The following is a 72,089-nucleotide window of genomic DNA, read 5'->3' as shown; positions in this document are numbered from 1 at the left end:
AAATCTTAGTTCTCGTTTCCCACAGACGGCGCCAAATGTTCTCGAGTGAATTTCGCAACACCAAATTATATGATATTATTAGTGACAAGAAGCAATTTACGTGAAAAGACAAGTGCGAGTATTCAACCTAGAATGGCGAGTCCTCAACTGGGAATGAGAAATAGTTAACCAAAAACTGGAAAATAACAATGAGACAGAGAAATTATAGTGGTTCAGTCAGATTATGGTCTGCTTAGTCCACTGTAACAAGAGATTCGTAAGTGCCATTTCACGGTGGATCACCCCTTTATATACAAAGCAGGTGTCCGATCAGTTGTACAAGGATTGCATTCATTGTTAATCCGTTTTTACACATTGAATTACAATAATTAAACCAAGCAACGTATGCGTCTTCCGAATCTGCGAGTTGACTGTTCATATTTTGATGTTAAGCTCGCAGGGTTATCATTATGTTTAGGATTTCTGCGTCCTTAGGTAGTCGCTTCTTGTAGACATCGTATGTCGAGCTGATAGAACCTAGACATGCGAGTCTATATTGCATTATAAAGGTTGCAGGGTTCTTAAGACCAACTCGTATTTACAGAGAATCGTTCTCCTGGTTTACACAAGGACAAGGGGAGGATGCTCGCATATATTCGATATATGCGATCTACTCTCTTGTTTCGGATGCGATTAGACTTCGGTCATGCTCGCCACCTCTCGCTGGTTATATCTTAAGCGAGGTTTAAAACTTCGAGGAGTCCCTCAGGGACATCTCAGCATTCTGTGGAAAATCTGAGTATACGTGTCCTTTAAGTAAGGGTCTGGTCTCAAGTTTCAAGATGAGAGAAATCTCACTATAACATATATGTTGTCTCTTGTAAAAAAAAAAAATAAAAAAAATCAATCAAAAAAAAAAAAGTAAATCAAAAGAAAAAAAAAAGAGAAAGAAAAATCATTTAAAAAAAAAATTATATAGAACAAGAGCAACATCATTTTATTTCAATTTTCAAGTAGTCTCTATCATTTCAAAATATATATATATGGGTGACTATTCAATGGTTACATTTTTCTTTAACCTGTAATAGCAGGTTACTAAGAGGTAGACTTTCCTTTTTTAGATTTAATTAATTATAATTAACTATTTTCTTAAAATAATTAATTAAATAGACATTCTTTTTTTAGAATTATTTAATTATAATTAACTATTTTCTTAAAATAATTAATTAAATATTTAACAAGACCTCTTTTAGCAATTAATATTTATATTTAAATCCTTACTTGAATTATTTTAATAATTAAGCCATTTAATTATAATATTTACAATAAAATTTATTTTTTTCACAAAAATTAAACTTCTTTTGACACAAATTAAAATTCTCTTATTATAATAAATTTTCAAATAATTAATTATTTTTAAATGATATTTAATTATTTTGTTACAATTATATGAACTAAGTATGAGGCCTCAAGCTAATCAATCGATAATAAGTGCAGCCATTTTTTTTTCTAAAAAAATCCTTCAACTTATTTTATTTTTTACATTTTAAATATTTAAATAAAAAAATTAAATAATTAAGTGTAATAATTTAAAATTAAGATTACAAGTATAATAAAATTTAAATTATGAAATTATATGTGTATAATTTTAAATTATAAAAAGTTTTGCTATAAAATTTTAAATAATTTAAGTATAAAAAAATAAATTGTTAAAAGATCCTTATATAGTAATAAATTGCAAAAAATTAATTAATAATTATAATTAATTTAATTTTAAAATATAATTAATCTTAATTAAATTTTTATAAGGAAATAAATGATTAGGTTACTTTTAGGTTACAAGTTATTTATTATTTATTTTTATTTAATTTTCAAATTAATCACAACCATTTAATAGTAATCCAATGGTTTGAAAAAATATAACCATGATGGTTACAATAAAAATGTAACCATTGAAACTTCTTCCATATATATATATATATTATAATAAATAAAAAAAAAATTTGAGAGAGAACTAGAGTAACATTATTTTATTCTCTCTCTAAAAAAAAGAAGTGTTTTAATTTAGTATTTTTATTCAAAAAAAAAAAAGAAAAAAAAAGAAAAGAAAAGAGAGAAACATTATATTTCTTTATATATAAATAAATAAATAAAAAATAATATACATACATATTTATCGTTATACTTTTCTATTTTAGTAGTTAGTTCTTTGGCTCTTATTTTGTAAGTGTTTCACATAAATCCCAAAGGTTATTTGTCATTTGAATTCTAATGGTTTGATGTGTCTATCTTGTGATCAATTCTTATTCAAATTGTTTATCCTAAAAAATATTTATCCTTTATCATTTGTGCGTTAATTGCTACATATCCAACTCCAAAAAAAGAGTGTCACTCTCCCAATACAAATACTTTCAATACCCGTGAGGAAATTAGAGTTGAGGTCTTTACACTTTTGAGATTTTTCGATACTATTTGTGTTAATGCTTAAAAAATAGATAAAAATTTGGTGCACACACACACACACAACTCTGGAATTACAACTGAAATAACAATGATAGAAATTTTTGACTCTCTACCAATATTTTGAAAATGCTTGGATGGTTTTGCTTAGTTTGACTTGTTTATTCAACTCGATTATTATTTTTCTTCGCTTGAATTGTTAGGTACTAGCAATAAGCTAGTTGAGGATTGTGATTACTGATTAATAGTGAAAAATATACATTTAGTAAGCTTAAAGTATAAGATAAATTAATATTTTCATGAAATTAATAAGATATATTTTTATGTTGAAAATATTTAATTTAGATTTAATTTATTGCCTTTTTTTATTGTAGGAATTAAAATTATTGGGAGTTTTAAAAAGAAATGAAGAATTGAAGAAAAAGGAGTAATTTCTTTAAAAAGAAAATCAAATTTCGGCTGGAAAGAGAAGCCACTCGCGCACAAGCCAAAAGCCCATCACGAGCCGTCCGATCACACATCAAAGGGCCCAGACGGGCGCGTGTGGTTCACGGCCAGACAGGGCGTGTGAAGCGCCTGTCTCCTCCTGCCCAGCCTGCCAGCGCCAGCTGCGTGGGACCCGCCTGTCCCCTCTCTCTCCAGCAGCTCCTCTCCTCCAGCCATCACATGAGCGACACTTGTCCGCTCCTCCTTCAATCAGAGTTTCAGCAGCAAATACATGTGCGCCAAGTGTCGTCTCCTCCTTCAATCCGCCATTTTTTAAATTATTTTGAAATGCAATTTCAAAATAATTTATAATTTTATATTCCCTTGCATTTATTTGACTCTTTTTACTATTTCTCTTAGCCAATAAATTGCACATTGTATATTTTACCATTCGACCCTTCTCATATCTCACCTACCTTATTTATGATAGAAATTTCTAGAAAAATATTAAAATAATTAATTTATTAATTATTTTAATTCACTCACTTTGGCTATAAATAGGGAAGAGATGAGACCTCTTGGGACACCTCTTACTACTCACTACACATATCTCTTTAGTGTAATTTTTAGTGTAGAGAAACTATAGCAAAAGTTCTCTTCACTTTTTTTCTCATATTTCTTTATGAGAATGATTAGCATAATGGCCTGAGCTTCATTGGAAGGTTAGGGATGATTCCATATGCAAAGTGAGGTTATTTTCTATTTTTAATTCACTTGTAATATTTATTTGAGCAATGCAAGTTCTTATTTCACTTTTATTTTCTTGTTCTTCATCCATGTATACTACTATTTATACTATTATATACTAAATATATATATAGACTTAGTCATGCTCTTTCTATGTGTTTCTATTTAGTAAAAATAATATTTATGTTTAGTTTTATGTTTAATCTTTTATTGCATTATTGCTTGATGTATAATGTCATTTCTAGGTTCTACATAAGATTAAATCATTTCTTTTATTTGCAAGAACTTGTATACTCAAAAATATAATGAACTTTAATGTTAAATCATTTATCAACTTTGTGAATCAAGGGTACAAGATAGCTAAACAAGCATATGGATGATTCTTGAAGCCTTTTTTTCTTTTTACTATTGATTACACCTTTACTTACTCTCTTTTAATATTTATTATCAAATCAAAAAATTGCAAAATCATTTGTTACCATTATCACTATTTATTAACCTTTAGTTTCTATTTTTCTACTAACGTTTTTATCCATAATCACCTCCCTATGGAATCGACCGCCCGATCTATACTACAACCACCGCTAGCGGAAGACACATTTTGGACGTTTAACCATCAGGTAAGATAGTAGTATGCACGTAGAGTTAAGCGCAGTGGCGCTCATATTGTATGTTGTGATTGTGATTAATTAAGAAGCGGGATTAGGGTTATTACCCTAAAGTTAGCAATTATTTGGTCTAGGGTTATTACCCTAGTAGTTAAAAGATGTTGAATATTATGCCATGTTAAATATGTTGTAATAAAGAGCTATGCGTCTAGGCATAATTAAGCTAGATTCGGTAAACTAGTACCTTGAGTTTAATATGGTCTAGGGTCATTACCCTAGAATATTATGAAGGTAAGAAAGCATTAATATATGGTAATATTATTAATCCAGTAAAAACATGAGTTAGGGTTATTACCCTAAGATTTTATATGATGTGGTAAATATTGAGTACACGCATGGATGTTAAGAGTTATGTGTATAAGACATAACTGGGTTAGACCTGGTATATATCACCAAGATAAACCACTGAAAGAACGTAATGTATGGATTACGTATATATATATATATGAATAGGGTTATGCGAGCAAGGCATAATCAGGTTAGGCTTGGTAACCAAAACCGAGGTAAACTCCAACCCTACGTAGGTCTACGCCACGTAGACATAAATAGGCATGTGAGCGTAACATGCAGGTCTATAGCAAGTAGACAAATAGTGCAGTGGAACTATTAATTATGTGTTATACATATTGAGATTAAGGGTTATGCGTTCAAGGCATAATCAAGTTAGACTCGATAACCAGAACCGAGATGAACTATTCTAAGGCCTTATTATATTTAGACGTGTGAGAGCAACACGTAGATCTACGCCACGTAGACATAAATAGATGTGTGAGCGCAACACGTAGGTCTACGCCACATAGACATAAATAGGCATGTGAGCGCAACATGCAGGTCTGTGTCACACATACAAATATGAATGGCATTACTATTTATATAGTAAGATAAACATGTTATTGATATTTTATACTGTCTTGTTGGGCTTGACTCACGGGTGCTCTACTGTGCAGGAAAGGGTAAAGCTGTTTCTGATCAGCCATGAGTGTTGGAGTTGGACGAAGAATGTACATGTTCGGGCCACACTAGATGTAATATCCAGTTTAAAATAGTATTTAATTTTTCGTTTGGATATTAATTGTGCGAGGATAATTAATTCATTTATTTGTGTTGTTAGTGAGTTGATATTATTGCTTAGAGTAGTTGTACCATTTTTTAAAGAAAGTTAAAGTTGTATTAACTACGAAAGTAAAATATTATGATATTTTCATAAGTAGGTAATCGTTTAATTAAAGCCCGATATGAAAGTCCATTAGGTTTTTATAATATATTTATTAGATTTAATTAATTGTATAAGGGGTATTAAATAATATTATTATTTGATTAATGTTAGAAAAATCGTAAGTTTAGAGAAATTCGCAGGTTTAGAAACTGTTTTACGAAAATGGCCATATCTGGAGTTTTATAACTTCGATTGAGGTGATTCCAGTGGCGTTGGAAAGATAATTAAAAGATCTATAAATTTTGTAGAAATAACCATATCATAATTCGTAATTTTTTTAGGTGAAAACTAAGCCCTAAAGTTACGAGATTTAGAGGTTACAATTTAAATTTAAAAGTAAGATATTTTTTTATTTAATAATTTATATTGCTATTATGTTAATATTATTATTATTCATAAAACTAAACCTAAGAGTCAGAATAGTATAGGTTTCATTAACCCTAAAATTATATCGTTCTATTCTTCCCACCTATCTGAGCAAGACTAACCCTAAAATTTTCAAATCATCTTTCCATTACATCCTTAGCCAAATCTATACCACTCTTCACTCTCATCTTTGATCACCATCATCTTATGTCTATCGATCCAAGCAGCTCTATATATTTGAGGTAAGAAACTCTACATTTACTTATTTATTGATCACAATAGGAGAATATTCGTAGGTCTCATTTTCTTATTTTTCAGAATGAAACATGTTTCAGTAAAACTGTCATATCTCTTTAAATACTCATCCGATTCTCGCAATCTTGGTGCCTATAGAAAGCTTATTCAATTTCCCATAATTCTTATGAAGAAAGGTTTTACTGAATTGAAATTTATCTATATCAAAAATTAGTATTTCTACGCTGTTTGTTGTAAATCATTTTTTTATATTTTCTATATAAGTTGTCTCAGTAAAACTCAAATATCTCTCTGAATAATGATCTGATTCTAGCGATCTTGGTATCGTTAAAAAGATAATTTAATTTTATAAATGTTTTATGAAGAAACCATTCACTAATTATTGATTATTCTAAGTGAAAATTATTGTTTTATTGCTGTAGTTTGAAATCCATTTGTTTCAGGATTTCTAGAAAACTATTTCGGTATAATATCTATATCTCTTAAGTTATAACTCCGATTTTAAAGATTTTAGTGTTATTAGAAAGGGAATTCGATTTTCTAAAACTTTTATGAAGAGAGTATTCTCTCATTTGGAATATTTCAGTATCAAAACTTTGGATTTCCGATGTCTATTGTGATTCGTTACTCCATATTCCTTCTCAGAAATAGTTTCAGTAAAACTATCATAACTCCCTCAGTTTTAATCCATTTTTAGTGATCTTTATATCATTGGAAAGATAATTGAATTTCTTATAATTTTTATGAAGGAAACTTCCACTGAATTCGTGTAGTTATTGGTCAAAAATAGTATTCTTTCTGATGTACTGTAAGAGTGCGAATTTTAATGTTAGGGCCTTGACCCATGTGTTATTATAGGTAGTAGTGACGAGATAACAAGTTTAAGCAACGGGATTTGAGGTAAGGAAATTAGATAGTTTTGTTTGTGTTTATTTGCACAAATTTAAATTCTTTATGTATTGGAATATGGTTTATGCTTTGTTATTATGAATATGTATGTGGTACTGAGAATGTGTGGTATGGACACAATATGAGTTTATGAATTGATATATTGATTAGGGTTGTTTTGACTTGTATATGTTGTATGTTGCATTCATATATTGTGTGTTGTATGCTGCAAGTTGTATGCTAACGTCTCAGGTAAAGTGAGGGACCATGGTGGGGTATGATACGGGGTAAGGCCGTTGAATGTAGAGATACCCTACCCTGCATTTTTCTGAGTCGTGTATGAGATTATTATGGTGGGGTATGATACGGGATAAGGCCGTTGAATGTAGAGATACCCTACCCTACATTTGTCTGATTTGTGTATGACATTATTATGGTAAGGTATGATACAGCGACAATGTTGTTGAATATAGAGATACCTTATTCCATAGCAATGGTAGGGCTAAATGTGCCCAGGTTATTGTAGGGCCAGTTAAGCCCAGGTTGTGTATGGAGTGGCTATGACACGCCACATTATGGTAAAAACATGATATGATTGAAATAATTATTATATGTTATGGCTATGATTGTGCTATGAGTATAATGTCAGGGTTGCGATCCCTACATATATGTAATGGTTTTGTTTAGTACAAATATATGGTATATGATATAGCTTTCCATATCTGGAGTTATTTAAGTTACAATTATGAGCTAAGGTATATAATATTGTTAAGACTGGATACGTTAATATTATAAAGAATCGTATTATTGTGAATTTTAAGATATGTTTAGTGTATTGAATGCTATTGTATGTTAAGCATTTCCTTACTGGGCTTTTAGCTCACCCCCTTACTTTCCCCTACAGGCAATAGACAGGGAACATTGAATGTAAGTTTGATGAGTTGGGTCAGTTCTGGTATGTATACTGCGAGGGGCTATGGACGAGCAAACGGTCTAGAACGTCGGTGGAGCCTTGGTTTTGTTTTTTTATATAGTAAAGTAATCTGAGCTCAGTGGAATGTTACAAATTTATTTTTTTTTGCACTCAACTACTTGTTTTGTTTTTAATATGAATGATCATTCACTTTTTTGCATATTTATTATAAAACCCACTGTGTATTTCCAAACAGCTTTGAATCTTTTTAATTAATGCATCAAAATTAGTATTTTGTAAAATAAGGCAAAATATTGGGGCGTTACACTAGACCAAGCGGGTTGGGGTCTACCAGTGATGTAATTTTTTTAGACTCTGTTTTGCCGCTAAGGTCGGCTAATAGAAAAAAACTTGTAATAGTATTTTGTAAATATTTTTGGGATCCCGACTTTTGTAACTTTTAGTTTATAAAGTTTAAATTATTACAAGTTTGTTTTCATTCAGTTTGTTACTAAAGTTTAATTTTCGCGCATATTTTATCAGTAACCCCGTTTAGGGGATTAGGGTTTCTTAAGTATCTTGGGTAGTGTGCCTAATTATTTAGGGCGTTACAACATATTTCAAATTGTGCTCAAAAATTTCAATGATTGAGAATTTTACAACTATTAGTTCCAACATCACTTTATTTATTCAACACTTTTTTTTTTTCTATTTTTTTAATCATCATTTTTTTCAGAACATAAATAACAACAGTGATGTTGAAAAATACTTTTACAGTTCACACATTGTCTCAATCTCCCACTTTAAATAATAATTTTATCCACACACAATTTATCTCTCCCAAACTTATTTCTAAGCTTATGGTATAATTCAAGGGACAAGGATAGAGAATTGCAAGTGGATTCAAAGTTAGTCTCATAAAGTGGCTAAAAACAATTGAACAGGCTAAGCTCAAATAGGCAAACTAGGGATAATAAAGATAAAGGTAAGCTTGTAAGGCCCAAACGATCCAAAAAAAATTGCCTCATCATTTTCCAAACAAGCATTGTCAAGGATTTCGTCTCAAAAAATAATTCATGCAACTTCTATCCTATTCAATCAATCTTACCACAAACCGAAGTAAAATAATTATGACACAATCCAACTATTGACAATTTACATCAATACAAATTTTCACAAGCATCCAAATTAATTCAAAGAGTAAAAAAAATCAAGCACATAGTTTAAAATTTCAATCAATTCCACAAATAATAACAGCAGCAAAATCGACATTAGCTTAATTAATAACTAAAACAAACAAATAAAGCTAAATAACAAAAAATAAATTAAGCCCTTCCCCCGAACTTAAAATTTCACATTGTCCCTAATGTGAAACAGAAATTTAAAGAGAAGAAAACTTACTTTAGGTCCATACCATATCAACAAGTGGTTGACGCCCATAATAAGCGTCATGCACGACAACTTGAAAGTTGTTTTTGAAAATACCCTTAAGCTTGGCATGCAATGAGTTTGAACCAAAAGCTGCACCAACAACACAAGACTTTCGATGATGTGCTTGGGGAGAAACCGTTGATAACTCGTAGAGAATACAATATGGAGAATACGGTATTAGTGGAATATAAGGGTCCATTGATTGTTCATAATATAGTGACGTTGAAGACCTCAAATCAACAACTACATGTGATTCTTCAGCCACCAATGACCCCTCTTTTTCACTTTCCTCAAATAACCTCTCAATTGGTTGTTCAGTTTCCTCATGACCATCCACATCTTTGATTGTGATTTGATCTTAAATAACTTGATAACTGAGGATGGATGTTTCTTCATTCACTTAATTGAGATCATCATTTGTTGAGCAAGCATCCAATGTACCCAAATTTTTAGCCACTTCAAAGGATTCTTTCTCTTCAATTATAGGCTCAATCTCTTCTATATGTTCATCTAATAGTGCTTCTGCTATATTCAAACAACTCTCATAACTTTTGTTATTTGAGTTATTATCCTTAAAACTCTCTGAATCATTGATTAAGGCTCAAATTTATATATTTTAAGCCTTTAATTACACATATAAAATTAATATAAATTGAATATTTCAAAGATTTAATGGTAAATTTATTTTTATTGGAAATATTTAATTTACTTTAATTTTATGTTATTTTTCAAAAGTTTTACAAAGAGAATGAGTTGTATGGAAGAAGCCTAGTTCAAGATCAAATCCAATTCGTTGGCTTGTCTCTCCAACATATCTATGATGTATAATAGATATTATATAAGTGTAATAATCATTAATACTTGTTTGAAGAAGGGAGTTCACGTCATTTTCTATTTCAAAGCCCAAGTCTTCAAGCCCATCAATCTCAGCCATTCATTGTAATTGAAACGTGATGTACCCAAGTACACCACAAGGTCAACCAATTTTTCTTACACTCAACACTACTCTGACATGTTCTCCTTGCATCATGTATCAGCGTTTGAAAGCTTCATCAAATTATAGTATTTATCGTGGCCTATAATTTCTATTAGTGGAGCCACTATCTCCACTTTTCTTGTACACGAGATATACTGATCTTGGAGCAAAGGTTCTCTATAAATAGAAGCCACATACAATAAAAAAAGGCATCAGATTTTAGAGTAGAGAAATACACTTTCTCATCTTGTTCTCTCTTATTATTATTTTATTTATACTTATTTTAGTGACAAAAATGAGTGTATTAGAATAGTAATATTGGTGAGGTTAGAGTGTAGCTTTGTACTTCTTATTCTTAATATTGATATTGATTCTTTTGTGCTTCATCTCCATATCTCATTTATTAAATTGTTCTTCATCTTTTAATTTTTCTTCAAAATTAATAGTATCTTTTATATAAGTTCAGTCATGCTTTTCTTATGTAAGTTAGGCTATTAATTATTTTGGTATATTTATTATGTTGTATATCGTTTACTGCATTCTGCCAACAGTGGTATTTTGTCGATTTATGATATATAATATGATATGCTGTTAAGTTAAGGTGAAATTCAATTTATGCAAGATTAATAATTAATTTGTGCTTTTATTATATACATCTTCCGGTTGTAATTAATGGTGTAGAATTGCAATTGTGTTTTGAATTGATATCGGTATTAGAATAGAATTTTCATAGCTATATTTCTACCTTACCAAGTTCTTTATCTGATCAACTTTCTCACCTCATCATTTTTAATTCATTCCAATGTCTATCTTTTTCTATTTATACTAATCTTTAGTGGTAATTTGCCTCCCTGTGGATACGACATAGCCCGTTTACTACCGCGACCGCAGTGTAACTAATTGGGCGACATCAATCATGCGCTATTAAATTATCACATAGAGCTTTTACCATGTCCGCCAAGCGATTAATCTCTTCTGGAAATGATAGTATATTCTCATCTTCTTCAATTGGTTGGGGTGAGTTTGGACAATAAGGAGGGTATTGGTGACTCCAATCCTGAAGTGATGGATCCCAATGCCAATCATAATCAAAATCTGTCATATCATTCAACAGATCTATTGCTTCATGACCTCTCCTTAACAAAGGCTCTCCAGTTACCTCTGCTCCATAATCCACCCAACTTTTTGTTTCATCATTAAGTCCATTGTAAAAGAATAGAATAAAACACCCACTTGAGAAATTGGGATAACATCTCTCTCCGAGTTCCTTAAATCTCCCCCAAGCAGAATAGAATGACTCACTGTGTTGTTGGACAAAATTCACAAGGTATAGCATTTCGATTTACCTTGCAGGTCAAACACATAAGTAAAACATTAGTAAAATCAAAACAAAAAAACTAAATTAGAATAGAATTCAACTATATTGATATTAACTAAAACAGTCCCCGACAACGGTGCCAAAAACTTGTTGTGATAAATCCAACACGCAAGTATACGTATCGTTTTAACAAGTACTACTCAGGGAAGTGAGATCGTTTCTACGAGGACTGCAGTTAAGTACCAATCAATTAAATTCTTGTTTCTATTTGGCAATCGAATGAATAAATTTTAAACTAAATAAACTAAGCAAAATTAAATAAAATAAACAAATAAAAGGTTTAACAATGGATGTGAAATTAGGCATATGATTTCAATTACTTTTATTATCCAATTGTTAACACTAATTAACCATTCTTCTTCTTCCTATGTGATGACATATTATAAATTAACCTAAACTCTTTTCAGATCATGTCCTAAATTACATGCCAACTACTGCATCTCTGAGATAGAACAACATACAATTCGCATTAAGTAATAATCTAAAAGCCACATAAGCTATGTGAATACTCTCGTTTCACATCAAAACCTATGTCTATTCATTTAGAGCATTCTCAATACTCACTTTTCAGATTTTGTATTGAGATCATAGATCATGCATAAGGTGGTCAATCAAATACATGCAATAAGTACAAATATGAAGAAATCACAATTATAGAGAAAGAAAGAACAATTAAATAACATTAATCCATAGAATAATCTCAGTCGATATCCATCAAATCCCTAAATAGAGAGTTTAGCTCATAATCAAATCCATAATTAAACTGAATATAAATAAAAACATAAGAAATAAAGAGAAGAGAAAGAAACTAGATGGAGGATTGTCACGGATCGTCCATGCTCACTCCAAGAGCCTTCTTCTTGTGTTTCTAGTGTTCCATATGGTCTCCCCTCTATAATTCGCGACCCCCTTTTAGTAAATAGAGTTTTTCAGCCCAAAAATGAGAAAAGACGAAGTTATCCTTGACCTGTACGAAGTCGGTGCCGCGGCAGCCAATATCCTCGCTGCGGCGGCTGTAGAAAAGTGAAAAAATTGGCTTTCTTTAGTCCCCCGCCGCGGCGGCCAAAAGCCTCACCGCGACCACTGGATCCATTTTTTCTACTTCGACATCTCTCAGTAAAATTGTTATAAATTTCTCATACAAACTCTAAATGAGCTGATTCAAGATGCGTTGGAAAGATAAAAAAGAGATCTAAAACTTTTATATTTTGACTTTTTCCAAAATATGATCAGAACATAGTTGAATTTAGGCTTAAAATTTCAGTTTTATTTTCTTTCAAAATTTTCTCTATTTTATAGATCACTGTTTTCCGAAATTTATCCAATTTATGCATTCCAAGCATCGAAACCTGAAACCAAAGAAAACAAGCATAATTCTATTCTAAAAATAATAATAAAGAAGAAAAACAACTATAAAATGTGACCCGAAATTTAGGCTAAAAATAGCCTAACATTGAGTGCAAAGTATAGATATAATTAGCTAAAAAAAAGAAATACAAAACATAGTCTATTTGAGCTTGTGACCAAAAGGATAGATTGATAAGTTTTTACCAATATACCAAAACATAATCTTTATATAAATTAGCTATACTATAATTTTATTTTAATATTAGAAGAAATATAAAAGGAAATTAGTGTTGCACTTTCCATTGCAGTAGAATTAACAAATACATCATAAACATTGATTCTAATACTTAACATAAGAATTCTATTAGTTTATATTAAGTAAAATAGCAAAATACATAACTTAAAAAATTATAAAAATGATACTAATATACTATAAAAATACAAAAATACAAACACATAATATAAAATATAAAATATAAAATATTAATAAAAAGATAGATAATATACAAATACTTAGATTAATGTAAATGTTTATTTATTAACTTTTCAATTTAATTTTTATTTATGCTTATTATATATAATTTATACTTAATTTAATTATATTAATAATAAAATAATATATTTATATATAAAAATTATGTTAAAACATAAAATTGTAAAGTTGAAAAAAAAATAAGACCCTATGGCATCGATTTTTTCATAATAACCGACGCCATAGGGTTCCTATGCCATCAGTTGTTATTTACCCTACAGCGTCACCTGGAACAACGTCAGTAGCGAATTTTGCCAAAATTGACACTTAAAGCCCTTAAAAACTGCCTCTAAAGCCCAATTTTGTAGTAGTGAGGGTTAATCGTCAATCCTGAAAGCAGCCAAAGTAAACGTCCAAGTGTATAAGAATCATGAGTCCATGGGAGGAAGATCCCAATAGAGGTTAGAAGTAGGGGCATTACAATTGGTATCAAAGCCTTAACCCAGTTAAAAGTCTAGTCGACGAGGACATTGGTCCTCGTAAGGCAACTGATTGTGGCAGCCAATAGTTGCATGATTCATAAAGGGAAATACCGGGTAAGTTGTGCAATCTCATATCACCCGAGGAAGGTCAAGTATGGTGATTTTGAGACTGTGTAGGTATATGACTACACAGATGAAGATGACTTAAATAGATTTATGGGTATTACTTATATCAATAAGGAGCATCTGTTATGATTTATACTTTGAAAAGCCTGTAAATACATTTTTTAGTATAAATAATAGTTCAACATTTTGATATATACTTGAATGTTAAATTATTAATATTTATCGAGATTTTTTAAAAACCAATAAAATATGATAAAGCTAAAAGATATATCATAAATAAAGAATGAGACAAGAGTTTTTACATGGTTTAAGGATTAACAACCTCTACTCCATGAGTCACTATTATTTTGATAAGGCTGGTAAAACCTTTTTGATTTATACAAGTATTTTGTCAAGTATTTGAACCCTAGAATTTGCCTAAGCACTCGAGGAATCAGATTGTAACTCTTTGCATGAAAGAGTTTTCTAATATTTATAATTCTAGGGCTCTAGTATGTCAACCTCGCCCACTGATGGAGTAAATGCAAATAATACATTGACTTCGGGCTCATTCGCTGAAGCTCGACTCATGAGGCATTGATCTTTTGCCGACGTGGATGCCACATCATGTTGATAGTTGTCAAACTGTGTCCTAATTTTGTGAATAATAAACACATATAAATGATTGATTGATAATTAATTTATTTCCATATTTGGAAGATATGATTCTTAGACATGATCCTGAGAATTAATTTCTGATATTGTGGGATTTGATATAATAAATATGATACGGAACTAGAAATCTGGATGCATGTGAACTACTACCCCAGAAGCTTTGCTAAATACTATCCGGATGCACATTGTGCTAGAGGTTTATATTTCCTAGACAAGTCGTTTGTCCAACATCTGGAAGGCTTGATTTGCTAATAGATCTAGTCCATTATCTTGATTAGGCCAGTGATTAGACCTGTAACAGCTGAGCCAAAACCATATTGGAATTACACATGTCCTCTATTCGGAAATACAAATAACATTTACTCCAAGGTTTTAGAACTCAAGGGGTTTTGGAAGCTTACATTCTACCTTCCAAATGACATGAGGGCATGTGGACATTAAAAAAGAGAAAACCTTTTTGAATTCTAAACAAATTTGTTTATGGTTGACAACTTCTTGCTTTTTGAAATGCAGCAACACGTGGCATTATTTCTTTAGCTCGTGGAGATTACTTTCATTAATAAAGCGTGTGCAACATGGATTTGTAAAATGAAAATTAATCATGTCAGTCGAGTGTCCCGAGAATAATATCATCATTTGAATATCTCAGTTCCAAAAAATACATAATGAAAACTAACATCTTTTCTGTAGTGTTGGATGTATTCCATGTTTTCTTGGACATAATCTTAGTCATTAATGTGAGAAAAGAGCAAAAAATTGCTTTTGGTGAAGGAGCCATTATTTCTACAAGTGTCTTCATCTTCTTCTTTGAGTTCGTGCGCGAGAGTACCCAGATCACCTCCTCTAGTCTTAATCATTGACTCTTCGACTCCATCAGAACCACAGGGTATTCATGCGGAGATCGAAGCACTCATTAATAAAGCTTGCTCCCTTCAAACAAGGATTGTGCACCTCTACCCACCTTCTTCAGCTGAGGTTTCTTTAAGATGATGACACATAACACATTCCTTGCAGAATATTCAAAACCTAAGGGAACTAGTGGCAAGTGAGCAAAGCATCTTTTCTGGAAACAAGATAGGCTCACGAGTGGAAGAAATTGGAACATACAATTTAGTTTTAAGCAGTGGCTTTATATTAAAGTTAGAAAAGACTTTCTATGTACCAAGTTTCTCTAGAAATTTGATTTCAGTTTGAAGACTTATACCCATTAGTTTTTCCTTTACATTTTTAGACAAATATTTTAATTTATATAACAAATTTGAATGTGTTGGAAATGGTATTTTGTCTGATGGTTTTTACTGCATTAATTTACAAAATGATACCACTAATAATGTTATGCATGTTCACGCTAACACTAAAATGTGTGTTATGAAAGAGGATTCATGTACATTATGGCACCGGAGATTGGGACATATCTCCATTGATAGAATTAAAAGGTTGGTAAAAGATGGGGTACTCAATACCTTAGATTTTACTGGCTTTAATACTTGTGTGGATTGCATCAAGGGAAAGCAAATCTCCAAGTCTGTCAAAACTGGTGTCCATAGGAGTTTTGAAATATTAGAAATTATACATACTGATATATGTAGTCCAGACATAGACTCACATGGTCAAAAATACTTCATCTCATTCATAGATGATTACTCACGCTACATGTATATCTACTTACTTCATAATAAAAGTGAAGCATTAGATGTCTTTAAGATATTTAAAGTTGAAGTAGAAAAATAATGCGACAAGCAAATTAAGGTAGTGAGATCAGATAGATGAGGTGAGTATTATGGTAAATACACAGAAGATGGAGAAGCACCTGGTCCATTTGTGAAGTTTCTTGAAGAAAATGGGATTGTTGCCCATTACACCTTGCCATGTACACCAGAGCAAAATAGTGTTGCAGAAAGGAGAAACCGAACATTAATGGACATGGTGCAGAGTATGCTTAGTAGCAACTCTAATCTTCTTAAATCCTTGTGGACTGAAGCTTTAAAGACAACCGTGTACATATTAAACTGAGTTCTAACAAAGGCAGTCTCAAATACTCCTTTTGAAATATGGAAATTGGAAACCAAGTTTAGACCATGTACGCATTTAGGGATGTCCATTGGAAGTCAGAATATATAATCCAAAAGAGAAGAAATTAGACCCAAGGACCATAAGCAGATTCTTTATAGGGTACACTGAAAAGTCTAAAGGTTACAAGTTTTATTGTCCATCTCATAGCACAAGAATTATGGAATCAAGAAATGCAAAATTTCTTGAAAATGCCTTGATTAGTGGGAGTGATCAATCAAAGGACTTAGGTCCTGAGAAAGATCCTTCAGAACCTTCCACTTCAAAAGCAAGATTAATAATGGTCAACACCCCTATAGTTCAAACGAATGTTAAACAACCATTACCAATCATTGAAGATCCACAAGTTGGTAATGATAATCTAGTAGATCAAGATATTCAAGAGTTGCCTGCAACTGTTGAACAACCTGCTGAACCAGTTGCTGCTCTCCAAGAGCCTGTTGGTGAAGTCAAAGATTTACAAAGGCTATGTTGTGTATTTATTAGAATCTGATATTGGAATTGGAAATGATCTAGAAACGTTTTTACAAGCTACGAATAGTAGAGAATTAAAATTGTGGTACAATGCCATGGATGATGAAATAAATTTTATGAAGTGTAACAAAGTCTGAGAACTTGTAAAGTTGCCTATTGGGGAGAGAGCCATTGGATGTAAATGGGTCTATAAAATTAAAAACGACTCATTAGGCAACACTGAGAGATACAAAGTGAGACTTGTTGCTAAAAGATTCACTGAAGAAGAAGGAATTGACTATATGGAGAATTTTTCTCCTATATCAAAGAAAGATTCCCTTAGAGTCATATTGGCATTAGTTGCTCATTTTGATTTAGATCTAGATCAGATGGATGTAAAAACTACTTTTCTGAATGGTGATCTCGAGGAGGAGGTATACATGAAACAACCAGAAGGATTCTCCTCTAGTGAAGGTCAGGATTTGGTATGCAAGCTTAAGAAGTCCATCTATAGATTAAAACAAGCATCCCGCCAATGGAATTTAAAATTTCATGATGTCATCTCTTCCTTTGGATTTGAAGAGAGTGTCATGGATCAATGCATATACCTGAAGGAAAGTGAGAGTAAGATTTTTTTTCTTGTTTTATATGTGGACGATATTCTTCTTGCATCCAATGATAAATGATTGCTAAGTGAAGTGAAATAATTTCTTCCAAAGAACATGGGTGAAACATCCTATGTCATATGCATTTGAATTCATAGAGATAGATACCGAGGTATCTTAGGTTTATCTCAAGAAGCTTACATCAATAGAGTTTTAGAAAGATTGTTCACCGAGCGCTGCTCTAATTGTGAAGGGAGATAAATTAAATTTGAGCCAGTGTCCAAAGAATGATTTTGAAAGAGAAGAAATGAAGAACATTCCTTATGCTTCTACTGTCTGAAGCTTAATGTATGTTATGGTGTGCACAAGACCCGACATTGCTTATTCTGTCAGAGTGTTAGGAAGATTTTAGAGTAACTCGGGGATAGACCACTGGAAAGCTACAAAGAAGGTAATAAGGTATCTTCAGGGTACTAAGGATTACAAACTGATGTTCAAACAAACCGCTAATCTAGAAGTAGTTGGCTACTCGAATTCAGATTTCGCTGGTTGTACTGATTCACGTAAATCAACATCTGGTTACGTGTTTATGTTTATTGGTGGAGCTGTGTCCTGGAGGAGTAACAAATAAACTTTGACTGCTACTTCTACTATGGAGGTCGAGTTCGTTTCTTATTTTGAAGCTACATCACATGGTGTATGGCTAAAGAGTTTCATTTCAGGCCTTAGAGTTGTTGATTCCATAACAAGGTCGTTAAAGATATTCTGTGACAATTCAGCTGCTGCTTTCATGGCTAAGAACAATAAAAGTAGAAGTCGAAGCAAGCACATCGATATTAAGTACTTAGCTATTAGAGAACGTGTTAAAGAAAATAAAGTGGTCATTCAACACATTAGCACTGAATTGATGATTACCGATCCTATGACAAAAGGCTTGCCATCTCATAAAGTCAAGGATCGTGTAGAGAGCATGGGACTTGGTTCCCTTATGTAATTTGTACAAATAAAGTTATTATTAATGAAATTTTTATTTTGTTATTTTTTCATATTTTTGCGCATCTTAATTTTACATTTGAGAAAATTTTAGATGACTTAAATACACATAAGATTTAGGGTTTATTCGCTTAAGTGCATTGCCACATAAAGTACATTGTTATATATTAAATATATTGTAATACATGGAAGATAATACCCGACTCATAATGATGACATGTCGCTATGATTCATATGTTTATTATATAATGAGGAACGTTGAGTTTGAATGTTTTAGTCTAAATACTGACCAAGTGGAAGAATATTAGAATATTTCTAATTGTGGAATAAATAATGAATTGATTTTGTGATAAATGAATATTTTATATTCATTGAATTTGGACAAAATTAATTACGTAATATTCTATATACGGTCGGATTTCAATATTCATTACCAGATTTGATTTTCTAAATTAATATTGTTAAAATATTCTGACAATTTATGTGACGCATGATGTAGTATCTCACCTATAAATATAGGGTCTCGGTCTCTGAGCTCTTCACTCATTCTGTTCAATACAACAAAATTCCATCTAATAAAGAGAGTTGAGAGAGCGAGGAAGCCCGAACTCCAATACCGAAGCTATCGCAGGGATTGAAGCTCAAACATCAATGGCTGTAGGTATTTAGTTCCTTTCATTGCATACACAGTTTCAATATATTTACAGTTTATTCCGCATTACATATCGTTTATATATACTTTATTACATATTCTCTATTATAGTCTAACAATAAACTCCCATGCATAGAGGTTATGGACTCAATAAATGAGTATAAAACTCATTCTCCAACAACTATAATTCTCTGTAACTTTTAAGAATTTCAAATTGAAATGTGTAATACTTTTTTACACACTTAATATTAGTGATAATTATGAAAGTTACTTATAGTAACAGTAATGCCACCATATATTATAAAATAATGACAACTAATATACATTGTCATATGTTACATATTATAAATTTATTACACATATTTAATCTATATATTATATATTATAAAATAATATAACAGTTTGTTCATTTTAACCAGAATTTATTTTCCAAAACCAAAAAAGCATGATTTTGGAATCATAAATTAATTAATATGTGTACGATCATATGTTTCGTGCTATGTAACAGTAAAGTAGTGTTCTTAGGAACTCTGCAATCTTGAAGGAAGGATAAACCTTATATTTATGTTAGTTGTTGGACCGAAAAGAAAATGATAATAATTAATATTTTGAAGAAAATAAATAGTAATAAAATGATAATAATGACAATTTTGTAGACCATCAACAATTTATAATGAAAGCGTTAAGAATTTTTTTTCAACCTTAACAATTTTTTCTGCTTGGCAAATAATTTTGTTTTTTTGAAAAATAAAAATTTATTGATTATCTTGTCACCCCCATAGTAAAAGTATCATAAGCAGGTCGAACCCTTCAGAGAAATTCCAATAAAAATAATAAAATTGATTCTTAGCTAAAATTTGAAAACACCTCTATCAAGTGAGGTAAATGATGAATCGATTCTTATACTAATTATTATCTTAAATATAACTTAAAATGTATAAAAATAATCCTAATTAATATCTATTCTATATAAAGTGTGTCTATATAACTAAAATTCTTGGTTTTTGAGAAATTTATGGGTGACTTTTAATTTTTATTTAATAAAATAATAAAATATTATTTATATATAATAAAATAATAATAAAACAAATCCCATTAATATTTGAACTGATATTTGGGTGACTTTTAATTTTTATTTAATAAAATAATAAAATATTATTTATATATAATAAAATAATAATAAAACAAATTCCATTAATATTTGAACTGATATTTGATGCTAAATATTCGAGAATCACAACACATTTAAAAAAAAAAACAACCCGGGATTTGATACTCTGAGACTCTCAATTAAAAAAAAAAAAAGTAATATGCTCATCATATTTGTATTTATTTTTAAACATGGTGAAAAAATGAATTATCTTTCATATTATTCAACAGAGTAAAACAAGTTTTATATTGGTTTACTATTCAACAACCTTGTCAAGAATTCTTGTAAGTTGTAACCACAAAATTGCCAGGTCAAACCAACACTTTCATTGCAATATTCACAGACTAACTACAAAATTATTTCATAGCATTTACAGAACCGCACACCCCCAATCATCTTTAATATGGACGTATCAGAAGCCAGATCATTAACCTAAATTGGTTAGTTCTATTATGTTTTGGAACAAATCGTCTATATATAATATAAAAAACCCATCATACTTGTATCTTGAAACATTCTTCAGGAACCAAGATTTTAAAACACAATTGTTACCTCCTTAAGGTCAACCCACTCCCAAGTCTCATTTGTTGTATTTATATCATAGACCAAAGCATGCCGGCCCTGTAAATAATAAGAAAATCAAACGTGGTTTAAATCTCAAGGCAATAGAGCCTTTTCCGTTAAATCTCAAAGATACATAAATATACAAGATAAAAAAGCCAATCTAAGAAGTGGGTGCCACGTTAAAGCTAAGGAAACATTAAGCAACTGTTAGGCTTGTTTTACAATTTATGGTGTTTTAAAAGAACATATCGAAAACAGAAACACATAAAAAAACCTCCACATCATTTAATTTTTTTTAAGGTAGTGTTCAACTAGGAGATCTAACGAGTTTCGCCCCTTCGTTAATGGCTTCTAAGAGTTCAAATTCCAGTATTGTATAAATCTTCAATTTGTTCTATTTCTTATATTAAATGAAATTTTGCTACTTTTTTTTTTAATTTATAACTTTATTGTTTATATATTATTAGGGACATTCATGGAAATTAGGGTTTCTTTGAAATATACAATTAATGAGCATTACTTTTTGATCATAGTGTGTTTTCCATAGCTGAAAACCTCAATAATCTTTATCATTTTATATCAAATAAAATAAAATTATCATGATGTATACATTATGGTTATTTAATGAGTAATTAGTGTGTTGAAATTGTCAAGCTGATATTTAGAATTGTTTATAATTGAATTGTTTCTTTGTCAAAATTAATATTAAGTATATTTACATATTTATAAGTTTATCTATTTTCTCTTAGATCAATTATGCTCATATAGCAATAGAATCATACTCATATAGACATGTTATTTTTATTTTGTAATTTAAATCTTCTTAGTCATTATTTAGTTCACTTAAACCTTTTCCGATTATGCCAACTGAAGTTTTGTTTCTTTTAGGTACTTCATTACAAAGATCTGTATTACATATATTGTTTATTTTTGACTATGAGGAGGTGGATTTCTTTATTGGGAAGCATATAGCGTGACAAATTATTGTTCATATATTTAATAATTCTTTTTGATTAATGAGATTCATATATATAAATGTGTATATTGAATTCTTTATTCAAATAATTATTTTTGATTTTTACGTGATTATTTATTGTTCTTTATTCAAATAATCTCACCTAATAACTAATAATGTTTTTTCTTTAATTTTTTATTGTATCACTTTCAAATAACATAGAAAAAAAACTAGCATAAAATTTAGTATACGTGCCTCGCACGTAGTTTTTGCTAGTACTAAACAATACACGTATATTATAAATATAAAATATATTTTAGAAAAATAAATTAAATATTTAATAGGTCCCGTCATGGCGGGGGGGTGTTATTCTCATTCCGGTCCCATTTAACCTTCGCGGACAAAAAATAATCTCCATCCCATTTAGGGCATCTACTTAAAAGCCCCTACATTTATAAAAATATAATTTTTCTTTCATCCAAAACTTTCAAAAATGTCACTTTATGCACAATATTTCATTAAAATATCATATTTTTGTATAAAATTCCATAAAGTTCAGGACCAGCCATACGTGATGATAAACATGAGATTCTTTTTGAGTTTTTCGCTAAAAGAAAAAAATCTTGGACTTTCAAGTGACCAAATGGGTGAGAATTTTAAATCCTCTATCAATTCAATAAGAGTGAAACATATGTACACCAAAATATTACAACTAATGACATAATAACAAAGAGAGTATATTACTATTTAGTGTGTGAAATCAGGTGGAGCCTCTAGACGAATATAGTCATACATGATCCCTTGGAATGGGGTGGTGCTATTTGTTCTTGTAAGAAAAAAAGTATTATTTCCTTGGAAAAGTTGTGAGCCTGGAATGTCTATGTTGAACACCCAATAAAGCCCATGAATTCCATGTCTTGCTATAGTGTTGTCTTTTCCTATTACTCCACTCCTGAATAAGGGAATATTTGCTCCACCCTCATTTACCCTAACCTTTATAATTAAAACAAACAAAATATATTCATTTAATTACAACAAAAACAGAGAAAAAACTTACCATGAAAATAATAAGAAGAATTTATATATATATAGGGATATGATTTTATCTCGTTATTATACTTTCACGGATTGTAATCCGTGATGTGCGGCAGCCGTCAGATGAGAGAGTTATTTGATCTGATAGCTAAGATTGATCTAAGGGTAATTAGGGTTAAAAAGTAGAAACGTACCCTAACACTCATTTAATGTACCCTGAGACCTATCTAATGTACCACGGAATACATTCTGTGAAAGTACATCACGAGACAAAATCATATCCGTATATACATATATATTTATTACAAAATTGACCACTAACATTGTTAGTCTTGATTAATGTAGCATGATCATACTTACTAGTCTACTAATCGATTAGTATAGATTCATATATAGAGATTTCAATGGTTACATTTTTATTGTAACCATCATGGATACATTTTTTTTTGCTATTAAATCACTATTAAATGGTTGTGATTAATTTAGAAATTAAATAAAAATAAATGAAAAATGACCTGTAACCTGATATTAACCCGTTAATTTATTTCCTTTTAAAACTTTAATTAATATTAATTATATTTTAATATTAAATTAAGCATAATTATTAATTAATTTTTTACAATTTATTATTATATAAAGATCTTTTAACAATTTTTTTTACACTTAAATTATTTAAATTTTTATAACAAAACTCTTGATAATTTAAAATAAATTTTCTCCTTAAACAAAAAAGAGTTTTCCCTCGCCAAAATTATGATGATCCCAGGCCCCAAAAACTTTTCTTTTCATTTTTTGGAACAGCTGAAATAATAAACCTGATTAAAATCTTTCATTATGTCCACCAAAGCATACATAAACATATAGCACTAATAAATTAATTTCCCTCGTTTTTCTTCATTTTCCTAAATAATCAATATTAAAAGTGGTGAAGCAAGATAATTAAATTAAAAATAAAATTAATCGAGCTTGATAATGGATAAATGAAACATCATGGTTGGGCATAAAATAAAAATTTGAAACACGACAGAATTGTAATTGTAAAAAATTAATTATTTAAAAATTAACTTCCCTCCTTTTACTCTCGTAATTGTAAAAAAATTAATTATTTATAAATTTATTATAAAGACAGAATTTTAATTTATATAAAAATAAATTTAATTTTTGTAAACAAAAAAAATTATAAATATTATAATTAAATGACTTAACTGTTAAAATAATTATAGTAGAGATTTTTATATAAATAAAAATTATTTATAAATTTTAATTGCTAAAAAAAGTCTTGTTTAATATTTATTTAATTATTTAAAAAATAGTTAATTATAATTAATTAATTCTAAAAATAAAATTTTTATCTATTCGTAACCTGCTATTACAGGTTAAAAAAAAAGGCTTTTTTCATAAATGTACAACAAAAATAAAATAATTACAAAAAATGTGCAAAAAAAAATTATTTTAAAAATTTATACATTTTGAAAACTTATTACATGAAACCATACATTTTTAATATGTTTATTAAACCTCAAAATAAACAATTTCGTAAAATTAATTAAACGGTTTTATAAAAATAAACAAGTTAAATATTTTTTATTAAAAGATAAATATTTATTATCTATTTTAGTATGAATTATTATAATTTAATAAGATTTTTTTTAATAAAATACAATATCAAAATTATAAACATTAATGTATATAAATATAAATCAATACTTAAAATTACTAAAAATAAACATGACACGTAGAGTGATATAATAAACATATGTGAATATTATTATTTTGTTTATTAAAGTAGTATGTTTAATAAATAGAAAACAAAATAAACATATATATACAAAGTATTTTATATTATTAGTATGTTTATTATAATTGTAAACATAAAAATAGACATAGTCAATTTATACTATACTAAAATAAGTATATTTTCTTTCTATTATTTCTATATATTGATTATTTTCTAATGAGTTAGTGAACAAGTTTTTTATTGAAGTATAATTCTTACATCAAAAAATAAATAAACAAACATAACTTTATAAATTTCAAAAATTATTTAATTAAAAAAAATAAACACGACACAATTAATAAACAAAGAAAAAGATAAAGATAAACAATTTTTTTATATAAATATATATTATTTATTTTCTAAAAAATTACTAAAAAAATAAACATAACACACGTAGAGTGATATAATAAACTTATGTGAATATTATTATTTTGTTTATTAACTAATAGAAAATAAAATAAATACATATATAAAATATTTTATATTATTAGTATGTTTATTATAATTGTAAACATAAAAATAAACATAGCCAATAAACACATATATAAAATGTTTTATATTATTATTATGTTTATTATAATTGTAAACATAAAAATAAACATAACCAATATTACCATATATATACTAATCAATAATTATTACCATATATATATTATAATAAAAATTGAATTTTTTTTTTAATTATATATAAAAGTGTATGAGAAAATGATAATAAGTTTTTTTACACATATTTTGTAATTAATTAAAATAATGTATACAAAATTGTAAAATGCCCTAAAAAAAAACGTAACCATGATGGTTACAATAATAATGTAACCATTGAATTTATGTAAAAATCTTTAACTTCAACATACTTATATTATTAATATAGAAACAACATACAGCCCTTTTACATTTTATATTATTATTTCTCTCTTGTATTTAGCAACATTTTTAAAAATATTTTCTTGATTAAAATCCAAATTGATTGACTGATCAAAGACACTAATATATTAAATTCTAACATTTGCATATAAGAATTTTTCTTTTTATTTACAGTTTTCTTTTTTTGAAGATTTCGAACTCTGAATATAGAAAAGTGATACCTGACAATGCATTTGCAATAGATGTCACAAAAACTTAAATTTTGGCACAAAAGAGGTCTAACAAACAATGCATTTGTGATGGTGCAAGGAAAACTTGATTTTTGGTAAAAGAGAAAAAATTATTTAACGATGCACTTGCAATAGTACCAAAAAGATATGATTTTTTGGTTACAAAACGATGTTTAACGATTCATTCATATGATAGTGTCAAGAAAACTTGATTTTTATGTCTTGTCGCCAAAATTTATCAAACTATCGCATACCATCCCAAATGAATCGTTAAAACATCAATGTTTTCCCACACTATTGCAAATGTATCGTTAATAATCATTTTTTTAGCCAAAAAATCAATTAAAAGAAATAAGTTTTCCTAATATCATCATGATTAAATACATCATTAAAACATTTTTTTTGTTCTTTTTTCTATATTTTACCAAAAATTAAGTTTCCCCTCACATAAATATCTGGTTCACTTGTTAAAACATATATAAAAAAAATGTAGTAGCAGTTAATAATATATGACATACCTGTAATTCGGAAATGTGTGCAGTGGCAAGGGCAATACGCAGTGTATAGATTTGGGTCACATCCCTCAATTCAAGCCAGAATCTTATTTGCCATGTACTATCTTTATATGTGTTATCATCGATTTTTCTGCATTATTCAAGTAAACTTTAATTCTGAGATTAAAAAAAAAAGACATTAAAATTACAAAAAAAAAAGGAGGGGGGGGATTACCAACACACTCAATTAATTAACTCTTTTGATATTTGGCAATAATATTATTATACCTGGTGACTTGAGCAAAAAACCAATCTTTACTGTAGTCATTAACCCCAACAGTGTAAATCAAGTCTTCATCAGGATATAACTCAGCATATCTTTCCCAAAGTCCATATTGCCTAAACCTGCAAAAATTATTAGAAGAAGCCATATAACCAATAATAATAATCAACTTATTAATAAGTATCATATATATATATATATTAGTTTATTTAATAATAATAATAATTTGGAGAAATTACTTGTCAGGGTGATTGACATAGAGTTTGTTTACATAATCAGGATTAGGATCAGGAACATAAAACTCTGCAGCAGAGCGATCAGGAATCCCAATTTCCCACAATGTTGCTCCACTTCTTGGGGGCATATAAACAAGTTGTCCCATCTCTTTATAACAATCTGCAATATACCAATTTGATGTTTCATATTGGTATTGGTGGAATGAAGTATCTGAACTTACAAAATTTAATTTAATAACTAATAACTATTGAAGAATATCGCTAACAATTTACAAGTAATACTCTTATGGTATTAGTGGCTAATACTATAGTAATAGTATTAGTGCTAAGTAATTATTAGTGTCTAATAACAATATTTTATATACATATATAATAACTACATTTATAAAAAATAATATTATATAATAACCTAATAACACTTTCATTAACTTATAAAAATTATACCTGTTGTGATTGTAATAACACCATCATATCGGTAATCACCAATAAACCCAGGAACCCATGCATATATATTATAGTTACCCACTCTTATATCATTGATTGAAAAATAGCCGTCCTTGTCTGTTTTGCTCCAAAATTGATAACCCTGACCATATAAAATAATTATTAATAGTAAGTGTGTAATAAAATTAACAATGTGCATCATATATCCAAATTTATAATTATATGTATGGAATACTTATTACTAAATAAATTTAACTATAAATATTAATTTTGAAACTATTAAATCATTAGATTTTGATTGACGAATATGATTTTAAAAAACTTAAAGGGATTATTTCACAAACACAAAAATAATAAAAAAAAATTACAAAAATACGGTTTCACGGAATCTTAAATATTTTTAAAGTTTTTTTGATTTTATTTACAGAAAATACAGGTGTTTTATGGTGTACTCTTGTTAATTTGTTATTGAATTTTTGTTATCTGTATATTATTATTTATTGTTATTTTAATGTTATTTAAATATTCATATTACTTTTATGTAGTTTTCTTGTTATTTCTATGAAAAACTGTAAAAATATAAAAAAAAATTCTTTAAACATAAAAATGTAATTTTTTTTTTTACAAAAAATAGTGTCTTATATAATTATAAATTTTAAAAATTTCATATTTTTGATAAAAAAATTGTATTTTTTTAATATGTAAAATTAATATCTTGAAAACTTTATATTACTCATCGGGGCGTGTGTTCTCTCTTTTTTCTCTCTCCATGGGTCGAAAGAAGAAGGAGAAAGCGAAGCTTGCTTCAATCATTACCAGTGTGATTCTTGATTCTACTTTGAAGGTTGATGAAGAGTTTCCCCCAAAAATTGAGCTCCCTTCGAACCAAAATCGTAAGCATCTAGTCAATGCGACAATTTTCAAGATTCTCATTCTGATTTGGGTAATGATGTAACTGAGGTGGAGAAGATAGAATTGCAACCTTTGGGTGTTCGATCGTGGGTAAAAGAAGTGGAGACTACTGATTTTCAAAGCTCTGTGAAGGATTCATGGAGTAAGTTCAAGAATAATAAGGTGAGTTCTCCTTCGACCAAACTTAAATTTACGGAACCTATTAAATATGGAGATTAGCTTGTTGCTAAAATAGACTTGGAAGAGGTAGCAGTGGAGACCTCATTTTGGCAATACTATGTTATTTGCATTGCTCTAGGAGCTAATCCCCCTTTTAGAGTTTTCGAAGGATTCATTAATCATATTTGGGGGAATTTGGGTGTATAACCTATAGTGAGAATGCATTCGAGGTTCACCTTGGTGAGTTTCAGGGATGAAGCTGTTGGGTTTTGTGCCTTAAATAAAACTTATTCCAATATAATCAGATTTACTAATATATAAAGATTAGAAATCACATTTTATGTTGCATGGTTAACATGATTTATTTCATGATTATGTTTAATATATGAATTCTATTAAGTCCAGAATATATGTATTTGTTCATGATTATAGTGTCGTTAGCACAGTGGAATATAATCATGATTATATGTTCAAAAGTTTAATTCCCATGATTTGTCAGTTCACTGGATTTTGACTGTCATGATAATCTGCGATAGGTATACTTACACCTTGGATAAGTGTTATGCCATTTTCAGGGCATTGGCAAAGTTTACCAGTATCGAATGTATGGAGTATAGATTGGAAGGGACCGATATTGATCTTAGATAAGATATGATAAACTTACCGTTATATCTTTCTAAGTCAATATCAACGGTTGATCTTAGGTTTATGGATCTTAATCCTGACATGGTTAGGTTCGATCTCAAGAGTGTTATTTGTATTCTTTAATTTGTTAGTTAAGCTTACCTTTTGGTCTGGGTGATACGTACGTTTTGGGAATATGATAGTACAATTGAGTGGGAGCGCTAATCATAGATATGGAATCTATAGCTTCTATCTGGACATAGAAGTAAAACGATGATTTTCTTTGAGCTTGGTTGAATAGAGATAAATGATTGAGATCTCATTTCAGTAATTATATTAGTTTACTGAAATATCATTTATAGGTAGCTAAGTGTTTTAAGGATAAAATACATTGAAAGGTAGAACGGTAAATTTGTCCCTATTCAGTGTAGATCATCTATAGATGATCTTTGACTATTAAGATTGTTACATGGATAATCATAACGTATCTATATCGTCGTACATATAGAGCGTTCTATATAACTGAGAGTGTATTCAATTCCAAGTTCTATAGTGGTTCAATGAAGAATTAATAAGTTGAGAATTTACTTAGTGAATTCTAGATCTACTTATTGAAAGCTCGGTTATATAGGCCCATGGTCCCCTCACTAGTTGAGATAATACTGCTTGCAGACTCATTTAATTGATTCTAATTAATCAAATATAATTCTAAAATTAGACTATGTCTTATTTAAGAATTTTCACTAAGCAATGACTTAATTGTGAAGAAAAGAGGTTTTGGGATCAATTTGTTAATTAAGAGACTTTGTATGGTCTAATTAATAAATTACATAAATGACAATTTTATTTAGTAATTAATTATAATTATTAAACAAACATTTTTGACATTTATAGGATTGAATTGGAAAATATGATATTATTGAAAAGAAGAATAAGTGGTTGGAAAAAGTGGCAAAAATCTAACTAGAGATTGGCTCACTTAAGTGTACAGCCAAGTGTGATTTATTGCCCAATATTTTATTCTTTTTTACTCCATATAATTCAACCCTAAGCCCTAGTTGAAATACTATATAAGGAACATGATGCTCTCATCTCATCCAACACTTAAACTTTTGTCAACTTGACTATTCAACCAAACCTAGATGAGAGAGTTCCTTCCTTAGTGATTCAAACCTCCTTCATTGTTCATCACTTATTCGAACACATAGTGAATGAGTGTCATGCCCACATATAGCAAGTCAAGTACTCAATCATAGTGAGTAAGACAGTGGTAACCAAACCCGAAGGAGAGAAAGAGATCCAGGTTCAGATCTTGATAATCCTCTGCTACAGAAAGGAGTCAAGGGCTAGAGATCTTGAACGGAAGGAGTCATTATATTTCGCTGCAATCAATGTAAGGTTTTCTTAAGCCCTTATGTGTTTATTTTCATTGTTTTAGAAAATTCATATTTAGGATGTTAATAAAATATACTTGTTAGTAAATCTAGAACTTGGTAAAATATTCCCAACAGAAGCAACAAAGGACCTTGTGCCAGAGATAGGTGTGATCCACTTTGATAAAAAAAACCAGTTGTGATTCAACATTGAACAGTTGATCTTGATTCTATAAAAATGGTGAAATTGGTTCCTATTTAGATCTGTTTGAATGGACTCGGTTTACAGTATTAGGGGAAGAAGAGTCTTAGTGCTTTGGTTAGCACAATTGGTAAGCCAATAATGATTGATAAGGTTACTGGAGATAGATCAATGGTTAAGTTTGCTAGAGTCATTGTTGATGTGGAGATCTCAAATAAGCCACCTTTGGTCATTTTCACTTATTAATGAAAGAAACCAATTAGTGGAGAAGGTTGTGGAATATGAATGGCTTTTGACCAAATGTGCGGCTTGTGGGTTGTTGGGTCACAATGTTAGTACTTGCTCTAAAGATCAAGGTCTTGTGTGGGTGAAAAAGTCCAAAGTGGAAGCTAAAAAAGCTGCCACTATGGAACCAATTTTGCTTACTTTTGCCTTAGACAAAATTGAGGTGGAAGTTGTGAAAGATGATACCATTTCAGCTCAGATGAATAATAGAAACAATGATCTGAATAAGCCTTAGATGGTGATCATATTTGGATTACTCCAAAAAGGGTTGGATAGAAAAAGTCTTATGAGAAAAAAGTTCCAGCTAGAGTTAGTAACGAATATGATGTTCTTAAGGAACCTGTGGTTGGGTATTTGTCAGCCTCTTCATCTACTAATGATTATGGAGTAGTGCAACATAATAGGATGGAATGTTAGAAGGATGAATAAAGAAAATAAGCAAAGATCTATCCTTGATCTTTGCCGCTTGCATAAATTCGAGTTCGGTGCCCTCTTTGAAACTAAAATTAAGGGACTTAAAGTTGACACAATGATGCGTAATAATTTCCCTAATTGGGAATTTTATTCGAGCTCTATTTTAGAAGGTCACATTCTTTTACTTTGTCAGCGAAAGTTTGTTCAGGTTACTGTCCTTATCGAAGATCCTCAAATGGTGCACTGTAAATTGAAGATTACTAGTTTGAAGACTGAATTGTTTGTGGCTACAACATATGAGAAGAATTCCATTTTTCAAAGGAAAGCTCTTTGGTCTCTGCTTGCTGAAATAGGGTATTTGAATCTCCCTTGGATTGTGCTTCGAGATTTCAATGCTATGTTTCACTATGAGGACCATTGTGGGGGGCGTCAAGTGATTGCTAGTGACATTGTTGATGCTCAACAATGGCTGGCTCTTGGTCAAGTGGATGAATTGAAAGCTTTTGGTTCATTTTTTACGTGGTTAAATAAACATCATCATGGGGTCCACATATATTCTAAGCTTGATCGAGTTTTCAAGAATGAGAAGTGGTTAGATTGTTTCCCTAATACCGAAGCTGTTATTCAATGGGAAGTTTGTTCTGATCATACCTTTTTTTTGGTCAAACAATTGCAAATTGGTGATATTGGGATTAAACCGTTCAAATTCTTTAACTTCTGGATGGACCACAATCTTTACAAGGTCATGGTTTTGTAGAATTAGTCCAAGCCTTCTCGAGGTAAAGGTCTTTTTGGGGTGGTTGAGAAAAGATTACTCAGGAAGAATTTTAGGTTGTTAATCAAGGATATACAAGCTTTATGCATCAAATAAATAAGATTAATTAGTTGCAATATGGTGATGAAAATTGTCATTTTTTTCATGTGAGTTTAAAAAAAGGAGAGCTGAGAACTGTATTACTACTTTTATGGAGAATGAGCAGGTGATTGATGATTATAACAGGGTTGTTGATCATTACTTTAACCATTTCAAGAATTTTTGGGGAGGCACAGTACTGCCACTAGAAAAATGAATGTTGATTGTTTACAGATGGGTCCTAAACTCTCTATTCAACTTCAAGTGAATCTTGTTAGACCCTTTACTAAAGAGGATGTTAAATCTGCCATGTTTAGTATCTATACAACTAAGAGTCCAGGCCCCGATGGTTTTGGTTCTAGGACTGATATTGGAGATGAAATTGCTTCTGCAGTGCTGAAGCTTTTTCAGGTTGGTAAGATTCTAGATTTGCTAAACAAAACTGGTATCTCCTTGATTCTGACATCTGAAATGTCAGTGTCTGCTATTGATTTCAGACTCATAGCCTATTGCAATACCATTTCAAAGATGATTTGCTCTAGACTTGCCAAGGTCCTCCCAATTTTGGTGCATAGCAATCCAGGTGCTTTTATCAAAATCACCTTCTTGCCTATAATATCACTATTTTTCAAGTTCTTCTAAAGGGGAATACAAGAAAGAATGTCTTTGTTAGATGTTTGTTGAAGATTGATCTCAGTAAAGCTTATGATACAGTGGATTGAGATTTTTTTCTTGACTTACTTAATGGTCTTCACTTTCTGAAAAAAATCATCAATTGGATCATGGTTTTCCTGAGAGGTACGTCCTATACTATAATGTTAAATGACCATTTGCATGGCTCATTCAAAGGGGAAAAAGACATTTGACAAGGGGATCCCATGTCCCCTCTTTTGTTTGTGTTAATTATAGAGTACCTAACTAGGCTTCTGATTCAAAGCTTCGGTCCTAAAGGTTTTGGCTTTCACCCAATGTGCAATTCGTTGAAGCTTATTAATTTTTATTTTGTTGATGATCTTGTCATTTTTTGTAAATGGAATGTGAACTCTCTAAAAAAAAAAATTCAAAAGGCATTTGACTGCTTTTGTTCTTCCATTGGTCTCTCGGCTAACAAAGGGAAATCTCATGTCTATTTTGACAGTATTGATATGAATCGCAAATATCAGCTTATGAACATTGTTCAAATGGAAGAGGGTTCCTATCCTTTGAAGTATTTAGGGGTGAAGCTTCGACCCGCTAAGGTGGCGTTTGGTTGAAAGTAATGAAATAGAATGGAATGGAAAGGAAACAATTTTTATTCCATTCCTTTGTTTGGTTGCATTTTAAAGTATTGGAATAGCATTCCAATGGAATGCTCTTTCTACCATTTTGGTGGAATAGCTATTCCATTTTAAAAAGAAAGGAATGACCATTCCAATGTAACAAGAAAAAAAATTTAATGATTTTTTTATCAATTTTTTTATGCATTTTAAATTTTATTCCATTCCTATTCTTATTCTCATTCCCATTCTCATTCTTATATTTTCATTACTCCCAACCAAACGCCTCCTAAGTGGAAAGCGGCAGATTGCAGGAGTATTATTGACAAGATTCATAAGAATCACTGGTCTAGCAGGAATTTGTCTTTTGCTGATAGATCCTAGCTTATTCATTCAGTTCTTATAAATGAGAGTGCGAGATTATTGGATGAGTTTGTTTATTTTATCTTATAAGGTCACTGCTGAGATTGATAAACTTTGTAGAGAGTTCCTTTGGGGTAAAATAGGTCCGCGTAGTAAGTTGCATTTCTTGTCTTGGGAGCAAGTGTGTCTTCTTAAAAAGTTTGGTGGAGTAAGGTTTATTTGGGCTATATCTACGAAGCAAGATTGCCTAAGGCCATGTACTTGAAAGAGCATGACTTACAACTAGTACTTTCAAGAACTTGTCAAGCTGAGGGATAAATTGGATCGTGCCTCTGTGTTAGGAGCTGTGTGAAAAGGAAGATTTAAGGTAAAGGAATTTTATTTGTCTTTCATTACTTCTGAAAAAGTGTTGTATTCCAAAACTATTTGGTATCGGCTGTGTGTGTCAAATCATCGCTTTATTTGTTGGCAAGCGATAAACAACCACCTGCTTACCCGTGATTGCCTTGGGAAATTTATGGACTTAGATTTCCTGTTTTGTTCTGTTTGTGAGGCTCAAAATGAGATGCTCTAGTATGTGTTTTTTGATTGTGTTTTCACTCAGCGGTTCGGGAGATTCATCTTTGGTTTGGTCAATTTATTTGGCCTACTAATTATCTAGTTTGGAAAGCAATGTTGAGCACCCTAGAGTTGATTTTCAGTCTTCTATAATTAACGCTACTAAAGCTGCTACCATCTACTTCATTTGGTGTAACAAAAATATGTGTCTTTTGAGTCTTTTTGTTTTTCGGCTAAGGTTGTTAGTTCTCAAATTAGATCAGCAATGAAAGCAAGAGTGATGGGTGGTAATTTGTTTACTGTGTTCAAAAAAAGAGACTCATGTAAGGGATGTAATAACAATGTATAAGTATTGGCTATTTTTGCTGGTCTTTGGCAGCTTGTTTATACTATTTTGGTGGATGTTTTGAATAACCTTTTCTCCTTTGCTTCAAAAAAAAAAAAAAATTAATATTTGAAAAATAAATTAGTTTATGACTAAAATATAAAATATAAGATCTTAAAACAAACATTTTTTTAGTGGAAAAAATTTATAGTATAGTATTTTTTTAAGATGAAAGTGGAAATGTATATCTCTATATATATATATTTAATAGGGAAGGGGATTCAAATTTGACACCTCCTCAATGTGAGAAGAAATATAAAATTACTAGACTATAGAGTATACTTATGACTAGAGGGAAATGCATATGTTGAGTGGACGTTATTGACACTTATATATTAATTAATAAAAATTGACATAAATACCTTACTCTCTCTTTGCCAAGATCCCACATCCCCTGGCGCTGCCAACCCCACGAAAGCACCATTTGCACATATCCTCTCTTCGCTAACGTATCTTTAAATTATACAAAAATCATTTGTGTTATATAAACTAATTATCATATGTTAGAAAAGAAACAAAGGTAGAATTTTTAGAGTACCTGTCATATATTACTAATCTCCCACTTAAGTTGCCACGTTGCTGTGATGAAGGAAAGTCCTCTGACTGTGCAAAATCATATGGCCATTTTTGAACTTCAACTTTCATCTTTGCTTATATACCAACAATGAATAAATGAATCAAGCCTTATTATTATCAGTAAAGTGAAAATTTTAAGACTTTATAAACTATAGAAATTAATTATATAATTATATACAGGGGAATTTTCATTTTTAAGATTTTTTTTTTAAAAGAAATATTTTGTGTGGAATTTTTTTTTTTTTAAAAAATAAGAAATATGAGAAAGATATAATTTAAGGTAACTAGAGGTGACCATTACCTCATGAGGATAACCGTTAACTTATATTATCTTTTTAAATTGTTTAACTCTTTTTTTTAAAAAAAAAAAATCATAAAATAACTTTTTTTAAAAAACAAAAATATATATTGTATTGGAAAATTCTACAATGCACCCCCTTAAAATGGATATATTGATGCACCCCTATGTGTTTTAGCATCCGAAATAATTTTTTAGTCAAATTTTTTCTCATGGTCATGGACGTTATAGTTATTTAAGAAATCCTGCAAAATTTTAAGAAATTTAGAAAAGTTTAACACGTCAAAAATTATGTTCAAACAGTATGTTGCACGCGTGACTATTTTATTTTATACGCGTGTAAAATAGACTGTTTGAACATTGGTTTCTATATTGTAAATTATTCCGAATTTTTCAAAATTTTGTAGGATATCTTAAATAGCTATAACGTACATGAATATGAAAAAAAATTAGACTAAAAAATTATTCTGGATGCCGAAACAAGTTAAGGGTGCATCAGTACATCCTTCTTAAGGGGGTGCATTGTAGAATCACCCTATTGTATTTTTCAATTATATAATGGAAGAAACTACGCTAGATTTTCATTTATCATTAGCAACAATCTCAAACTATTTATTGTACTGATAAATTAATGGTCAAAGTTAAGAAAAAAGAGATTTCATTCAAAATTGGTAGGATGTACCTATATAATGAAAGAAGTTTATTTTGCAATTATATTTTTACTCTTTTATGAATATCATTAATTAACCCTATCTAATATCTATATGTCTGGTAAACGGTAAAAGTGAGAGGAATTTATTTATTTTTTTGAAGTGAAAAGTGAACAGAAATGATAAAAAAAATATAAAAAATAAAAAATTACAGGTTTGGTAAGGAAAAAAGAAAGCGAACAGAAAAAGAAAGTAAAAAAAATGAGGTGGTTTCCACAAAAACTTTTGGGAAATTGTTTTTTCATCAATGAAGAATGCCTAATTACTAATTACTAATATTATATATTATAAACTAATAATTAAAAGGTCAAAAAAATAAATTTTCTTTCCTTTATCTCTGCCAAACAAAAATAGTAGAAGTATAGTTTATAGTTCCTTCCATGTTATTTTATTTTCCTACCCACTTTTCTCAGAGAAAATATATTTGTGGGATCTTTTTAGTTTTTTCTTCCACCAAATATTTTTTTTTTGGAGTTTACAATAATATATATCTTTTATCTAATTTACAATAATGATGTTAATATTACTGACATGCTACGCCAGCTGACGTATTAGATGTTTTTTCATTTTTTTTTTATTATTTTTCTGTATTTTTAAAAGTAATTTTTTGCTTATTACTAATAGTGTTAATAAGAAACTAATTAATTACCTTTAAATAAAAAAATTATTTTTATATCGTGTAATTTGAAATACATTTTAGTTACCTCCAAAATTTATTTGTATACATTAATTAATTAGTTATTTTTAAGTTATATTATGGTAACTTATAATTTAAAATATATTTAGGTACCCATAAAATTTATTTTCGAAACTAACTTGTTATGCCATTTTTAAATACTAATTAATATAATAATTTTTTTTATTATTTTGAAAGATAATTAATAATCATATAATATAATAAAATTTAATTAATAAAATTTTAAAATGAATATTAACTGAAATTTTTTAAAAAAAATTACTATATTAATAACTATATAGTTTCTTCTATGAAAATAGTAAAAAAAATATGTTTTCCACATTTTGAAATAAACACATTGAAACGTAGATCACAATGATATTATTTTTAGACTTAAAGGAGTCATGACGTGGCTAGAAATTAATTTTAAACTTATAGTGAAAAAAAAAAAGAAGAAAGAGAGAAAAAGAGTAGTTAAAGAGAAGGGAAAGACAAAAAACAAAAAAAAAAAAAAAAAAAGAGTGTAGGCATTGAAAACATTAAGACATTTTTGAAATTAAGATAGAATAAAAATGTATGATATGTAAAATTCCTATTTTTTTCCCTCTCTTTTTACCAAAATTTTCTTTCCACCCTATTCTATATTTATATAAAAAGAGAGAAATTAGTAGAACCTGTTGTTTAGCGTCCTCCCAGAGCTGAGTAAATGGGTTAGCTAAGTTATCTGATAAGGAATTAAGATAAATAAAAATGGGGCCGTACACTTTCTTCCAACCCTCCTTTTCTCCAAATTTCATTATCAAATCCTCTCCTGAATAATGGGTGCTGTGAAATATCTGCACATTCAAGATTACTACTTATTTAGCTGGGCACACAATAAAGTTTACATGAAACTCAACAATTTAACAAGATTTATTATATTTTAATTATGATTTTTTTTTACTGTTTTAACTTTAGGGGATTTTTGGTATGCATTTGATTTATATTCAGTATATTTTTAATATGTATTTGGCAACAGACACGGAATTGGGTTAAAAAAACTTACAAAATTAAAAAAAAAAAAAAAATAGTATAAAATAACTGTACTCTAAACAGGTAATTGATTAAATAAGGGTAACTGGTTACTCTTAAATATTTTAAAAATAAAATAATTTTTTTTAAAAAAAAAACAATATAAAACCCCATAAAATATAATTTCTTCCATAAAAAAATAATATTCGTCAAAAATAAAAAACATACAGCAAGATTGGTGGGGCCCACATGAGAGGTGAGACACTGTTTTTGGGGCCCACCGGAGCGGAACTCGTCATTGGGAGTGATTTGCCAAAACCCAATGGGTGGATCATTGGATATCCATCCATGTACCCGGTTGTCTTTGTTCTCACATGAATATTCATACTTGTCGTCCACCTGTACAGTACATTACACGTCACCCAAAAAAATATGCACATATAATTTTTGTTTCTATTAAAAAAAAAATATAAAGATTTTATTCTTTTTACAAAAATATACTAATCATTCGTGCTACAATTTTGTTTATTGCATAGGTAGTATAGAATATAGAACTATAGCTTTGTCATCTCTTTTTATACTTTTGTCTTCTATTGTGCGCAAAATAATGCAATTAAAAGAAATTTCATGGATTGAATTAAGGTTAAAAAAATTAGACACATGTTAAAAACGAATCAATACATCTAATATGAAATATAGAATGAGATCAAATAAATTATACAAACAGGATATAAAGACACGTTTTACCACGTGGTAGTGGCCAATAAAAATTATTTACTTTTTACTTATTAAGTCCAAAAAAAAAGGGACTTTATTTCTCCACAAAATACTAAGGTCATATTTTTTTTTTTTGAAACAATACTAAGGTCATATTTGGATTGTTATAATAGTAACGGTAATAATGTTTAGTTTGCTTTTACAAATAATTTAATAAAATTATAATTTAATAATAATTACATTATATAAAGAATTCCCATTACATTGAAAAACAAATTACATGTCAAAAGCTAAATAAAGTAAAAATAAAATGACTCCTACTAATACCCTCTCTTTATATAAAACTTAAAAAATAAAATGGCGACAATTTTATCAATTTATCACTTAGTCCAATATTCATTCCAATAACAAATCAAACATATTATAATCATTTCTTATTTTATTATTATTACTATTACCATTACATTAAATATACATCTTTTCCATCCTATCTAAAAAATGAATGAGGATATATGTTCCAATTATTATTATGACTTATTATATAAAATGTGAGGCACTTGATAAAGTAAAGGAAGAAAAAGAAAAAAAGTAATATAGTTAAAATAGCAAATAATAATTATTATTATTTTCTTTAAAACAAAAATAAGAAGAAAAACTTACTTCTCCTGTGAATTGTGGCTCCACAGGGTTGATAAGTTTGACAGCTTCAGGGTAAGCCAAAACTTGACCTCTTTCTGGCTCCCTATCATCAGGAAGAGGCATAAATCTTTGCCTGTTGTCTGCCATAGCCATGTACTCAAACCTATACATACATATATCCAAAAACAACCTTCATTTTTATTAAACAAGAAATACAAATTAATTAATAATAAAAACAAAGTGGATATAATTTATTTACTACTTGTCTTTTCTCAGCTTAAAGGCCATTCTTGTATTGGTGAGATTGAAAGCAGGCCATCCTTCTAAGTGTTCGTATATCCCATACGAATAGAACCCACACGAACCCCGAAGCATTATATATCTACCAAAAATTAAAATAAATAATCACTTTTCTTTTTTAGAAAAGAAAAGAAATTCTTAGTACTTAATAATAATAATATTGACTTAGTTAAACCTTTTGTCTATGTTTAAAGGAACGACCTTGCCTTGGAGTGAGAAATTCCAAGTTCTTGTGAATGAAATCTCTATTTGTTCTTCATTTTCTAATATTACACTAAAATCTGTCGCTTCAAGCCTGTATATATATACATGTATCATTTTATAAATCAACTTTTCACTCCAAAATATTAAATATATATAAATGCAACATTAAATATACCTGTCAAGTGAACCCTTTTTTCCTTTACTTCCATTCCCAATCCACACAAGATCCCAGTACCTACATGTTTGTTTATATATATATATATGTATGTATATTTGTTACAACTAATATGTAGCAAAGGAAAGAATATAGGCGACGCTAAATAATACCATTAAACAAAAATAAATACAGAGGAAATAATTTATATAGATATTAAAAAAAATACCCTCTGTTAAATTCACCGTTAAGAGCTTCAAGCAAGTTATCGACGCCGTTATATTTTATTCCGGTGACTGATCCCGCCGGTTTTAACAGCGTTACTTGTAGTATGCCGTTGTCCATCTCCACCTGCACCAAAAAAAAAACACTACAATTACTATGTTTCTTTTAAAATAAATAAACAAATAAGGAAAGGAAAATAAGCGTGAAAGAGAAAAAAAAGATTCTTACATATTTATCGTAAATGTGTAACTTGGGGAAGGGAAACGACACGGTCGGCGGTAGGATATTGGTGTCGTTTGCCGGGAACTTGTAGTTGTTGAGCTGAGCCTGAGTTGTTGTAACATTGGTCATAGAATGAATAAGAATTATGATAATAATAAGAGATGATTTTGTGAAAAGTTGAAAATTAGACAAACTTATTATGATTGTTGTTGGTTGGTCCATTTTTTTTTTTTTTTTGGTGTTAAAATGTAATCATGTGACTATATATATATATATAATGTGAGTGTGTGTGTGTTGTGTTGTGTTGTCTTTTTTTTTTCTTTGTTTAGGGTTGTGGTTCTGGTTCCACAGAGCTATTATTTATAGGTAATGTGTGTTCGGCTTTTTGGAATTGGGCCAAACTTTTGCTTTGACTTTACGACAAGACAAAGTATTTTCGTCTCTTTTCACTTTCTTTCTTGTGATATATTTCTCTTTTTCATGTGTCCCCACTCCCCACCTGTCTCACTTTTATTTGTATTTAGGCTTAAGAATGACATAAGATGAATGAGAATCATGATCCATGTTATTACATTCTTGTTGTTTTTTTTTATATTTTTAAATATCATGTTTTATTTAAACGTTTCCCAGTATAAAAAAGAAAAGAAAAGTTATTAGTGACAATTTCTTAAGGTACGTACTATATAAAATTTTCAAGATTAGATGCCGAACTCAAATTATCGATCCCATTAATTCCCTTTGAGCGAGAATAATTAGTGTTGGCATTCCACGGAACATATAATTATTCGGAAAAAAGTGGTTATAATCTGGCAATGATCCGAGATGAGAGATTGCCTTCTTCTTCTAGTGAGGTGTTCTTAATATGGTAGAAGAAATTATGGATTTTAAAATTTCTGCTGAAAATTCTTCATTTTGCATGGCGAGGTTTCCATGAGATTTTACCCTTGAGGGGTGGCTTGTTTCGACGTAAAGTTGTTCCTCATAATAATTGTTTTATTTGTGGTTATGGGGGTGATTCAAATTCACATGCAGTTTTTTGGTGTTTTTAGACTCAAAGAAATTTAGATTTTATTGGATTACCCTTTCCTTCAGGAGGCGAAGAAAGATTTAAGCAAGTAATATTATATGCATCTGAGATTGTGGGAAAAAATTCCTTTGAAAGACTGATTATTATTTCAAGGACAATATGGACGGAGAGAAATAAGATGACTCACGGTGAACATCAAAAACATCTTAAGCAAATAATTGGTTAGATCTCAAATTTCTATTACTCTGTTGATTTAGCGAAGGAACTAGTGAAGAAAAGTTTAGCTATGAGTAAGGACGGGGTTTCTAACTACTCTCCTTGTCTAGTGGATCCTTTCACAATCATTGGATCCACCTTGTTGGTAGATGCAATGTCTTATAGGAATCTAAGATAATTGGTGTGGGGGCCGTTATTATGTTAGCAAATCATACAGTAACAGTTGCGTTAAGCAAACCAATACGAGGTTGGTATTGTAGATTAATTTCAAGTTTATAGTTTCCAAATAGTAGTCTATAGTGTTCTCTAAGTATTTTAAGGAATTTTAAACATTTAAATACTTCACACAAAGGGCTATTACTTACCAAAGGAAGCTAAGTAGAGTAGTATGAGTTGTGTTTCTCTCCTTGTTGAGTTTGTACATAAATTATAATAATTTTTTTTTGTTGCTAACCAAAGTTGGTGGACTTTGGTTAGTATGGGTCATTTTTATTTTGTTTTTTTCTTTTCTTATTTTAATAGTTGTTGACCGAGGTTTTCGGCAACCAATAAAATATTATAAGATTCGAGAACTGTAAGAAAATTAGAGAATGATTTTTACGTGGTTGGGGCGTTAATGAGCCTTAGTCCACGAGTCTGTGTTATTTATGGATGTATTTAATACAGAGAATGTTTTTTATGAGTATTCACTCTTATAAATACAGAGAATGTTCTTGGTGAGTATTTACTCTTCTTGCTCTTATGCAACCCAAAATTCTCGACCCCATTTAATGAGCTTTGAGGGGGTATTTATAGTGTTTTTGGTGGGGTGATCCCCAGGATTATTGTACATGTGTATCTGTAAAATCCATAAAGATGGGTATTCCCAATGAATATACCATGAGTAATGCATGGTCAAGTCCCTAGGTGTAGTAGGGCTTTTATGTGGAATGTCCTTATTGTCTTTTGACTGATGTGACTCTTCACAGTGTAGCCGTCAATAGACTTAAATGATCATTACTTCGCAGCTGCAGATTGGGAGTTGTGCCGTCAGACTTTATTGCGTGTAGCAGTCCCAACATGTTTCCTCCCATGCGGCATTAAATGCGAATTGACTGCTCAGGGGAAATCTGACACCTCGCGGAGATGCCTTAGTATTACTTGGGCATCCGGGAGCGTATGGAGCTCAGCATGCCTTCTCCGGGAGGTATCTCTCGGATGCTTCCTTATATCACAAAGACTTAGCAAATAATTCAAGCATTAAGACGTTTTGATCCACGTGTCCCTGTCCGGTTGGTCCACATATATTGGGCAAAATCAGGGGCAACATTTACCCCCAAGCCTTGTTTATTTGGAAAAGAAAACAAGGCTTGTTCAAGTGCCTCCGGTTGACCCCTCGGTTTCCTGGCACGAGCTTTGAGCGCGTGAAGTTGCATTTAATGATCGCCTTTAATGCAGCGATTCACTTTTTACAGATGTCGATTCGTTTCATGCCCATTGATTGATACGGCGCATTAATGGTGTCAGACGGATACTCAAGCGTTTCCACCGCCTTAATTACGAATCGATCCAACCGTTGATTCTTGGGAATTCGAATCGTGCGCCTCCCCAACCGTTCGATTGGTAGGTGATAGTGCCTGTTCCTCATGCACTTTGGCCTATAAAAGCCACCATCTTTCCTTCATCTGGTTACTTTCCATTTCTTGCCAACTTTGTTCGAGTTTCTCAGAGCAAAATCCCCAGACCAAGAAAAAACCTTCGAGCATTCTACAAATTTCCCTGCTATCCTTCATTCACCACTGTCAGCCTACATTTCCTTTGTTTCATTGACAACAGAACCCCCAGTTTCAACACTTAAATGTAAGTTTCTCGCATCCCTTGCTTTACTATTCGTGTTTATGGCATGCTTTACTTATCTGTTTGTTTTTCTGGGTTTGGTACTTGAAGTTTCTGGGAATGTATTCTTTTGAGTTATTCACGTAACAGGTCTAGATTCACCTTCTCTGGTGTTAGGGTTACTCTTGTCACGTACTTGTTGTTATTTTTTTGTAAAGGACCATACACTCTTCGTGTACTGGCCTTCAAGGGCATAGAGAAGACTTCGTTTTTCTCGATTTTCTGCCCTTTCTTTTTCTTTTACGCGCAATGTCGCCTTCTGTGAGCTTTTTGCACCCGACTTTTGTCCAGGAAATCCTTCTAAGGTTTTCTGGTTGACAGATGTCCGGAGGGGGCCTCTTTCCAGCGGTTAGGGGACCTCCATTCCCTTTTTTGATTTAGGGTTTGGTATTGGGCCTAATTGCTGGAATCTTAACTCTTTTTTCAGAATCAAAACATGTCTGCGTCCGGCTCAAAATCGTCCAAGAAGAGCGGCAAGTGTCTGGCTACCCTTGAAGACGTCACGCTGGGTCCCGTTGCCCAGGAGGGGTATAAACCTCGGGCCACAGGATGGGAGGCGGCTGAGCTTCATCCCACCCTAACCTGCCCCCACCAGCTGGAGAACATCGTGGAGGTGGCTGGAATTAAACCCTCAACATCCGGGACGTATCACCGACCGCCCGAGATGCGGAGACGCCCAACCATAACTACGGCGGCTTCGGGGCTTGGAGCCAGACGCACCTGATGGCCGGAGCCATGCTTCCTCTTCAAGACTATTTTATTAATTTTTTAGTATTTGTCGGCCTTGCGCCATACCAACTGATTCCCCAAGCTTACCGCCTGCTTTCAGGCTTGTTTATTTTTTACTCCGCCCAGGGATGGGGCTCTCCCAGTCCGGCGGAGATTTTGTATTTTTATGAACTTGTTTCCGTCCCCAAAAAGGGGGGCAAACTTAAAGACGATTTTTATGGATTCCGGGCCCACCCTTCAAATGACGGGGTGGTCCCTTATAATCGGCAAACTCATGTTAAGGAGTATCGCCATCGCTTCTTCTTCTCCTCCGGTTTCCGAGCTGTGGAGCACCTGGAGCTTCTCACAGAGTGGGTCAGGATTCCCCCCTATGAGCGGACCGCGCCTACTGAGGTCTTTCTCCGGAGGGCCCAGGTCTTTGCGACTTACGACCGGGCGGATCTTGACGTCGGGGGCTTAGTCACGACGGAGAACTACCGGAAGGCCAAGCTGATCCTGCCGCACCAATCAGTGGAGGACTCTAACCTTTCCAAGGTAATCTGTCCGAATGTGAGGGTGCCTGCCGCGGAGAAGACCTTCCGGGATGAACTCATCGCCACCACAGAGAAGAAGTACCAGGAATATCTCTACCGGAAGGCCCAAAAGAAGGCTTATTCCAAGGCCCAGGCAGCTTTCGGGAGGCCCCTTCGCGTTGGGAGCCCGGTCGAGAGGAGAAGCCAGGCGATTGCTGGGAGGTCCCTTTGCATTGGGAGCCCGGCTGAGAGGAGGGCTCCCAGGCCAAAGCCTTCGGTTCAGGTTCCGAACACCGGGGCTCCTGATGTCAGTACTTCCGGCTCAGGTAAGTCTCCTTTAGCAGTACATTACTTTCCTTCCGTTAGCGAAGATGCCAGCCTTAGGCCTGTAGGGTTCGATGAGCGTCTCCATAGATCTAGGATGCCCTCGACTCGGTGGGGAGACCATATGAAGGATTATCATTTTTTCCAACTTAGGAGATTTCCTAGGTCGGTCCCGAATGGGTTCTGGTCCTCCAGACGCCGTTCCCTTGGACCCTTCGGCCTACATTTCTTCCAGCTGGTTCCGGCCTTCGGACAGCTATCTCGGGGATGATGCAGCCAGCGTTAAGATTCAGAACTTTGCTAGGGCCGAATTAGAGAGTCAGGGTAGGACTAGCTTGATTGCTTTATTCGGGTGTTTACTGTTTCCATGGATATTCTAACACTTGCCTCTTTTCTTTTGTTGTAGATGGTAATTCCATGGATGCCATTTTGGCCGAACTTGTCGGAGCTCACACTCCTGACACTCCCCTTCCTTTAACTTCCTCCCAGGTGGCTACTCCCTTGAAAGCTTCTTTCAGCGCCCCTCCAGACACTATTGACTTAGTGCATGAGGAGGAGGCGCTTCCTGAGGAAGCTGAAGAAGGTAAAGGAGAGCAATGGGCTCTTCCTGAGGAAGTTGAAGAAGGTGAAGAAGAGCAAGAAGTTGCTCTGATTCGCAAGCGCAAGGGCAAGATGGTTGTCGAGGAGGAGCCCAAACGGCAGCGGAGAGCTGATACTCCGGCCCTTGGCCCTGATTCCGGGATCTCTCCCGAGGCGGAGGAATACACAATGCCTCCCAACATATTGCTGACTCCGGTTCCTGGAGATGAGGCGAGGCAGGAACTCCGAATAGCCAAACACAACTACGCCATGGACGAGTACTACCGGGGGCATGCTGACGTGGAGGCTTTGAGGAGGGTTTTTCGGATTGAAATGCAAAATTCCATGAACGATCAGAACTATCAGAATCTGTGGGATCTAAATTTGGACCCCCTGTCGGACTGGTTCAACTGTTTCCTCGGTCTTACCTTGGCTCCCTTTGCCGCGGAGATGACCGGCGAGTTTGTGTCTCAGCTCACCCGGTGTGCACCGAGGCGGTTCGCTGCCTGTGCATCCTTGAACTCCATCTTTCAAGTCCAGGATCTCAGCCACTCCCTGACTGTGGTACGTATTTCGTAGTTTACTTTTTTCCTCATTATTTTCTCTTAAGGACTTTTACTCATACTTGTATCCTTCTCCAGCTCGCTGCCGAGGCCGACCGCCTTTCCAAGAACCTAATTAACCATGGCTTCGTCTTGTCTGACTTTAGGGGCATGGACGAAGTCATGAAGATCCTTCAGGATTTGACTGCTGAAAGGCGGACGTACCAGGAGGACGCTGAGCGCTGGGAGGCCCTTGCCAAGGCCAAGTTCGAGGAAGAGTCCAGGCGGAGGGAGGCACAAGCGGAGGCGATGATCCGGGATGAGGCCCTTCGGAGGGATAGGCTGGAGGCCAAGCACCAGGAAGAGCTGAGGGCGGAGGGCGAGGCTACTGCCAAGGCCAAACGTGAGCTTCGGGAGGCTAGGGAAGCCTTAGATGAAATGGCTGCCAAGGTGAAGTCCCTAGAGGAAGTTCACCAGGCGGACTTGGAGTCTAGGGCCAACTTGGTCGTGGAGCTGAAGGAGCTCAAGGACTTCAAAGACCAAGCCTTGAAGAAGGCTAGGAAAGATGAGCTCCTTTCTCCCATCTCTTGCAGCCGGTGCGTCAAGCGTTTCGACGATGGCGTCTACATGGCCTGGTCTACAAATGACCAGAATATCAAACTTAACTTCTACCCCAAACCTGCGGAGATGATTGCAAAATTCCGGGAGAAGAAGAAGAAGCTTGGCGCCATGCTGAAGGCGCGCATTGGTCCTCGCCTTCCTCCTCGAATTGACTAGGCCGTTATGAATTTGACCCAGATTTTCTTCTCTCTTTTTTTTTTTTATTTACAGCCAATTATCTTACATTTAAGACAATTTTTATTTACATAGCTGTTTTTATTTAAGGGGAGACATTGGTTAAGGCCTGTCCCCGGGCCCTTTGTATATATTTTTTGACCTGCCCTTAGGGCTAGGATTTATATATATATATGATCTTGTTTGATGCACATATCTTTCTTTTGGACCTGCCCTTTGGGTCAGGATATTTATATATATGCCTCTCTTTTGTGCATACTCCTTTTTTTTTTACCTGCCCTGTGGGTCAGGATATTTTACTTAGCCTGTTTTTTATTTGTCTGTGTGGTATACCTTAGTACCCCCCTGAGTGGCATAGAAACTTTGTTTTTAAGGCACTCAGTTTTATTTAACATGCGGAGGCTATATACACTTAGACGGTACAAACTCTTTAAACAAAGCCTAAGTTACATTTTTGGACTATTGGTAATATTTTCTAAGGTGATCAGCGTTCCAGGCCCTTGGCACAATGGTTCCGTCCATCCTTTTTAGCTTATAAGTGCCTGAACCGATTTCGTCCTCGATTTCATATGGTCCTTCCCAATTTGGCCCAAGTACCCCCACTCCGGGTTCTTGGGTGGCTGGGAAGACTCTTCTTAAGACCATATCCCCAATAGCAAATTTTCTATTTTTAACTTTGGAGTTAAAATATTTGGTCACCTTCTTTTGATAAGCTGTCATCCGTATTTGAGACTCGTCCCGGAGCTCTTCAACTTGATCCAGAGCTTCTTAAAGTAAAGCTTGATTCGTGGCTGGATCGTAAGTCGTTCTCCTGTGGGACAGGAATAACGTTTCTACCGGGACCATTGCTTCACAACCGTACGCCATTGAAAAAGGCGAGTGGCCGGTCGTGGTTCTGGGGGTCGTCCGGTGGGCCCATAACACTCTTGGCAACTCTTCGGGCCAGTTGTTTTTGCAGGCCAGCAGCTTTTTCTTTAGAGTAACCTTTAGGATCTTATTGACTGCTTCTGCTTGTCCGTTTGTTTGCGGCCTTGCCACCGCGGAGAAGCTTTTTACTACTCCGTGTTGGTTGCAGAAGTCAGTAAATTCTTCGCAATCAAATTGCTTTCCATTGTCAGAGACTATTTTGTGAGGCAGGCCATATCGACACACTATGTTTTTGATAACAAAGTCTAGTGCTTTTTTAGCAGTTATAGTCTTCATGGGCTCAACCTCCGTCCATTTGGTGAAGTAGTCTACTGCTACTATTGCATACTTTACTCCTCCCTTTCCTGTTGGCAGGGACCCAATAAGATCTATTCCCCAAACCGCGAAGGGCAAGGGACTAGTCATCAGGGTAATTTCATTGGGAGGAGCTCTCGGTATGTTCGGGAACCTTTGGCACGAATCACACTTTTGGACGTAGTCTATACAATCTTTTTTCATTGTTGGCCAGAAGTATCCCTGTCTCAATATTTTCTTTGAGAGACTGGGTCCTCCTGTATGATCTCCACATAACCCTTCGTGGACCTCTAGCATGATTTGTCTAGCTTTAGGGTCCGATAGACACCTTAAATAAGGCATGATGAGTCCTCTTTGGTAGAGAATTTGATCCATCATTACATAACGATGAGATTGATACTGAATCTTTCGAGACAGTGCCCTTTCTTGGGGCAACTCACCTTTTGTTATGTATTCTATGATGGGGACCATCCAGTTGGGTTCTTGCCCAACCGTTATTATGACCTCTCTTACTTTGATGCTTGGCTCTGCTAAGCGTTCCACTGGTACTACGCCCAGCCCTTCGATTTCACTATCTAAAGCTAACTTAGCCAGACAGTCCGCGTGAGCGTTCTTTTCCCGGGGGATTCTTTCTACTTTGTAGTCCGTGAACTCGTGGAGCAGCTCCCGGACTATTGTTACATACGCGGCCATTCGCTCGCCACGCGTTTGGTATTCTCCCGATATCTGATTTACGACCAGTTGGGAGTCACTGTAGACCTCCACTCTTTTGGCTCCTACGACCTTTGCTAGCCTCAGCCCTGCTATCAAGGCCTCGTATTCGGCCTCGTTGTTGGAAGCTGAGAAGTCAAATCGTAGGGCTGCCTGGAGTCGAAGTCCGGTCGGGGATCTCATTGCCACCCCTGCTCCGGATCCATTTTCATTGGAGGCTCCGTCCACAAACACTCTCCATGTGGGGATTGATGGTGTTGGCGTATTCGCGGTTGCCTCGGCTTCATTGCATTCGGTAATGAAGTCTGCCAAGGCTTGGCCTTTTATGGAGATTCGGGGGACGTAGTGTAAGTCAAACTAACTTAACTCCATTGCCCACTTGAGGAGCCTACCGGATGCTTCTAGTTTTTGTAGGACTTGCCGGAGTGGGTGATTGGTCAGTACCTTGATCGGGTGTGCTTGGAAATATGGCCTTAGTTTTTTGAAGGCCATTAGGAGGCAGAAAACCAGTTTCTCGATGATGGGGTACCGCGTCTCCGCTCCTATCATGCGCTTGCTAACATAGTACACGGGATGTTGAGTTTTCCCTTCTTCTCGGACTAGGGCAGCGCTGACCGCGTGCTCAAAGACGGCCAAATATAGGAATAGGTCTTCTCCGAGAACGGGTTTTGATAGGATGGGGGCTTGGCCATATGTTCTTTCAATTTTTTGAATGCCTCCTCGCACTTGTCCGACCATTCAAATTTTTGACACTTCTTCAATATGTTGAAGAAGGGGATGCATTTGTCTGTAGACCGGGAGATGAAACGGCTCAGGGCAGCAACCTTTCCGGTTAGGCTCTGCACGTCTTTATGCTTCTTGGGAGATGGCATGCTCAGGAGAGCTTGGATTTTTTCTGGGTTTGCCTCAATCCCCCTCTGGCTGACGATGAAGCCCAGGAATTTTCCTGATTTGACCCAAAAGGTGCACTTCTTTGGGTTGAGCTTCATGCCGTATCTCCGGACTACCTCAAAACACTCTTCTAAGTCGTCTGCATGGCTATTGCATGCTTTGGACTTGACGAGCATATCGTCCACGTATACCTCCATGTTTCGCCCCAGGAGGCCCTTGAACATCCGGTTGACCATCCTCTGGTACGTCACTCCGGCGTTCTTCAGTCCGAAAGGCATGACCAGGTAGCAGTATACCCCCTTATCGGTCCTGAAGCTAGTGCACTCTTGGTCCGCCGTGTGCATCTTTATTTGGTTATACCCGGCGTAGGCATCCATGAAGGATAGTCATTTGAATCCAGAAGTGGCATCTACCATCTGGTCGATCCTGGGCAGCGGGAAGCAGTCCTTCGGACAAGCTTTGTTTATATCGGTGAAATCTATACAAAATTGCTAAGTTCCGTTCGGCTTGGGCACCAGGACCGGATTGGCTAGCCATTCCGGATAGTATACGTCGCGGATCATGCTGTTCGTCAGAAGCTTGTCCACCTCTTTCTCTAGGGCCTCGGCCTTTACCGAGTCGAGGGGGCGTCGTTTTTGTTGGACTGGTGGCATATCCGGGTTGATGTTGAGGACGTGGGTGATGACATGGGAACTTATGCCAGTCATGTCCTCTTGGTGCCATGCAAAAATTTCGATGGCGCCCTTCAGTGTTTTTATTATTCTTTCTTTTTCCTCCGGATCTAGGCTTTTTCCCAGCCAGAGTACTTTGGTGGAGTCGAGGTCGCACACTGATATTTCCTCGACATCCTCCATTGGTTCCACAATTTTTTCGGACCCCACTCGGGGGTCCAACTCATCTTCTTCAGCCATTCCTGGCTCGACGGTTTCCCGGACCATCAGTACAGGCAAGTGGGTTGCAACATTGTAACATTGCCTTGCCTCCCCCTGATTTCCTCTCACCGTCCCTATTCCAGCTTCCTGAGTAGGGAACTTTTAAGCACAGGTGCCCAATGGATGTGACTGCGCCAAAATCTACCAGGGCCGGTCGGTCGAGGATCGCGTTATAAGCGGTCGGGCAGTCCACCACCACAAAAGTGCAGTATTTGAACGTGCTTTGGGGGGTGTCCGGGCACAAAGTGACGGGAAGCCTCACTTTTCCCATTGGGATAAGCGTTGTTCCGTTAAACCCTGTGAGTTGGGAACCGCTGGGTGAGAGGTCTCGGTCCGTCAGGCCTATTGCAATGAAGGCCTCCTTGAAAAGTAGGTTCATGGAACTTCCGTTGTCAATCAGGACTCTGGCCACCACTTTATTGGCGATGGGGGTCTCAATGACCAACGGATCATGATGAGGGAAGCGCACCGTCTTGGCGTCTTCTTCCGTGAACGTGATGGGTTGATCCATCAGCCGGGGCCTTTGAGCTGGGAGTTGAGTAACCTCCCAAACCTCATTGTGCTTTACGGCCCCCGCGTACCGCTTTAGTTCTTTGCGGGTGGTTCCTCCAATATGGGGTCCTCCGGAGATCATGGCTACTCTCCCGTTGGGTCTGGGCGGCAGACCGGGGACGTGCTGGGCATCTCCAGCGGGAGCAACTGGAGCCAATACTCCTGCTGCACCCCCTGGTGTTCCCTGTGGGACAACCCCTGTCGCCTGGCCCGGATTGAGGTGAGGCAGCCGATTCTTGATCCACTCATAGAGGTGGCCCAATCGGATCAGGTTTTCAATCTCGTCCTTGAGATTTTTGCATTCGTTGGTGCTATGCCCAACGTCGTTGTGGTACTTGCATCTTTTGTTTGGATCCCTCCGGGAGCTGTCCCTGTATAAGGGAGGTGGTCTCCAGTAGTGCGTATTTTTCCTAGTAGCAAAGTACACACGCTCTTGGGAGTCCGTCAGCTCCGTGCACTGGGTGTACTGGGGAGTGTACCCCCTTTTTTGGCGTTTCTCCTCCGTCCGGGTGCTGCCTTTGGAGGATCGTTTACTCCTTGAGCCCTGGGAAGGGCCTGCCAGGCTAGCGGTTGGAGCGGAGTGCGAGGGAGCTTGTCCATTTATCCCTGAGGGGTTTCCAAAATGGGATGATGCGGGTGCCAAGGCCTGGCCCTGACTATATCCGGGAGTAGCAGAGAACTGTATGCCGCTCATTGGTGGAGCCGCGGTCGGGACAGTACCCGAGGGCGGTGCTCCGGGCATGTACCCTGCTATCCCGGTGGGATAGTATCCTCCATAGGCCACTATTTGGGCCTCTTCAAGGTTGATATACTTTTGGACTCTCTTCTGGAAGTCCTGAAGGCTTGCAGCTCCCTCCTGTTGTAGTTCGTTCCAGAAGGGAGTCCCTGTACGGATGCCTGCCTGGAGAAGGGCAAGCTGTTGTCCGTCATCAACTTTCTTGGTCTTCGAGGCTTCCTCTCGGAACCTCTTTATGTAGTTTTTCAAGGTCTCGGTGGGCAGTTGCTTGATGTTAGTCAAGGCACTGACCTCCAGGTTGACCTTTCGTGCGGCGACAAATTGTCTCCGGAAGTTGGTCTGCAACTTGTTCCAACAGCCCACGGATCCTGGTTCCAGCTTCTTGAACCATTCTTCCACGGACCCGCTTAAAGTAAGCAGGAAGCACACACATTTCGCGTCATTACTGACTCTCATGACCGTCATGACACGGTTAAACCGTGAAAAGTGGTCGCTTGGATCAGAGTTCCCGGTATAAGCTGCCATTTCGGGCATCTTAAAATTCTTGGGGAGCTCTGCTTCCAGGATGTGCTTAGCACATGGCTCCCGGTCCTCACAGTCTGAGTCGGAGTCGTCCCCTTTTTGTCTCCGGGAGACTCGGGCGATATCTTTTCGGAGTATGGCGAGCTCCACCATGATTCCTTCATTTAACGTTCCCGTGGAGACCGCGGGCCCGTATTTCTTTTAGTAAAGGTGATCCCGGAGGTCACCTTGATTCCCATTGATTTGATTTCTCAAATCAACGGGAGGACATCTCTGTCCTCTTCTTCCTCTACCTCCGGGCTCCTGGTGCACAGAAACGCTTTTTCGGTCCTCTCGATCCTGAGGGCCAAGACTCCCTTTTTGGAGCTTGCCCCTCTGCGGACCTTTCCCTTTCAGGAAATCTGAGCGGACCTTTCGCGGATCCTGCGCCTTTTTCTTTCGCCCAGGGGTAGAGGTAGGGTTTTTCTTTTGGTTCCCTTCAATGGGATACCTTATGGGGCTAGGCTCTCTAGACCTTCGCTGTTGGGTGCTAGGCGAGGATTCCTCTGGTTCCTTGCCAGGCCCAGCAGTCATTGCCTTGGAATGCACGTGGATGCCAGCCGCTTCCATGGCTTTTTGTATGGCCAACATCACCTCTTGCATTTTTTGGTTTTGTGCTTTTTGGGCTTCGTGATCGATAGCTTTTTGCCTTAGAAGCACCAACTCTGAGTAGCTACCTTCATCGTAGGCATACTCATCGAGGTTTCCCTCGTAGTCATCGTCAGGAATTCCTTCTTCTTCCTCAGAGCCCTCAGCTGCTCTTGAGGCTACATCTTCCTCATTTAGATCTTGAGCATCCTCTAGAGGGCGAGGCTGACGAGTACTTCTAGTCTCCACCATTTTTGTAACGTGAAGTGTATTTTTGCAGAAGCTTTCTTCAGCTCTCAATGAAAGCACCAAAATGTTGACTGAGGTTTTCAGCAACCAATAAAATATTATAAGATTCGAGAACTGTAAGAAAATTAGAGAAGGATTTTTACGTGGTTGGGGCGTTAATGAGCCTTAGTCCACGAGTCTGTGTTATTTATTGATGTATTTAATACAGAGAATGTTTTTTATGAGTATTCACTCTTATAAATACAGAGAATGTTCTTGGTGAGTATTTACTCTTCTTGCTCTTATGCAACCCAAAATTCTCGACCCCATTTAATGAGCTTTGAGGGGGTATTTATAGTGTTTTTGGTGGGGTGATCCCAAGGATTATTGTACATGTGTATCTGTAAAATCCATAAAGATGGGTATTCCCAATGAATATACCATGAGTAATGCATGGTCAAGTCCCTAGGTGTAGTAGGGCTTTTATGTGGAATGTCCTTATTGTCTTTTGACTGATGTGACTCTTCACAGTGTAGCCGTCAATAGACTTAAATGATCATTACTTCGCAGCTGCAGATTGGGGGTTGTGCCGTCAGACTTTATTGCGTGTAGCAGTCCCAACACGTTTCCTCCCATGCGGCATTAAATGCGAATTGACTGCTCAGGGGAAATCTGACACCTCACGGAGATGCCTTAGTATTACTTGGGCATCCGGGAGCGTATGGAGCTCAGCATGCCTTCTCCGGGAGGTATCTCTCGGATGTTGCCTTATATCACAAAGACTTGGCAAATAATTCAAGCATTAAGACATTTTGATCCACGTGTCCCTGTCCGGTTGGTCCACGTATATTGGGCAAAATCAGGGGCAACAATAGTAATTTCAGTTTCGGTGTTGGAGGGGTTTTTATTTGATTGTTAGTCTCTTCCTGTATTTTCTAGTTTTGTGGATATTATGTTTTCCAATTGGTAGTATTGTTGCTCTGTTGTTTGTTGTTTGATTCTTTTCAGGTAGTATTACTGCTTTTCAAGTTGAAACTTTTGCCATGTTGAGTGGTCTAAACTGGGCTCATTTGTGTAGGATTCCCCTAGAAGCGGTTAAATCTGATTCTCTCTCAATAGTAATGGCTACTAATAATAGAAAGGTGTTCACAAATGAGATGGTTGCGCTATCGAGGATGTCATAGCTTTATTGTCTAAATTTTCGAGGGTAGTTTTGTCTCATGTGTCCCGCAAAGATAATACTACGGCCCATGGTTTGGCTAAACAAGCCCTTAGGCTAGACAATGATGAGATTAAGAAGATGCTCTTTACCATGGGAAGTAACAAGATTCTGACAGATGATGAGATTAGGAAGATACTCTTTACCATGGGAAGTAACAAGGCCCCTAGGCCGGATGGCATGTCTGTTTTTTTTTTTTTTTTGCAAGAATTATTGGGATTCGGTGAGTGGGGACTTCTGTGATGTTGTTTTTGATTTTTCCATGACTAGAATTATGCACAAGGGGGTTAACACTTCTAATTTAGTGCTCATTCCAAAAGTCCTGAATCCTAAGAGAGTCAGTCAGTTTAGACCTATTTCTCTTTGAAATATTTTGTACAATGTGATCTCTAAGAGTATTGCTAATAGAATCAAGCCCATCCTTTTGAGACTGATTTGTCCGACTCAAGCTGCTTTTTTCCCTAGCCGAAATATTCAAGATAACAACGTTATTGACCAAGAATTTATCGACTCCTTCAAAAAGAAGAAAGGTAAGGAGGGTTGCGTTGCCATTAAGATTGATCTTGTGAATGCTTATGACAAGCTGAGCTGGCAGTCATTGAGTGTGTTCTTGGGAGTTTTGGGGCCCCTGAGCTTTTTTGTAATCGGATCAACCAGTGCATCTCTACTTCTAGTTTTAATGTTTGTCTCAATGGGGGCCATGTTGGGAGAATTATTCTATCTTGTGGTATTTGCCAAGGTGATCCCCTATCTCTTTATCTTTTCATTTGGGCTGCAGAAATCTTATATATCTAGACTATTGGAGAAGGCCCTTGCAAATGGCATTATTAAAGGGATTAGACTTAGTAAGGGAGGTCCAACCCTTTCCCATATCCTCTTTGTGGATGATCATATCCTAGTGGGTAGAGTCAATTTGACAAAAGTTTAAGGTTACTAGGATTGTGTGGGAAAGTTTTTCTCCTAGTCGGGACAATAAGTCAATAAGCTTAAAACCTCAATTTTTTTCAGTAAAAATACTAAGGAGGGAATAAAAAGAGGGATTAGAGATTACTTGGGCATCAGTTTGCCAGATGGGATATTAAATACTTGGGGCTCCCTTTATTTAGATCGAGATAGAAAGATGCTGATTTTAATTTTATTATGGATAATCTTTCTGGTAAGCTCCAGGGTGGGTTGAAAGGTGAAAACTCTTTCAAAAGCTAGTCGTGCTACCTTAATCAAATCTGTGGATTTTTCTATGCCTAAGTATTTGATAACTCTATGGTATAGAGTTATTTTTAGTGCCTTTAAATTGAAATTATTGTGAAGAGTAGTGAAAGTGTGTTTGTTATTTAACTTTAATTAGTTTCTAGCTTCATTTTCTAAATAGTAAGTTAGCTTTGAAATCATGTAAAAATTGTTATTTTTAGTTGTGTTTATTTAATTAAATGTTGTTTGTTGGTTGTTGAAAAAGAAGAATTAAATTGTTAGGAAATACGAAAAGAGGCAAGGATAAAGTGGGAACAAAAGCTGAAACTGGGCTAAATTGCTGAAGCAATGCTACAACGAATTCAACATTCTTGGTAGTGATGAGGAAAGAGTTGGAAAAATGAATTTTAGTTGTCCACATCAGCATGAGCATGTCAGTTACTCAAAATTAAGCCAGCTGGCTGTCGTGGAGGAAGAAGACTAAACCTAGTGGGCCAAGTTTGGAAAGGATTGGGCTTCTATTTTTAGGGTATAATTTTGTGCCCTATTTACCCAACAACCAAAAAGAAGACTAAGTACAAGCTTCTTCTTCAAGATGATGGCAACTGCCATTTTTAGAAAAAATTAATTGCAAAAGCAAAGTACAAAAGAGGAAGGAAAGAGAAGGGGGGACCAAAGTGCAAAGAGAGAAGAACACAAGCTTTTGTGTTTGATTTTCTTTTACCTTCCCTTTATATTTTGCTTTCTTCTTTTCTTTTCTTGTTTCATTTATTTAGATATTAAAAGCTTGTTGAATTGTAACCAAAGGGCAACAGCCATGAAGAAACTGTCTTTAGTTTGGATTTTATTTTCTTATTTGAATATTAGCTATTCAAGCCACTTTTTGCCATATTATATTTTTTGCAAGTAATTTTCTAGCAACAGTAGCATTAATTTTAGCAAGTTTAATTACAGTCATTTTAATTTTTAATCATTGCTCAACCATTCTCATTTTTTTTTCTTTTTGCTTTAAGTTGTAATTAGTTAGTTTTACATCGTATTTTGTTTGCAATCCATGTGGAGACGATCTTACTTATCAATCTATTACTTGTTTGACTGCGTATACTTGCATACATAATTTTCACAACAAGTTTTTGGCGCCGTTTCCGGGTATTGAAACTAAAAATTGTGTATTATCAACTATTTTACAATTTATTTTCTGGTTTGAGGTTCTAATGCCATTTTGGTGCGCTGTATTTTTATTTTTTTAGGTGTAATCTAGTGCATGAACGAGCAAGAAGAAGACCTTGAACTTTCTCCTATTGACCCCGAAATTGAACGCACTTTTAGACAAAGGAGAAAAGAACAAAAGGCTAAAAAATGCTGCAATATGACCAATGGGTTTGAAGTTGGGGGTGCTCATAATGGTGCCAATCCTGTTGCCTTGGCCGATGATAGAGCCCGAGCAATAAGAGAGTATGCAGCCCCCATGTTCAACGAGCTTAATCCGGGTATTGTGAGACCCGAAATCCAAGCACCTCACTTTGAGCTCAAGCTCGTCATGTTTCAAATGCTCCAAACGATCGCTCAATTTAGTGGGTTACCAACGGAAGATCCTCACCTCCATATATTCGCTCATTTTTGGAGGTGAGTGACTCTTTCAAGCTAGAAGGAGTAAGTGAAGAGGCTTTAAGGTTGAAGTTGTTCCCATTTTCCTTGAGGGATCGAGCTAGAGCATGGCTCAATACTCTTCCTACCGACTCAGTGACAACGTGGAATGACTTGTGTAAAAAATTCTTGAGAAAGTACTTTCTTCCAACAAGAAATGCAAAGTTTCAAAGTGAGATCATGTCTTTTCAGCAATTGAAAGATGATATCACTAGTGAAGCATGGGAAAGACTCAAGGAGTTGTTGAGGAAGTGTCCACACCATGGTATTCCTCATTGTATCCAACTTGAGACATTTTACAATGGTCTCAATGCTGCCTCTCAGATGGTGTTGGACGCTTCAGCCAATGGAGTTATTCTTTCCAAGTATTATAATGAAGCTTTTTAGATTTTGGAAAGGATAGCTAGCAACAACTATCAATGGTCAACTAATAGAGCTCCTACAAGCCAAAAAGTAGCGGGTGTTCTTGAAGTAGATGCTTTGACCGCTCAAATGGCTACAATGACCAACACTTTGAAGAACATGAATATGGGAGGAAGTGTACAACTAGCTGCTGCCCTTCAAAGGGAAAAAATTTCTTGTGTGCATTGTGGTGATGGGCACACTTTTGAGAATTGTCCTCCAAATCCAGCTTCGGTTTGCTATGTGGGTAACCAAAATTTCAACCGCAACAACAATCCATATTCAAACTCCTACAATCCAGCATGGAAGCATCATCTGAATTTTTCATGGGGAGGTCAAGGAGCAAGTTCAAGTAGAGCACAAGCATAAGAAAAATAACCCTTTCAACTGGAATTTTCTCAACAACCAAGACCTCAACAACCACACCAACCTCAAGCCTCTTAAACAAGTTCTTTGGAGAGCTTAATGAGAGATTATACGGCCAAGAATGATTCTGTAATTCAAAGCCAGACAACCTCCCTTCAGAATCTTGAAATTTAATTGGGGAAATTGGCCAATGATTTGAAGAATAGACCACAAGGCACTTTGCCTAGTGACACTGAAAACCCAAGAAGAGATGGCAAAGAGCAATGTAAAACAGTAAACTTGAGAAGTGGAAAAATTTTGGAGTCAAGTGTGGCAGCAACAAAGGGCAGCAGCCCTCTTCAATCCAAAAAGAGGGGGAAACGAAAAAAAAAAAACTAGCAATTTTAGCTGCTGAAATTCCCCCAGTAGTTACAGCATCCGATCAACATTCTGCTGCTGAAAAGCCTTTGCAAAAGCCACCTCCACCATTTCCTCAACGATTCAAGAAGCAGCAAGACAATGGTTAATTCCAGAGATTTCTTGATGTTCTAAAGCAGCTCCACATTAACATACCATTAGTGGAAGCTTTGGAGAAAATGCCAACCTATGTAAAGTTTTTGAAGGACATTTTGACAAAGAAAAGGAGGCTTAGCAAGTTTGAAATGGTTGTTTTGACAGAGGGCTGCAGTTTTATGTTGAAGAGTAAAGTTCCACCTAAATTGAAAAATCCGGGTAGCTTTATAATTCCAATTTCTATTGGGAGTCGAGATGTTGGAAGAGCTCTTTGTGATTTGGGAGCTAGTATTAATCTCATGCCCATGTCTATTTTCAAGAAATTGGGAATTGGAGAAGTAAGGTTAACCACCGTCACTTTGCAATTAGCGGATCGTTCTATGGCCCATTCGGATGGAAAAATTGAAGATATTTTGGTACAAGTTGATAAGTTCACTTTTCTGGCCGATTTCATTATTCTTGACTATGAGGAAGATAGGGAAATTCCAATTATTTTAGGGAGGTCATTTCTTACTACAGGAAAGACTTTGATAGATTTTGAAAAATGAGAGCTTACCGTGAGCGCTCAAGATGAGCAAGCCACATTCAAGGTCTTTCATCCTATGCGTGCTCCGGATGCAATAGGAGAATGCTTAGCAATTGGAGATGTGGATCCTAACATGGTTGAGGAGTCCAAATTCAAACATAGTAAGAAGGTGAGAAAGAAGATTCCCCATAAAGAAATTGCTAAGGATCATGAGCCACGAGAAAGCAAAGACAAAACATCATTTGACCCTAAAAACCCACCCAAAAAGAAGAGAAAGAAAAAGAAGATTAGTAGAAAAATTTGGTCTCAAATGTTTGAAGTTGGGCAAAGTGATTTTCGCCAACTCTTTAATGAAGGCTCCTCATGGACGACTAGATTCAAAGTGTGATGGATCTTTCTTAGTGGTGAAAGTATACCCCGGTGGGGTGGTGGAACTACGTGATGCACTTTCAAGAAGAAAATTCTTGGTAAAAGGCCAAGGAGTGAAGTTTGGGAGTGGTGAGGTCAACCGAGCAAAGACCTCCATTACTTTGAAAGAAGCTTTAGGCAACCCGAGAACGGAAGAACAAGATTATATTTAGTTATATATATTATATAATAAGTTTGGGGTGTGCCACCCTTTGTAAAAAAAAAAAAAAAAGAGAAGAGTGTGATTAAAATTAAGTTTGGAGTGTGCCACCCCTTGAATAAAAAAAGAAAAAGAAGAAAAAAAAATTATCATATATATATATGAATATATCTTTATGTTTCTATTGTTATTAATGTATTTTTTAAATGGTGGTGGTAATTTTGTTGCAGGTACAAGACATAAACTATAGAAAAGGGAGTGAGTTCAATGGTGTAAAGCAGGATTTCTTTTTGAAGCAATAAGTCCCAGTTGTTACAGTAAAGTGTACCAATATTTTGAAGCAGAGACTCTGGTGGTGAAGAGTCTGAATCTTAAGAAAGTTTTCTTTTTTTCTTAGTTTAATTGTTATTGCTGGTTATGTTTGCTTGTTTAATTAGTTTACTTTTATTGTTGTCTTTAGTTGTGTGAGTAATAAACATTGTGTGGTTAGATATGTGTTAGTCATGTTACTTGGTCATGTTTGTTCTGTTTTGTGTTAGCTTGTAACTGAGAAGTATATTTCATTTATTTTCAGCTTGGTTTAGCATACCGCTCAATGACGAAGAAAAAAAAATTATCCATTTCCCTCCATTTGTGTATGTCTTGATTTTCGTGTGTTAAAATTGTCAAGTTAAGTACTATTTTGTCCAAATGCTAGTCTAGGAGTAATTCTTTCAAATAGATGTGTACTTGTGCTATCCCACTATGCTTTGGATTTATAGAATGACTAACATCTTGAGAGAGTTTAAGCTTCTAGAATTGGTTGGTGTACCCCTTGAGGTGAAATCCTAGCTAGTTTTACAACTTGGAAATGATCTAGATGATTTTTGGACGATTGAACCTTTCAAGCAAACTCGAGAATATTTACTTATCAATAGTCACCCTATTTGAGTTAATAGCTTATTTTTTTTTCATAACACCCATCAAAGTTTATATATCCACACACACACAAATTTTATCCTTCACAACCCACACCTAATTACTTAAATTATCAAGGACAAATCAAACATTAATGGGGTTAGGGAAGTGAGGATAACACTTTGCAAAATATGGTGAAACAAGTTTACATTGGAGATGATAATGGAATGTGAGTTCGGGGTGGTGAGAGTTTCGATTCACATAACAATAAAGTCCCTCTTTTGCTATATATATAGATATGTCAAAAAAAAACAAAAAAAAAACAAAAAAGAAAATATAAAATACATATACATATATGTACAATAATAGTAGTAAATAAAATAGAGAGAGAAAAAGGTAAGTTTAACAATAAGTTGGAGTCTACCACTCCTAATCAAAGAAAAATGTCGTTGCGTTTTCTCTCTTTATCTAGTTGGTTTGAAAAAAAAAATATTATATACATATAGCAAGAGAGTTGGAACTGGATTGAGTGATCATTGTGGGTTGAGAATGAAATTTTGGGTGAGCATTTGAGAGAAAAAAAAATCCTTGATAAATTGAGGTAATTAGGTCATGAGCCTAAGAAATGTTATCTTTTACCAAACACGAACCTAAGCCTCACATTACAAGCCTAGTAAAGTCCTTTTGATCTAGGATGTAAAGCTAAGCTACATTAGTGGAGAGGGTTGCACTAGTTCAACTTATGGAAGCAAACTTTTTAAATTTGAGGATCGAGGGTAGTTGTTACAGAAATTCAAGGTGTTGGTGGGAAGCATTTGCACACTCTATCGATGAATTATTCTTGGTAAGTATTAAGGACATAGATAGCATGCAAAACTCGATTGAAACACACAAGTTTAAGGCATATTCACTACCGTCACTACACTTCCATCCCATCTAACTCTAAGAGCATTTTCTTCACTAAACCAAGTTTGAATGAGCAATATCTTCTCTGTTGCAAGTATTTTATTGTTGCTGTCATTTTTTGTTTTTGTTGTTTTGTTTTTTCTGTTCTTCATTACTCGAGGACGAGCAATACTCTAAGTTTGGAGTGGGATAACTTTATGGTATAGAGTTATTTTTAGTGCCTTTAAACTGTAATGATTGTGAAAAGAGTAGTGAAAGTGTGTTTGTTATTTAACTTTAATTAGTTTCTAGCTTCATTTTCTAAATAGTAAGTTAGCTTGGAAGTCTTGTAAAAATTATTAATTTTAGTTGTGTATATTTAATTAAATGTTGTTTGTTGGTTGTTGAAAAAGAAGAATTAAATTCCTAGGACGCAAGGCCAAAGTGGGAACAAAAGCTGAAACTGGGCTAAATTGCTGAAGCAATGCTACAACGAATTCAGCATTCTGGGTAGTAATGAGGAAAGAGTTGGAAAAATGAATTTTAGCTGTCCACATCAGCATGAGCGTGTCAGTTACTCAAAATTAAGCCAGCTGACTATTGTGGAGGAAGAAGACTAAACCTAGTGGGCCAAGGTTGGAAAGAATTGGACTTCTATTTTTAGGGTATTTTGTACCCTATTTACCCAACAACCAAAAAGAAGACTAAGTACAAGCTTCTTCTTCAAGATGATGGCAGCTGCCATTTTTTAGAAAGAATTAATTGCAAAAGCAAAGTACAGAACAGGAAGGAAAGAGAGGGGGGACCAAAGTGCAAAGAGAGAAGGACACAAGCTTTTGTGTTTGATTTTCGTTTACTTTCCCTTATGATTTTTCTTTCTTCTTTTCTTTTCTTGTTTCTTTTATTTAGATATTAAAAGCTTGTTGAATTGTAAGCAAAGGACAGCAGCCATGGAGAAACAGTTAGTTTGAATTTTATTTTCTTATTTGAATATGAGCTAGACTTTTTGAGGCTTGAATGATTATAAACTCCTATGTTGGGTATGATTAATTTTTAAGCTTATTTTAGCATCTTTGCCTTTGTTCATTCAAGTGAGCTCGTCATTTTATTTGATTGTTATTTCTTGGCCATGAGTAACAATTTGTTAAGCTAGATCTTGTTCCGGATCTAGTAGTTAAACTTGGATAGAGCAAGAGAAATCCTAGATTTAGGTTTTTCTTTGTAAGTGGAATAGGAATATTTCATTTACCTTGCACAACTTAAGAATTGATGTTTAAATAGTATTCTGCAATCTAGTTTGATATAGGAATATATTTAAGTGGTAGAATTTAATTTGTGATTTATAGAAAATTCTCATAAGCATAGAAGAATCTCTGTTATCTCTGTGCAAAAATGCTGAAGTAATGCTAAAGCTATGCTGTAACAACTGAGAAAAAACCTGACTAGGGGGGATTAGGTATTCAAGCCACTTTTTACCATATTACATTTCTTGCAAATAATTTTCTAGCAACAGTAGCATTAATTTTAGCAAGTTTAATTACAGTCATTTTAATTTTGAATCATTGCTCAACCATTCTCATATTTTTTTTTTCTTTAAGTTGTAATTAGTTGGTTTTACATCGTATTTTGTTTGCAATCCTTGTGGAGACGATCTTACTTATCACTTTATTACTTGTTTGACTGCGTGTACTTTCGTACATAATTTTCACAACAGTATTCCATGCAAACTACCATAAACCAAACTTTCCAATCTTATGGTGATTAGAACTGATGGTTTGGTGCGTAATTTTTGGTGGGGTTGTGAGAAAGGGAACCATGGGTGCACCTCAAGGTGTGGGACAAATTGTGCCTTCCAAAATGTTGTGGAGGGTTGGGCTTTCAAAAAACCAGAGAAATGAATCAAGCCTTTCTGGCTAAATGGGGATGGAATTCGTTTACTGAGAGCCAATCTCTTTGTTGCAAGATTTTAGAGACCAAGTACCTTTAGGGAAAATAACTCTTTCACTGTCACTATAAGGACTCGAATTTCTAGTTTTGGAAAAATGTGGTTAAAGCTAACAAGACACTTCGGGAAGGAGCATGCAAAAGGATTTCTAATGGTAAGGATACTAGAATTTGGGAGGATCCTTGGATTACTCATGGCCGAGATTTTTTCCCTAAATCCAAAGACAATCCTTCTCTTGGCCTTAATTTTATTGCGGACCTTCTGACTGATGGTGAGAAATGGGATCTCCAGAAGCTTCATTATTTATTTGATCAGGAAACCATCGCTGTCATCTTAAAAGGGGGAAATCCTTCTGGTAGGGGTAGTGACTCATGGGTTTGGACTAAAAACAGCAGTGGCAGGTTCTCTAGTAAGTCTGTCTACTTAATTCAAGCTCTCCATTGATCCCCTCATTGTGATATTTCTCCCTCCCTTTGGAACAAGCTCTAGAATTAATAGTAAATACCTAGAGCGTCACAAGATCTTATGGTGGAGTATCCTTTCTAACACGCTTCCAGTTTGCAAAATCATGAACAAGAGGTTCTGTATTGACAACTCCCTCTATCCTATTTGTGGGGTTTAAGATGATAGTATGGAGCACCTATTTCTTCGGTGCAATCTGGGTTTTTATTTGTGAAGGTCATCCCCGTGGGGGATCTTTCCTATCACTGACACTGACATTTGTATGTGGGACTGAATCAAGTTCAACTGGAGTTTACATGACAAGGGCCTTAATGTAGATGAGGTGTTTCTTTATGCGTGTGGATACTATTTAGCGAGCTCAGAATGATAAGGTACACAATAATAATTTAGGTAACATTAAACATTATATTGATTCTATTTCTTTTTATTATACAAATTATAGGGCTTCTCTTTCTCCTATTCACTCTCTGACTCGATTGGATGTCTGGCATCCCCCTCCAAATTAATTGGATCAAGCTGAACTTTAATGTTAGAGTGGGGATGGACAACATGTGCATTATTGTTGTTGCTAGACATAATCAGAGTGTGGTGTGTTGGGTGATTACGATAAGATTAGATTTCTCTGACGCACTTTGTGGTGAGGTCGAGGCCTGTTGCTTAGCTTTAGAGACGGCAGCTGAGAAGAGGTGTAATTTTGTTATTGTAGAAAGCGATTCTAAGGTGGTAACAACTCTCACTGATGTGGACTCTCATTGGGAGATTGAGAACTACTCGAATCAATGTAAAAGTACTTCTTCTTTTTTTGTTGGTTGTGTTTTTTTTTTAATATTGCTCAGTCATTTTTTGACTCATAATTTGATTAAATGGGCTTTTACTCACAATTGATATGGTTTTTTAGATATTTTTTCCATACCTATGAACTTATTTTGTAACGACTGTGAGGTCTAACTTCCTTTATTTATATAAACGCTTTTATTTTAAAAAAAAAAGTTATTTTGTAGTTATTTTTATAGAGTTTTTAGGTTTTTTTTGTTATACATTTATTTATTTAATTATTTCTTATTTATTTATTTGTATTTGTCATGATGTAATTACATGTTTATTTTTTCCTATCCTTCCTTCTTTCCAAACAATAAAAAAAAAATATTTCTATCTTCTTATTTTTCTCTCCTTTATACTAAGTATATAGGATTAAAGTTGAGTTGTTGTTAATTAAGTTATTTTATCGTTATTTTATTATTTTTATTGTACAATAAACATGTATTTTATTTGTTCTTTATTTTTGTATAGAGTAATTAATATTTGGCTAATAAAAGTAATACTTTTTTTAGATGTTTTGTAGTTTATTCGGAGTTGATCTATGAATGATATGCACATTGCAACGAGATTGATGTCTTGCTATTTTTCTGTTACTTTATAGCTGTCTTCTTGTTATTTTATAGTTGCTTTCATGTTGTTGTTTATGTGTTCTATAGTTGTGTTGTAGTTGTTTTTCATTTATTTTTATGTATTGTTTGTTGTTGTACAATTGTTTTTTTATTTATGTGCATTTGTTATTGTGTATTTATTTAGTTTATTCTTGATAATTTTTTTGATGTATATATGTGCATTTATTTTGTCATTTTTATGTTGTATTTTAATTATCTTTTAAGTAGTTTTTCAAACTATTTTTTGTTGTACATTTATTTTTTGATTATTTTTTTTATTTATGTGCATTTGTTATGGTGTTTAGTTTATTTCTTATAATTTTTTGTTGTATGTGTGTTTCTTTGTAGATGTTGATGCATATATTTAGTTTACTTTTTTGACACATTTTTTTTTTAAATACAATGATAAGTTTTATTTCGTTTTTTAATTGACACAATGTGCACCAGTAGATATTACCATATTAAAATTATATTATTATCTAGTTAATTTTTTATTTTTTAATTATACATTATATGTCCCGTTTCAAAATTATAAGATTTTATTATTTTAATTATTCATATAAGCATTCATTTAATTTCTAAAATATAAATTTTTATTTTAACTATCACTAACTCAAAAAAGAAGAGAAAAAAAAAAGTTGAAAGTATAAAATTCTAACAAAAAAAATTATGAAAAAATAATGTAAAAGTACAAAAAAATAATCAAGTCGTCGAAACTAAGTAAAAAAATAACTTTGTAATACAAAAATAAGTTAAGGAGTTGATATTATTTTACATATTTGAAACACAGTAATTTTGTAATTTTAAAGCTTTAAGACAGTATTTTTAAAAACTTAACACAATAAAAATAAAAAAAAAATATGATAGTAAAAATATAAAAATAACAAGAAAGATAAGTATTTTTTTAAAAAAAAAACCCTAAAGAAATATCAGTTTGAGCTTTCGGCCTTATTTCTTCGACTGGCCCAGAGGCCATTAATGTAAAAATGAAATGGGAATTTTTTTTAAAAAAAATGCTAACTTTAAACATAAATTTTATCAAGTATCATACTGTTTAATAACAATGTTGTTTTGTTAGATATAGATAAAATAATAAGGTCACCAAAGTATAACAAGACGGACCCACTAGTAACAATGTGGTGGCTCTAGTAAAAATATTGTATTTTAAAAAATTAAATGTAATTTTTTTAATTTAATAATTATAGACCAAAATAATATAAAAGTCCCCACAAAATTAAATAAATCTAGTAAGAGTGATTATAATATATGTATAAATATTTGTTAATGATAAATAAGTCTCTACAAAGTAAAAATTATAGATCCGTCACTGAGTATAACATTTTTTTATGATACCTAATTATATATATCGAATAAGTTATTTTAAAATTGATATGATAGTAATTAGTTGCTACTAGCAATTTTTTACTTTATTAATGTAATGATATAATGATAATTAGTTACTACCGCATAAGTTTTTAAAATAACTAATTCGACATTATCAATAATTATTTTGAAAACCATTAAGGTAGTATCAACTCCTAAAGAAAATATGGAGAAAATCCCATCTACCTGCACTAGCAGCCCTTCTACCTGCAACCACTTTTTTCATACTAGCGCCACATGGCACTCTCATTTGCCATCTCAAGTCAATAACAAACCCAGTCTGCGTAATCTCGCTCATACGAGAAATGCTAAAGGTAAAGTGTATCTTAAACTGCACAATATCATAAATAAATATTGTATTGCTATTGGTGTAATTTAATATCATATATCATTTATTTTAATTTAATAAGTAATAAAAAATCGCTACTCACACGACAAGGCACCAACTCTTAATAGTAATGCTCTACTCTTATTCCTACCCAAATGTACAAGACCAAAATTCACAAACCTAATAACAAAAATAGTATTAATAATGAAAGATGGTTTTAAATAATCACATTTTATTACTATTATTATTGTTATGTTTTGTAATTCTCTAAACTTGTTTTAATCACTATTTACAAGTACTTTTAATATTTTGGAGGCATGAATATTACTTTGTATAATGTAATTACAAAATCTTTTTTACAATTTTTACGAAATTCCGAATAATCGAGGACGTTGGAATAAAGTTTCAAATAACTCATGACATGCGTACTTGTTTTGACATTTATACGCGCGTGCAACATTCTAAATTATCTAAAAAAAGCTTAAAAAATTTATGAAAGAACCAATTTAACTATTTTATACATTGTTTGAGAAAGAAAAAAAAAGTTGCTGTTTATTTATGTGCAAATAATATCAAAAGTACATATAATAAGTGAACAATCACTTCCTAAGATAATCATATCACAATTTTATTTGCCACTTTCAATTACGCCAAATGCAATATAACAAGTAATTTCCTTTAAAAGCAAATGAAAAATATATGTCAAATTTAAAAAAAAAAAAAAAAAAAAAAAAAAAAAAATTTATTATTATTATTATTATTATATAATACGAGCCATCATGAGATACAAGGGTTGTTGTTTGTTGGAAACAAAGGGTGCAATATGAAGGGAGGTAAGGTGGGTGGAGTGTAGGCAATATGGAAAGCAATAGTTTGGGAGGAGGCTGTCAGTGTGCTATCACAAATTCACAATCTCAATGATGAGTTTAAATACAAACACAGACAGAAGTATCATCTCATATAATTTAAGATACCCATAATTGAAGAAATATACATAAACACCACTATTACATTTTATCATTTCCTCTGGAGAAAAAGAGACCCTATTAGGACTGCAATCCCAGTAATTGCGATGGTAAATATAATACGTCGTCGCGAAAACTCGTTCGGTGGCGGCTGTCGTCTAGGAGCACCTGGCTCTCTTTCAGCTGGCCTTACATCCCTTCATTGAAAAAAAAATCCAATTTTACACATGATATCATATGATAAGAATATGGCAGATTACTGGTAAATGCCTAATGCCTAACAATTATGACATTACACATACCTCGTAATAGAACACTTAGTTGGCGTTTAGTTGGGAGAAATGAAAACATAGGAATAGGAATAAGAATGGAAACAGGAATGGAATAAAATTTAAAATGCATAAAAAAATTGATAAAAAAATTATTAAATTTTTTCTCATCATGCATTAAAATGGTCTTTCCTTCCATTTCAAATGGAATTGTCATTCCACCAAAATAGTAAAAAGACCATTCCATTAAAATGACATTCTAAAACTTTAATATGCAACCAAACAAATAAAGATTGTTTCCTTTCTTTTCCATTCCATTTCATAACCTCCAACCAAACACCACCTTAGTTACTAAAAATATAGATGATGTGACAATTTAATAGTAAATTACTATAAATTATCCTTATTAAATTTATAATTTATATTTTCTTATTAAGTTTATGTTTATATTTATATTAAGTTGTTTTTACGACTTGAATAAAGCTTTTGTTTTTGTTTGATCTATTGTTTTTTTTTTTAAATTTTCTTTTTTAAAACTATGATTTTAACTTAAATTGTGATATCATCATCAATAAGATCATATAAATATAAATTTATATCATAGATATGCATTATCTTACCATATGTTGTAAATAAGTTTATAACTTGGCAAAGATTAAAATTTGTTAGTTTGGCATATAATTAAATACGAAAATAAAGTAAATGTTAATAATAAGACATATCATTCATTGCAAAGGAATCACAGAAATTATACTTAACCTTTTTTTTTTCAGAGAAAAATTATCCTTGAGCAAAATTGATGAACTTTTCCAAATTATTATGTTGTATGTGTACAAAAAATAATAATAAAAACTAAATAATGCACGATGTTAAAGCTTATTCTTGTTCTTCTGAAAATTTAAAGGTATGCAGTCTTTCTTAAGATTTTCATTCAATACAAGAACTGTCCTATAGATAAAAAAAAATAAAAAGAATTCATTTCCACTCTAATATCTTATAAAACAAAATTAATTGATATACTATTATAGAAATTCAATTTTTTTTTATTTTTTTTACTTTGAGAGAGCGAAATTTTAAATTGGGACGGAACTACTAGGCTAGGCTATGCCTTTGAGTACAAATTCAATTTTTCTATTAAATTAAAGAGAGAGAAAATATATCATTACAAAGAATTGAACCAATATCACATAATTTGAATTAAGAGTATGTTTACCCATTATACTATTGATTATGTTAACTAATTATATTATGTTTACTAATATATTATTTGTTTGAATCAAAAAGACATTTATTTTATTACAATATATATTTATATATAAAATAGAAATGTACTTGTAGCCATAATTAATTATAGGAAGAGATTTAAATAGTTACATCAAATATATAACTATAATAATTATATTTACTTTTAATCAATCGTTGTATCATTATTAAACAGATATGATTAATTTAAAAATTAAATAAAAATAATTAATAAATTATTATAACCGATACATATAACTATAATAATTATATTTACTTTTAATCAATCCTTGTATCATTATTAAACGGATGTAATTAATTTAAAAATTAAATAAAAATAATTAATAAATTACTATAATCGATACAAATCTAATTTTATTTATTTCTTAAAAATAAAAAATATTTATAAATATTAATTGTAAAAAAATATCTTATTAAATGTTTTAATTAAAAAATTAATTTATTCTAAGCATATAGATAATTATAATTAATTTGAGTCCAAAATTAGAATTTTTATTTGTTAGTAACCTATTATAGTAGGCCATAAAAAAAATGTGTCAATAATTACAATTGTAACATTGAATAGTCACCATATATATATAGAATGTTTAGATCTATTCTAAACAAAATGGAAATAATGGAAAAAAAAAAAAATCACACTTCAAAACAATTTTTTATGCAACTTAAATTGCAACAAAAAATTGTATAGAAACTCCTATTGCAATTAGGACTACAACCACTTTAAAAACCCAAACTCTAAATTTAAACAAAAAAAAAAAGTTAAAAAAACAATTTATGGAGTAATTCCCAAAAAAAAAAAAAGTAGCCATGTCATCAGGTAATAAGTTAAAATAAAAAATATTATTTTTTAAAAATTAATTTATAGCTATAAATATTACTCATTTGATTTGATGGTCAATAATAAAATAATCATTCATGATCATACCATTTGATATAATTGTCATAAATGATCAATAATAAATATTATGAGTGTACATATATATATTTTTATACATATATATAGTTATATAAAAGAATTTAAATCTTGTTTTCCAACATAAAAACTTCCATATGTGCTACATGGAGCACGGAGCACTTTGAAACCCCACTGTAAACAAAAGATTTCCAAAAAACTTTAAACTATTTATGAGGGGTTTATTTATTTTTATACCTTAAAACAGTTTTTTTTTTTCATTTTTACGAAAATTCACATAGCAACTAACAAAACAATTTAAATCGCAACCAAAGTCCACATAGAAACTCACATAAAAATCACCTAAAAACCCACACCGATAATTTTAAAAATAAATTAATAATTAAAAAATAATATATAAAGTAATTCACCTATTTATTAAAAGTACACATATGTGAACACCAATATAATACCACCTCTTAAGTACAACTCCCCCCAAAAGCTAACTTGAGGGAAGAAGGTACCCAAGTAGTTTTATACTACTAATCAATTCCATACTTAAATGTGGAATCCTAACAATACACCCCCTTTGGAGCCGACACCCACCTCTAAGGCTGCCTACTCTGCAGTGGCCTACTCTAGGCCTAATCCACAGGTCACCCCTTCCGTGACGTCGGTCCCATTTAAGGGTGCATAGCTCTGATACCACTTGATACAACTACTTGGGTAGAACTCACCCCCAAAAGTTAGCCTGAGGGAGGAGGGTGCCCAAATAATTATATACTACTAATCAATTCCATACTTGATCAATATGGAATCCTAACACAATAACACATGCACAAGTAGTATCATTTGTATCAAAATTTTCCAACAGAACAAATAAAATCCCCCAACTGAAGTTCAGTTAAAACCCCATGAAGTCAATCAATGAATCTACCTGGAAGCCACTTGGGACTAGCTCAAGTAGTTAGGTGTGTGTGAGAGAGTGAGGGGAAGGGAGGGGTTCAAATCCCTATTGTATATATATAAAATCAGTTAATCTACCTGGAAGACTCAACAACGTCGTCTGGGGCACCATTGCATCTAATTTCATGGTTGTATCTTTCTCGGAGTCTAATATATCTGTTACAGAGAGCACAAAGTTCTGTTCGATTCCCACATACTTCCTGTTTGGAAAAAGCAAAGCACCCATACAATGCTGAGTTGCTAATAAAGTAAATAACTAGGTGTAAATTTTCCAC

At 33.4% G+C, this 72,089-nt stretch overlaps 3 protein-coding genes and 1 non-coding gene across 7 annotated transcripts in view; 1 reads left to right on the top strand and 3 right to left on the bottom strand.

The window, feature by feature from the left end:
- Positions 1–22,862: 22,862 nt before the first annotated feature.
- Positions 22,863–41,229, bottom strand: LOC115697626 (rhamnogalacturonate lyase B). Of its 3 annotated transcripts, none has more exons than XM_030624709.2 (15): positions 40,712–41,228; positions 40,488–40,609; positions 40,280–40,339; positions 40,076–40,195; positions 39,863–39,982; positions 39,622–39,763; positions 38,473–38,643; positions 37,908–38,069; positions 35,512–35,618; positions 35,336–35,426; positions 27,590–27,731; positions 27,149–27,305; positions 26,915–27,031; positions 26,651–26,777; positions 22,863–23,219 (listed from the first exon to the last, which is right to left on the bottom strand). In XM_030624709.2, the coding sequence occupies exons 1-15, from the start codon at positions 40,925–40,927 to the stop codon at positions 22,974–22,976; spliced, it is 2,100 nt and encodes a 699-aa protein (XP_030480569.2). In that variant the 5' UTR covers positions 40,928–41,228; the 3' UTR covers positions 22,863–22,973. The 3 variants fall into 3 exon arrangements, with proteins under 3 accessions (XP_030480569.2, XP_030480574.2, XP_060963307.1); XM_030624714.2 differs by having other exon boundaries at positions 35,512–35,576; XM_061107324.1 differs by lacking the exons at positions 22,863–23,219; positions 26,651–26,777 and having other exon boundaries at positions 27,181–27,305; positions 40,712–41,229.
- A 16,712-nt stretch (positions 41,230–57,941) lies between these two features.
- Positions 57,942–58,047, bottom strand: LOC115703318 (small nucleolar RNA R71). The gene has a single exon (XR_004009093.1). It is a non-coding gene; the product is annotated as a small nucleolar RNA R71 (small nucleolar RNA).
- Positions 58,048–59,121: 1,074 nt separating this feature from the next.
- LOC133032352 (uncharacterized) lies at positions 59,122–59,586 on the top strand. The gene has a single exon (XM_061106270.1). It carries the CDS (start codon positions 59,122–59,124, stop codon positions 59,584–59,586), a length of 465 nt encoding a protein of 154 aa, XP_060962253.1.
- An 8,778-nt stretch (positions 59,587–68,364) lies between these two features.
- The window catches only part of LOC115697614 (uncharacterized), a 6,542-nt gene continuing 2,817 nt past the window's right edge, over positions 68,365–72,089 (bottom strand). For both annotated transcript variants that reach the window (XM_030624691.2, XM_030624700.2), the window contains exons 5-6: positions 71,893–72,014; positions 68,365–68,621 (exon numbers count right to left, since the gene is read on the bottom strand). In XM_030624691.2, coding sequence (XP_030480551.1) covers positions 68,477–68,621; positions 71,893–72,014 — 267 coding nt within the window. In that variant the 3' untranslated portion in view covers positions 68,365–68,476. The remainder of the gene's footprint in view (positions 68,622–71,892; positions 72,015–72,089) is intronic.

This window comes from Cannabis sativa, chromosome X (assembly GCF_029168945.1).
Source record: "Cannabis sativa cultivar Pink pepper isolate KNU-18-1 chromosome X, ASM2916894v1, whole genome shotgun sequence".
Lineage (NCBI taxonomy): Eukaryota > Viridiplantae > Streptophyta > Magnoliopsida > Rosales > Cannabaceae > Cannabis > Cannabis sativa.
Note: the sequence above shows the minus strand (reverse complement) of the source record. Positions and strands in the feature narration are given on the sequence as shown.

Bases quoted from the DNA above. Each gene is read 5' to 3' on its own strand.
- LOC115697626 (XM_030624709.2), bottom strand. From the start codon at position 40,927: ATGGACCAACCAACAACAATCATAATAAGTTTGTCTAATTTTCAACTT. The intron at 40,196-40,279 runs GTATATTTAATG...ATATATATACAG, and splicing joins AAAAAGGGTTCACTTGACAG to GCTTGAAGCGACAGATTTTA. The intron at 39,983-40,075 runs GTTTAACTAAGT...AATTTTTGGTAG, and splicing joins CCTTTAAACATAGACAAAAG to ATATATAATGCTTCGGGGTT.
- LOC133032352 (XM_061106270.1), top strand. From the start codon at position 59,122: ATGCCAACCTATGTAAAGTTTTTGAAGGACATTTTGACAAAGAAAAGG.